Source organism: Carassius carassius, chromosome 48, assembly GCF_963082965.1.
Source record: "Carassius carassius chromosome 48, fCarCar2.1, whole genome shotgun sequence".
Lineage (NCBI taxonomy): Eukaryota > Metazoa > Chordata > Actinopteri > Cypriniformes > Cyprinidae > Carassius > Carassius carassius.
In genome coordinates, this window is record NC_081802.1 from 15,936,391 (window position 1) to 16,008,479 (window position 72,089).

The 72,089-nt window shown below is 39.3% G+C and overlaps 1 protein-coding gene and 2 long non-coding RNA genes across 6 annotated transcripts in view; all 3 read left to right on the forward strand.

Annotated features, from left to right (window-relative positions):
* LOC132131793 (hornerin-like) overlaps positions 1–5,684 on the forward strand; it is a 7,319-nt gene extending 1,635 nt beyond the window's left edge. The window contains exons 5-8 of one of the 4 annotated variants that reach the window (XM_059543913.1): positions 1,467–1,934; positions 3,639–3,809; positions 5,265–5,321; positions 5,352–5,684. In XM_059543913.1, the coding sequence (XP_059399896.1) occupies positions 1,467–1,934; positions 3,639–3,809; positions 5,265–5,321; positions 5,352–5,635 (980 nt within the window). In that variant the 3' untranslated portion in view covers positions 5,636–5,684. Of the gene's footprint in view, positions 1–1,466; positions 2,004–3,638; positions 3,810–5,264 lie in introns of all 4 variants that reach the window. The other 3 variants (XM_059543914.1, XM_059543915.1, XM_059543912.1) reach the window with 3 other exon arrangements.
* An 18,402-nt stretch (positions 5,685–24,086) lies between these two features.
* LOC132131904 (uncharacterized) lies at positions 24,087–24,872 on the forward strand. Its single transcript, XR_009428967.1, has 3 exons — positions 24,087–24,165; positions 24,208–24,258; positions 24,781–24,872. It is a non-coding gene; the product is annotated as an uncharacterized LOC132131904 (long non-coding RNA).
* A 6,920-nt stretch (positions 24,873–31,792) lies between these two features.
* Positions 31,793–50,336, forward strand: LOC132131909 (uncharacterized). The gene is made up of 4 exons (XR_009428969.1): positions 31,793–31,989; positions 49,139–49,312; positions 49,896–50,110; positions 50,286–50,336. It is a non-coding gene; the product is annotated as an uncharacterized LOC132131909 (long non-coding RNA).
* Positions 50,337–72,089: the final 21,753 nt, after the last annotated feature.

Consider the following 72,089-nt stretch of genomic DNA (forward strand, 5'->3'; position numbering starts at 1 on the left):
TGGGGCTCCTTTTGCCTGAATTACTGCAGCAATGTGGCATGGAGTTGATCAGTCTGTGGCACTGCTCGGGTGTTATGAGAGTTCAGGGTGCACTGATAGTGGCCTTCAGCTCTTCTGCATTGTTGGGTCTGGCATATCACATCTTCCTCTTTACAATACTCCATAGATTTTCTATGGGATTAGGGTCAGGTGAGTTTGCTGGCCAATTAAGAACAGGGATACCATGGTCCTTAAACCAGGTACTGGTAGCTTTGGCACTGTGTGCAGGTGTCAAGTCCTGTTGGAAAATTAAATCTGCATCTCCATAAAGTTGGTCAGCAGCAGGAAGCATAAAGTGCTCTAAAACTTCCTGGTATATAGCAGGGTTGACCTTGGACCTCAGAAAACACTGGACCAACACCAGCAGATGGCATGGCACCCCAAACCATCACTAACAGTGGAAACTTCACACTGGACCTCAAGCAACGTAGATTGCGTGCCTCTCCTCTCTTCTTCCAGACTCTTCCTTTCTTGTCTTTAGGCCATGTGAGATGCTTCTGACGCTGTTTGTTGTTCAAGAGTGGCTTGACAAGGATTGCGACTGCTGAAACCCTTGTCTTGTATACGTCTGTGCGTAGTGGTTCTTGAAGCACTGACTCCAGCTGCAGTCCACTCTTTGTGAATCTCCCCACATTTTTGAATGGGGTTTTGTTTCACAATCCTCTCCAGGTTGCGGTTATCCCTATTGCTTGTACACTTTTTCTACCACATCTTTTCTTTCTCTTCGCCTCTTTATTAATGTGCTTGGAAACAGAGCTCTGTGAACAGCCAGCCTCTTTTGCAATTAGCTTTTGTGTCTTGCCCTCCTTGTGCAAGGTGTCAATGGTCGTCTGTTGGACAACTGTCAATTCAGCAGTCTTCCCCATGATTGTGTAGCCTACAGAACTAGACTGAGAGCATTTGAAGGCCTTTGCAGGTGTTTTGAGTTAATTAGTTGATTAGAGTGTGGCACCAGGTGTATTCAATATTGAACCTTTTCACAATTTTCTTATTTTCTGAGATACTGAATTTGGAACTCTTCTTAGTTGTCAGTTATAATCAAAATTAAAAGAAATAAACAATTGAAATATATCAGTCGGTGTGTAATGAATGTTAAAGTTTCACTTTTTGAATGGAATTAGTGAAATCAACTTTTTGATGACATTCTAATTATGACCAGCACCTGTATACTGAAGTGGTGTACAGTGTATATCGGGGTAACCAACCCTGCTCCTGGTGATCGACTGTCCTGCAAAGTTTAGCTCCAATCCTAATCAAACACACCTGCCTTTAATTTAAGTGATCCTGAAGACCTTAATTAGTTGCTTCAGGTGAGTTTGATTAGGATTGGAGCTGAACTTTGCAGGACAGTCTATCGCCAGGAACAGGGTTGGTTACCCCTGGTGTGTATATGCATGGACTAAAGCTGACTATCTGTGTTCATGCAGTGAAACCAGGTCAGTGTCCCAAAACGAAGGACACTCCAGAATGTGCTGAAAGCTGTTTCCATGATGGCCAGTGTCCTGACTCGCAAAAATGTTGCCCAACCACCTGTGGCCGTGCATGTAGTGAAGCAAATGATCAAGAAAGTGGTCAGGGAAGTGTTCGTGTAAGTGTTCAGGCAGGTGGCCATGGAAGCGGTTATGTAAGTATTCAGACAAGTGATCGTGGAAGTAGTTCTGGATTTGGTTCTGGAAGTGGTTCTGGAAGTAGTTCTGGATTTGGTTCTGGAAGTAGTTCTGGAACTGGTTCTGGAGGTAGTTCGGCTCAGGGAAGTAGTTCTGGAAGTGGAAGTAGTTATGGAAGCATGAGTAGTTCTGGAAGTGGTTATGGAACTGGAAGTGCAACTAGTTCTGGAAGTGGTCAGGATCAGGGAAGTAGTTCTGGAAGTGGAAGTAGTTATGGAAGTGTGAGTGGTTCTGGAAGTGGTCAGGCTCAGGGAAGTAGTTCTGGAACTGGTTCTGGAAGTGGAAGTAGTTCTGGAAGTGGTCAGGTTCAGGGAAGTGGTTCTGGAAGTGGGAGTAGTTATGGAAGTGTGAGTAGTTCTGGAAGTGGTTATGGAACTGGAAGTGCGAGTGGTTCTGGAAGTGGTTCTGGAACTGGAAGTGCGAGTGGTTCTGGAAGTGGTTCTGGAACTGGAAGTGCGAGTGGTTCTGGAAGTGGTTCTGGAACTGGAAGTGCAAGTGGTTCTGGAAGTGGTTCTGGAACTGGAAGTGCAAGTGGTTCTGGAAGTGGTTCTGGAATTGGAAGTAGTTCTGGAAGTGGTCAGGCTCAGGGAAGTAGTTCTGGAACTGGTTCCGGAAGTGGAAGTGCAAGTGGTTCTGGAAGTGGTTCTGGAAGTGCAAGTGGTTCCGGAAGTGCAAGTAGTTCTGGAACTGGTTCCGGAATTGGAAGTGCAAGTAGCTCTGGAACTGGTTCCGGAAGTGGAAGTAGTTCTGGAAGTGGTCAGGTTCAGGGAAGTAGTTCTGGAAGTGGGAGTGGTTATGGAAGTGTGAGTAGTTCTGGAAGTGGTTATGGAACTGGAAGTGCAAGTGGTTCTGGAAGTGGTCAGGCTCAGGGAGGTAGTTCTGGAACTGGTTCCGGAAGTGGAAGTGCAAGTAGTTCTGGAAGTGGTTATGGAACTGGAAGTGCAAGTAGTTCTGGAACTGGTTCCGGAAGTGGAAGTAGTTCTGGAAGTGGTCAGGTTCAGGGAAGTAGTTCTGGAAGTGGGAGTAGTTATGGAAGTGTGAGTAGTTCTGGAAGTGGTTATGGAACTGGAAGTGCAAGTGGTTCTGGAACTGGTTCTGGAAGTGGAAGTGCAAGTGCAAGTAGTTCTGGAACTGGTTCCGGAAGTGGAAGTAGTTCTGGAAGTGGTCAGGTTCAGGAAAGTAGTTATGGAAGTGTGAGTAGTTCTGGAAGTGGTTATGGAACTGGAAGTGCAAGTGGTTCTGGAACTGGTTCCGGAAGTGGAAGTGCAAGTAGTTCTGGAACTGGTTCCGGAAGTGGAAGTAGTTCTGGAAGTGGTCAGGTTCAGGGAAGTAGTTCTGGAAGTGGGAGAAGTTATGGAAGTGTGAGTAGTTCTGGAAGTGGTTATGGAACTGGAAGTGCAAGTACTTCTGGAAATGGTTATGGAAATGGAAGTGCAAGTAGTTCTGGAAGTGGTTATGGAACTGGAAGTGCAACTAGTTCTGGAAGTGGTCAGGTTCAGGGAAGTAGTTCTGGAAGTGGGAGTAGTCATGGAAATGTGAGTGGTACTGGAAGTGGTTCTGGAACTGGAAGTGGTTCTGGTACTGGAAGTGGTTCTGGAACTGGTACTGGAAGTGGAAGTAGTTCTGGAGGTGGTCAGGTTCAGGGGAGTAATTCTGGAAGTGGGAGTAGTTCTGGAAGTGGTTATGGAACTGGAAGTGCAAGTAGTTCTGGAACTGGTTCTAGAAGTGGAAATGGTTCTGGAAGTGGTTATGGAACTGGAAGTGCAAGTAGTTCTGGAACTGGTTCTGGAAGTGGTCAGGCTCAAGGAAGTAGTTATGGAACTGGAAATGCAAGTAGTTCTGGAACTGGTTTTGGAAGTGGAACTAGTTATGGAAGTGGAAGCAGTCAGGCTCAGGGAAGTGGTTCTGGAAGTAGAAGCAATCAGGTTCAAGGCAGTAGTTCTGAAAGTGGTACTGGAAGTGGAACTAGTCATGGAAGTGGAAGCAGTCAGGCTCAGGGAAGTGGTTCTGGAAGTGGAAGCAGTCAGGCTCTGGGAAGTGGTTCTGGAGGTGGAAGCAGTCAGGCTCAGGGAAGTGGTTCTGGAATTGGAATTGGTTCTGGAAGTGGTTATGGAAGTGGAAGCAATCAGGTTCAAGGAAGTAGTTCTGAAAGTGGTTATGGAAGTGGAACTAGTCATGAAAGTGGAAGCAGTCAGGCTCAGGGAAGTGGTTCTGGAGGTGGAAGCAGTCAGGCTCAGGGAAGTGGTTCTGGAATTGGAATTGGTTCTGGAAGTGGTTCTGGAAGTGGAAGCAATCAGGTTCAAGGAAGTAGTTCTGAAAGTGGTTATGGAAGTGGAACTAGTCATGGAAGTGGAAGCAGTCAGGCTCAGAAAAGTGGTTCTGGAGGTGGAAGCAGTCAGGCTCAGGGAAGTGGTTCTGGAGGTGGAAGCAGTCAGGCTCAGGAAAGTGGTTCTGGAGGTGGAAGCAGTCAGGCTCAGGGAAGTGGTTCTGGAAGTGGAAGCAGTCAGGCTCAGGGAAGTGGTTCTGGAAGTGGAAGCAGTCAGGCTCAGGGAAGTGGTTCTGGAGGTGGAAGCAGTCAGGCTCAGGGAAGTGGTTCTGGAATTGGAATTGGTTCTGGAAGTGGAAGCAATCAGGTTCAAGGAAGTAGTTCTGAAAGTGGTTATGGAAGTGGAACTAGTCATGGAAGTGGAAGCAGTCAGGCTCAGAAAAGTGGTTCTGGAAGTGGAAGCAGTCAGGCTCATGGAAGTGGTTCTGGAAGTGGAAGCAGTCAGGCTCAGGGAAGTGGTTCTGAAACTGGTTCTGGAAGTGGAACTGATTATGAAAGTGGAAGTAATTATGGAAGTGGTCCGGCTCAAGGAAGTAGTTCTGAAAGTGGTTCTGGAAGTGGAACTGGTTCTGGAAGTGGAACGGATTATGAAAGTGGAAGTAATTATGGAAGTGGTCCGGCTCAAGGAAGTAGTTCCGAGACTGGTTCTGGAAGTGGAAGTAGTTCTGGAAGCAGTCAGGCTCAGGGAAGTGGTTCTGGAAGTGGAACGGATTATGAAAGTGGAAGTAATTATGGAAGTGGTCAGGCTCAAGGAAGTAGTTCTGAAAGTGGTTCTGGAAGTGGAACGGATTATGAAAGTGGAAGTAATTATGGAAGTGGTCCGGCTCAAGGAAGTAGTTCCGAGACTGGTTCTGGAAGTGGAAGTAGTTCTGGAAGCAGTCAGGCTCAGGGAAGTGGTTCTGGAAGTGGAACTGATTATGAAAGTGGAAGTAATTATGAAAGTGGTCAGGCTCAAGGAAGTAGTTCCGAGACTGGTTCTGGAAGTGGAACTGATTCTGGAAGTGAAACAGATTATGAAAGTGGAAGTTATGTAAGTGGTCAGGCTCACGGTAGTGGTTCTGAAAGTGATTCTGGAAGTGGAAGTAATTATGGAAGTGGAGGGGGTCGGTCTCAGGGAAGTGGTTATGGAAGTGGTCAGGCTCAGGGAAGTCGTTATGGAAGTGGAAGTAATTATGGAAGTAGAAGCGGTCTTGTGCAGGGAAGTAGTTCTGGAAGTGGTTCTGGAAGTGGAGGTAGTTATAGACATAGTTCTGGAAGTGATCAGGGAAGTGGTCAAGCTCAGGGAAGTAGTTATGGAAGTGGAAGCGATCAGGGAAGTGGTTATGGAAGTGGAAGTGATCAGGGAAGTGGTCATGGAAGCGGTCAACATCAGGGAAGTAGTGATGAAAGTGGAAGACGTTATGGAAGTGATCAGGGAAGTAGATACAGAAGTGGAAATGGTTATGAAAGTAAAAGTTATGGAAATCGACATGATCAGGGAAGGGGTCATGGAAGCAGTCATCATCGGGGAAGTAGTTATGGAAGTGGTCATGGAAGCGGTCAACGTCAGGGAAGCAATCAGGGAAGTGGTTATGGAAGCAGACAAGCTCAAGGAAGTGATTAGGGAAATTGGCAGGGATGTGGTCATTGAAATGCATAACCCTTACTGGATATTGTTTGTTTTCCGGTTTGATTAGTTGCCCCATCAAATAAAAATATTTAAAGAGTTTGTTTTTTGTTATCATTTGGTGTGTTTTTTCACAACTGCTTTTTGGCATCAGGGCTTTGTGTATGTTTCTCTCTCTGAGACCCAGACACCCCTGACTTTAAGTATTAACTATATTCTTTTTCATTTAAACAAAGTATTGTATATGTCTTGGACTCCTTGTTAGGAATGATTTTTATTTTATTTTTTCCCTCTGCAGTGGTCACCTTCTGCAAACTCTTTGCATTTTTCTGTCTTCTCATTGAGGTTCTTCGACTGGTCAGGAGTGACAGATGCATATGCCTTATGCGCTGCACTCAGTTATTCCTCTGCAGTAACATGTAATCCATTTTTCATAAGTACAATTTAAGGTTTTATATATAACTTTTAAATACTATATTTTTGGTAAAAAATAAAATTCTGAACTTTGTGTATCTGTACTTTAAAGTGTAATTTGAGTACTTTTTACACTCCTGTAATGAGGTAATGCCTGCCTTCATAGATTTAATAGGCCAACACTGTCATTTTGACATTGACGAGCCCTGTTATACTGCTGACCAGCTTGGATGAGAAAGTCCACTTAACACCAACTGAACACTGGTGCTGCAGAGATAAGCAGTCATTTTATAAGCCTATAAATGCAGAGGTCCAGATCTCGTGCTGGGAACTGCAGTGTGTATGACTTCATACGGAGCTGCGCAGACCAATTAAAAGAACCATAGACTTAAACTACTTCAGTCTGTGTGCACAGAATTTAATACTCGTTTGACAATTTGAGTCGAACACTTGAATATATTTTATCTTTACTCCATTGTCTAGGTTTTAAGTTGAAGCTACTTTCAAGGCAAAAAAAACGATTTACTTTTTTCTTTTTCTTTTTTGAGTCACTTAGAATATTTAAGTAGCCACAAAGGAACCATTGACATTAATAAACAAGTGAGGCAGCAGTGCACTAATATGTTGCTAATGTGCAACTTCACATAAGAAAAAAAAGAATTTTCACTAATTTCTTTCATGTCTGCAGTTATCTTTCACTTTGCGTTCACTCATCTCCCAAAGTCATGTTGAATGTTCAATACAACTGAAATATGCGACAACATCACATAAGATGTTTTTTTTTTAACACCATTACAGTGATTAGCATTCTCTTTGGTTGGGAACACTGATTGAATCCTTAAATTTTCTTTCTATTAATGCTGCAATGCAAAATGAAAATGAAGTTATTTGACTTCTAGGGATGAAATGTTATAGTTTACTTTTAGAATGTGATCTCTTTTCAAATTAAATTAAGTGTATCGTTTTGTGATCGTTATGGATCTTTTAAAACCACATGTCTTTTTCATGTCTTCAGAAGCTTTTTATTAGATCAACATAGCCCTTTCAAATCTGTGGTAATATGCTGAAGTCATACACGGACAAAGCAATGGTAACAATTCAATTTCCATTTACTTTTATTAATTGTAAAGTTAACTAATTTCAGAAAAATAAAAACAACTGTAAAACAAAGCAATTTCATAATTGTAGTAAAGTAGTAATGTTTCTCACATCACAGATTCAATTAAGTTAAGAAAACTTAAATGGCTTAAGTAAACTGAACTCGAAATACGTAAGGGATACTTTAAACATATTAGCAGATATTTAAATGAAATTTAAAAAAATAAAATTAAGAATTTTGACCTGAATTAAGGCAATGGGTTTGCACAATTGAATTAAGTAAACCTAAATTACTTTTTACAGTGTGCTTGAGGTATGTGATTCCAAAAACATGTCTGGGAGTAAGTTTATTCAAAATATTTACATTTAGAATTTACACATTATAGAAAATGCTGATCCATGTGAAAAATGATAATATAAAATGTAATGAATATATAAAATATAAATTAAGCATTACCTTGTCATAGTCTTTTATAATTTATACAGATAACTTGCATGCCAATAAAATAAATATTATAACCATATTAGAATAATATATTTCCTTATTACTTATATTAGCACTTCATCATTAACATATACAAATGTATGTATATAGAAATCAGGCTTTATTATATATTTTAATATTATATAATGTTGTGCACTAACGGTAACGCCTACTGAAGGCTTGTCAGTAGATCACACATGCGCTGAAGTGAACTAACCCTGGAACATAACTTACTCCGAAGCAGGTTATCTTCAGAGAGCAAGTTACTATGGTTACTTACCCTGAAAGTAACATCTGATTTTGGAACTGAAAGCTGAGGTTATAGACTCGCTTATCCTCAAATATACCCGAGTATGTCACATAACATGCTTTTTGGTTGCATCTCTGGATTTGAGTAAGCCAATGAAGAATGGTACCTTTGGAGGGAAATTTTTATGAATCTTTGTCTCTACCATGGTGTTTTGCATAAAATGCAAAACAATTGAAGATTCTTAGAACACTAATATGTTGCATAGGTATCAACATATAAAATACACTCTCATTAAGATAATGAAAATAAAAATTTGTAGATACCAAGCATGCTATAGGTGAGGTCATATTAACTAAGAAATCTATCACAAGCATGCCTTAAACAGTAAACAATACAAAAAAGATAATACACAAGAACAGTAATAATACACACGATGACCTGAGGATGTGTGTTCATTCAAAGACAAATGACTTAAAGAAGAGTCCATTTCTATGGCATTATGTACTTTTCCTATGAGTATATTATTGAAAGTTGCTTTGCCCGCATCCCTTTCTTAGCAATAAAACCAGTGTTATCAGATGATTTGTCTTTGGTTGCCATGGTAACCTGGGGCCTGGGGGGTTGTCCACAGACATCCTGGCACCCAGTATTGGTGTTGGGTGAGGGGTCTGTGATCATTTATTAATCTAATGAATAATTTATTTGTTAAATCTAATGAACAATTGTGTCTGATTGGTCCAAATGCTACAAGAAAGTAAATAAATTATGAATAACAGTGGGCCCAAAACAGAACCCTGAGGTACACTAATGGTAACTGTAGATGGTTTTGATCGAAAATGTGAACAAACTGAGTGTGACTGGTGAGATATGACCTAAACCAAGACAGAGGGGTGCCAGTGATTCCCTATAGAAACTAACTTATCCAGGAGTGTCTTATAAAAGTCAAAGTGGCGTAACATACAGCCAAGTATGGTGACCCATACTCAGAATTAATGCTCTGCATTTATCCAATCCAAAGTGCACACACAGCAGTGAACACACACACATCATGAACACACTCCCGGAGGAGTGGGCAGCCATTTATGCTGCAGATCCCGGGGAGCAGTTGGGGGTTCGTTGCCTTGCTCTAGGGTTTCTCAGTCGTAGTATGGAGGGTGGAGAGAGCACTGTACATTTACTGCCCCCACCTACAATTCCTGCCGGCCCAAGACTCAAACTCGCAACCTTTGGATTATGAGTCCAAATCTCTAACCATTAGGCCACGACTTCGAGATGGTGTCAAAGGCTACACTCAGCTTGAGAAGGACAAGTGCTGTTAGTAAACCAGAATCAGGGAGTGGGCTTTTTACTAGTACTGATGTGTCGTTCTTGAACGATTTGTTCATTTTGAACGAATCTTTAATGTGACTCGGGAAGAACGAGTCGTCTCGGGGAGTGATTCGTTCAGTCGCGCATGCGCATTATTCTATAGGTTCTGTTCTAGTAGTAGTGATTCACCTGTCAGTCAATGCAGTCTTGAGCCGGAAAGAGAATTGATTAGTTCATAGTTCGGGTCTATCGGGTTTTTGACTCGTTCCTTAATCAAGTGACAGCCCCATACGCTTACCCAATGCAGTCTGAGCCGGAAAGAGAATTGATTAGTTCATCTTTCGGTTCTTCGTGGTTGTTCGTTCTTTTGTCCCGTGATGTGACAACATTGGCTAGAGTAATTATTAAATCAGATTTTCTGTATAAACCATACTTTTGTAACATATGACACTTTATAACCATTAAAAAACACTGTGTACATACTTTTGAATTGTTGTTTGTTTATTTTTGTGCCAGAAAAGCTTTGTAACAAAGAGGACAACTATTCCAAAATAAATCAAAATAATAAAAAAGTAAATAATTAAAAATAAAATTAAAATTAAAAGATAATAAAGCCACAGGGTCTAATAACCTTAACAAATGAACTTTAAAAGTACAAAAAAAAGAAAAGAAAAACTAAATATTGCACAACAAGCTTTGCTTTTTTTATATATAATAATTTAAAATGAATATGTTTTAAAATAAATAACACTTTTGTGCCAAAATAAAAACTTTATATCAAAGAGGACAGAGATGTATAGTAACGAAGTAGAACTACTTCACTACTGTCAGGGGCGGACTGGGACCAAAAAGTGGCCCCTGACTTTCTGGCCCACAGCAGCCCACCACATCAAAACGCAAACGCCCCTGTTTTGATGTAATTTATTTATTTGATATTTAAGTATACTGTTTGGGAATTTTAACCAATAGGGCAACTGATCCTCCATTGAAAAAAAAATAAAAAATAAAAATAACCTGCGTGCTGCAGCTGTTCATTTAGCGACTCCTAGTGAGCGATACATGTTCATCACGAGACAAACATTCTCCTAGAACTCACACTTTGCATTCAGTTAACAGATGCATGAATATGCGGTAATATAAGTTCATGATCCGATTCGTGTAAAATCTTTTCTTTTTACGTTTTCTTGAGTAAATCTTTTAAAATAATCATTTATTTTGTTTAACGAAAACATTGTGGAAACCAGTGGTTCACAAACTGGATAGATCTGAGGTGCAGGGCTCGCAAAATCGCTAGCCCGACGTCCAGGGGTTATTGTGTTTTGCAGTCGGGCTCCAAAATGTATCACTGCTCTTCCCGACGGGCTATCGTGAATAGCGATTTAAAATTCGCGTTGTTCACTCGCTTGGAGGGGTGAAATGTATCGTAGTTGATCGTTTTCACTTGTTTCTAAATCTTGCTGATTCAACTTTTTTAAACAATTTGCGCGCGTTCGAAGCTTGCGCGCACTCGTTCAAAGCACGCGCTGTGAGCAGCATTTCAGACAATGCGCGTACAAAGAATTAATTCATCTTTTGGGTATCGTAACTTCTGAATGAACAAATACACACACAATTATTTCAAAATAATTGTCTCTGCAAGTATTCTCGTAAACACAGTCGGTTATGTTTTAAGTGAACGTATACAGTGGCCTGCTGCTCAGAGTAATTCGCTGTACCAGATGAATCTGTCTCTCTCTAAATTAGACGAAAACGCGCTTGTTGGCTGCGCTATCGACTCACTCATCCATTTGCGTAGAAAAGAGATGTAATATTATGATTTCCGTCAATTAAAAAAAAAATTATATATATATATATATATATATATATATATATATATATATATATATATATATATATATATATATTTGTGTACCGGGTGGGCCGGCCCACATTGGCTAGCGGCCCACCGGGAAAAGTCCCGGTGCTCCAGATGGCCAGTCCGCCCCTGATACTGTACTTAAGTACTAAAAGGCGGTATCTGTACTTTACTAGAGTATTATTTTTTTCTCCTACTTCCACTTTACTTCAGTACATATTTTCGATGAGTTTAATACTTTTACTCCGATATTTTTTTTATGTGCTGCATCGTTACTCGTTACAATTATAAAAATGTTACGAATCATTCCATTACAAACAGAACTGTAGATGGCAGGTTTGATGAAGCTGGCACATCATTGAGCGAATCAAGCGATTAAGAAGACTGCGCGTGCTGACTGAACTGCTGTGAAGAGAGAGATGAACACAGAGTCGAGCCAGATAATGACTCGTTCACGAGTCAAGAACCGGTTGCATCGGTTTTCGAATCACCAGTAGTTCTTTCTGACAGTTCGATTCAATAAACCAGTTGAAGAAAACAGTTCACCGGTTCTTTTGCGCTCGACGTAATGGCGTCATTGGCGTTGACTGCAAGCCTTCGGTTTACCAGCGCTCATAACATTAGCACAGAATCAGTTCAGAATCAATCACCAAAAGAATCAGTTCGGTTCAGAAGCTCTGTGTGTCGGTTTGCTTTCACGCTGAATCACACATGCGCAGTATCATCAGCTCCTCGGTTCTCGAATCGGACACGTCTGACAGAAACGGTTCTTGACCACTGATCTATAATATAAGTTATATAGATCCTATGGAATGATATCGCGGACTTTATTCAAAAGGAATCGCAAATTGTATTTGCAATTGCGTTTTCAATTTGTGGACGCATAAAATGTGACATAATCCAAACGCAAATGCAAATCGCGCATTACCGTTTTCATTTTCGATTAAGTGAACGCACAGTGTCTGCCAAATTTAAAATGGAAATGCAAAGTCCGTTTGCAATTGTGTTTCCCATATCTTACGAGCTATGAGCCTGTCATATTTAAATAGCAATATTAATTACCACATTTGCCTTTTCACGCTCTCTGCACTGTGCATGTAAACTGCCAAAACTCAAATGGAATCGCAATACCTTTTGCATTTGAATTTCCAACGTCTACACGGAAACCTGTCAATCAAGTGACAGGGGTGGGGCCATTTTATTGGGCGTGTTTGCATTGGGAAGTGACGATCGTACTAAAATGTACCATGTTTTTACTAGGGTAAATATGAGTTAACGATAGTGTTTATAATTAAGCCACAGTAGCCACAAATGTACAGTTGTCTGAGACGTTATGAAATGTTCTTTAACATCATGAACAATAAAATGTAGTCAGTGTTCTGCTATTGTTTATTTTCATAATAGGTAAACACAGGCCACAAGTTTACACAGTCACATTTCCTTGATTCAGCAGCTGCACGATGTAAAACCGAGAGTCCTGTCTTGAATATAGAGATCTGGTGTTGATTCAGTGTAGCTTGGTAGCTCAGTGGTTGGTGACTGATATCTCTCATGGCATACCGTCTTTTAGCGCGTGTTCGAAACCCGGGCCAACACAGACGTTCTTTATTTTTTTGTTTATCCTACTAACTTCAGCCGCCAAACGGGCGATCATACAGTGAGGAAAATTGCAGTAGTCTAGGCGAGCTGACATGTTATCAAGTACGCTGCTGTTTGCAGAATTACCTGACCTGCGTCCTCGCAGACATCACACTTCCGAGTCGAATGCACAAAGTCTGAACTACTGAGGATGCAAGTCCGAAATCAGCGGCTGAAGTTAGTAGGATAAACAAAAAAATAAAGAACGTCTGTGTTGGCCCGGGTTTCGAACACGCGCTAAAAGACAGTATGCCGTGAGAGATGACAGTCACTAACCACTGAGCTACCAAGCTACACTGAATCAACACCAGATCTCTAGATTCAAGACAGGACTCTCGGCTGTACATCGTGCAGCTGCTGAATCAAGGAAATGTGACCGTGTAAACTTGTGGCCTGTGTTTACCTATTATGAAAATAAACAATAGCAGAACACTGACTACATTTTATTGTTCATGATGTTAAAGAACATTTCATAACGTCTCAGACAACTGTACATTTGTGGCTACTGTGGCTTAATTATAAACACTATCGTTAACTCATATTTACCCTAGTAAAAACATGGTACATTTTAGTACGATCGTCACTTCCCAATGCAAACACGCCCAATAAAATGGCCCCACCCCTGTCACTTGATTGACAGGTTTCAGTGTAGACGTTGGAAATTCAAATGCAAAAGGTATTGCGATTCCATTTGAGTTTTGACAGTTTACATGCACAGTGCAGAGAGCGTGAAAAGGCAATGGTGGTAATTAATATTGCTATTTAAATATGACAGGCTCATAGCTCATAAGATATGGGAAACACAATTGCAAACAGACTTTGCATTTCCAGTTTAAATTTGGCAGACACTGTGCGTTCACTTAATCGAAAATGAAAACGGTAATGCGCGATTTGCATTTGGATTGTCACATTTTATGCGTCCACAAATTGAAAACGCAATTGCAAATACAATTTGCAATGCCTTTTGAATAATGTCCGCAATATCATTCCATACATAGATCAGTGTTCTTGACTCGTGAACGAGTCAGTCTGTTGTTCGTTATCTGGCTCGGCTCGGTGTTCATCTTCAGTTCTCTCTTCACAGCAGTTCAGTCAGTGTACTGTTTGAGTAAATGAATTACTCCGGGATATTGGTTTGTTTTAACTCAGAGGGAGTGTCAGCCACATTAAACAAGTTAACAGCTTAAGTCATTTGTGGATTAATGCGTATTGGAGACGCGAACCGTTTAAAACGATTCAGTTCGATTTGGTGAACTGTTTCAAAAAGATCCGGTTACATCGAATGATTCGTTCGTGAACCGGATATCACAAACTGCTTTGTTTTGAACTGTCTTACAACAGACACGGAAGAGAAGACAATGCTGAATAAAGTCGTAGTTTTTGCTATTTTTGGACCAAAATGTATTTTCGATGCTTCAAAAAATTCTAACTTACCCTCTGATGCCACATGGACTACTTTGATAATGTTTTTCGTACCTTTCTGGAAAATGGAGGGACTGAGAGCTCTTGGACTAAATCTAAAATATCTTAAACTGTGTTCCAAAAATAAACGGAGGTCTTACCGGTTTGAAACAACATGAGGGTAAGTTATTAATGACATAATTTAGCAAATTGGGCGAACTAACCCTTTAATCTGTTTTTTGTTTACAAAAAGTTACAGTCAAAGGAATTGTGATTGTCCTTTAGGTTAATCATTTGAAATAGTAAAAACAATATGTTCAAACTTGCTTTAAGGCATGTTTGCATTAAAAAAAAAAACAAGCTCCCGGACCTTGGATGGGCTGAGTCTGTTTCTTCTATCTGAGATAATCTGCCCAGTTTTAGAAAAAATTCTTTCAGATGGCACAGATGTGGCCACAATGCAAAGTCTTGTCTTTGTGACTTCAGAAAGGCTTTTGTATACTGGTGAACATCTCCTCCACCAGGCCAGAGGGTCTGATGTGCGGGGTAAGAGTGGCTCTGCAAGGTAGGCCTGCACCTTTATAGCATCTGAGGTCTTAGAAGAGGTAGCAGAAGGCCTCAAGCTTGCTACCCTCTCGTCAAAGTCTTCCCAAAACATGGCCCCTGCACTGGCAGTAGCACCAGGATGTGAAATATCCTCCTCACTCTTAGCTGGGTTAAAACTGTTAAAGCTGAAGTTATCATAACCTTAATGTTTTAAACTAACATTAATAATTCAAATTCAAAATTTTATTTGCTTTTAATGTATATGTCATGATGTCCTTTTTTGAGCAATCTTCTTATACATATATTACACCAATATGTCAAGTCTGCCTAGGAAAAGCAATTATTATACCAGCAAACTCAAAATTGGAGTAAAAATGAACAAACTAGTCTATAAAAACTTTTTATTGTCAGCTTGGATTATTATATTATCATATAGCCTAGTGTTTATTTACCGATAGACAGTCAAAAAGACAAATTAATCAATATTTTATTTATAACAGGGTTTTATTTATTTATAAAATAATAACTAACCACAGATCCTCAACAAATAGTAACAAAAACACAGTGACAGAAAATGTCAGAAATAGCGTATGGGTCGGTCACGTGATTAAGGAACGAGTCAAACTCAACCTGAGACCCGAAAGACTCATGAGATGAACTAATCAATTCTCTTTCCGGCTCAAGACTGCGTTAGTTTTGCGTATGGGGCTGTCACGTGATTAAGGAATGACTTAAACCCGAGGACTTCTTGTCAGATAAGAGGTGAGGTGAGGTGAGCTAATCACAGACTAAAGACCCAGGTAAAGAATGAATTTTTTTTTCTGTATCTTATAGCATTTTAGTTTTGTATTGTTTTTAGTGTGATCAACGTTTGCGTAAGTACTAGAGGTGTTGGGGAAGTAACACATAACATTTTCATTACATTTTGCTAAAATGAGCGAAATGACTCGAAAAAAGATTTTTTTCGACTCAAAAGTCCGAGTCGGTAAAATGATCCGAACTTCCCATCACTACTTTTTACACCCCAGGCTATTTGCGATAGTTTCAGTGTGATTTTTGGTGAATTTTATAAAAAAAAAAAAAAAAACCTAGGGTAGGTTGGATCCTCAAAAACCACGGTGTCGATTATGATATATATTGTATGGAACCCACAACAATAAAATAATAATAATAATAATAACAAACATTGTTCCTATGGAGTCAATTTAACACCGTATATATACGCAAAAGATTTACGTTTTGCAAAAGAAAATAAAGTTTTGAGGAAAATAAATTTGCTTTTTGCAAACAAAAATTAAGAATTGCAAAACATGAATTGGCGCGAAAGCTGGTCCTATCTATTAATTTATTTGCAACGCTGCTTTTATTTTGAGTGTCAATCTAGTTTAAGCTTGCGATACCATTTTTCCTTTATGCTTCATTTTTCCGCACGTATCTCTTTGTGGCACTGTTTTGACGTGGGGGCGGAGTCAAGGGACGGGGGCGTATACAACATGCCTCCCTGGAAGTGACGTCATCGGCCCGAGACGCAGCTCACTGATCCAGGTCCTGTCATGATGAGCAGAGACTTTGGAGTGGATCGTTTCTTTTTATTAAATAGCATTAAAACATTCATGTTTTCGTTTCATTTAATTTATAAAATGTATAAAATAAATGTGTATTAGCAGCGTTTGCTCAAGTTAAAGAAGTTGTTAACATGAACATCTGCTGTTTATTTCTCTCGATGTGCACACTTTTATAGCATTAAAATGTGTATTGTTTCATTTGGTTAACTGCAAGTGTTTGTTTAAAATCTCTTAACTTGTGGGAGGACGCCAGCGCAAAGAAGCGTTCTTTGTTTACATTAGAGTTACTGCTAGTCTTAATATAAAATAATGCAATTCATTTCGTAAACTATAACTTACATCATTAAAGAGGTCTACGACTCGTTTTTCATTTACATAACTACTGGCATAAATTAATAATAATAATAATAATTTTTTAACTCAAGTCTTTTTGGTTTAGTTTTGTCGTGGCCACGAGATATTAATTCTTGGGAACGTGATAATGTCGTGGCCACGAGTTTAATGAATAAACAAACCAGGGTGACCAGAGCAACCTGAGATTATCAGAGATTGATAAAATATTTTTGTCCATCCCACAGTCCGTTGATCGTGTTTTTTATGTAATATATGTTCATACAAGGCTATTATTATTTTTATCATTACCGTATTTTTCGGACTATAAGTCGCACCTAAGTATAAGTCGCATCAGTCCAAAAATACGTCATGACGAGGAAAAAAACATAAGTCGCACTGGACTATGAGTCACATTTATTTAGAACCAAGAACCAAGAGAAAACATTACCGTCTACAGCCGCGAGAGGGCGCTCTGTTTTCAGTGGTAGGCTACAGGAGCACTGAGCAGTATAGAGCGCCCTCTCACGGCTGTAGACGGTAATGTTTTCTCTTGGTTCATGTCAAATTAATTTTGATAAGTCGCACTTGACTATAAGTCGCAAGACCAGCCAAACTATGAAAAAAAGTGAGACCGGAAAATACGGTATATATAATATATCCAAATAGATGCTGCATACTGGTGGTGGTTAAAGAGAGACCCCCCACATGATTGTACAGCGCTTTGGGTGGACAACAATACACAATAAAGCACTATATAAATGCATCATTCATTTATTCATTAATTCATTCATATAGACTAACCGTATATAATTGATATTAAAGAATTTATTGTTATGCTTATTTCCCCCTTTCAATTCGTGTATTATAATTGACGTTAAATGAGTGTTTTCATTTACAAATGAAACTAACGAATTATTAATTTGTAATTCTACTATTTATTATTATAGGGTTAGGATATTTATATAGTTCATCCTCTAACCTCTTGAGACCCTGCGGCCTCATGTGAGGACATTATATTTTTGTGAATTTCTCTGAGACTGTTCATGCCACAGTTTTAAGTCTGGATGTCCTGTACAGAGCACATTCAGAGCTTTTCATAGATACCAAATGATTGGATGTTTCACATGACCCTTCCCTCTCCTTGGTCATCAAAATGTCTGAAATTAATTTAGTGACACTCTTATGGAAATATGATAATATTTTGTAGTTATCATTTAAATCTGTCTAATTTTTAAATTATGTGTCATTAATCAACATCTCAGGAAAATGTTATGGGGTTTCAAATCAAAATATGACTTTCTGTTACTAAACAGGACATAGATTTCATACATGTCCTCACATGAGGACACCGGGACTAAAAGCATGTTTATTACGCATTTTTGGAGACATTACAAATGAATAGAGAAATAAATTATATTTGAATATTCTATGAAATATTATATATTATTATGAAAATCTTGTCAATTATTACTCCCATTATTACACTTCTTTTTTTCATTACATGTTGCCCCAAAAACACATTAATATTCAAATTAGAGTTAGTTTATAGATACATTGTATATAATGAGAAAACCCATTAATGGTAATTTTACACACATTTTGCAGGAAGAAAAATGGTATATTGAATCATTCTGTTATAACATAGTTGAGAATCATCTTTCTACAAAGTTTGGTAAAATAAAAAAAAAATCTTGAAAACTAAAAATGTATCGGTGATTTAAAAAATCAATTGATTTTGCATGTTTGCATATGCATCTTCATTCATGTCTTTTCATTTTTTTTTTAAGAAATTGAGTCCCGATGTCCTCTACCGAGAACATAGCATAACTTATGAATGAAATGCATGAATGCAGAGCACAAGGCTGCACTGGGAAATCCCGTGTGCAATGCATGACATGCAAATGTGCATCTGTGCTTGCAAAGTGAACGAAACTGCTTTGCAGCATTTCACACCAGCCAATAAGGGGCTATTCCAGACAGGCTGGAAAGATAGAGGCAGCTAGTTAGAAAAAAAGCCACAGTTCAAAGGATGTTTACAATTTCAAATAAACTGTGAAAATGTGTCAAATTAACTTTTTGTACCAATGGAGTCTATGTGTGTCATACAGTCAGATAGACCCACTGTACTTGTATGAGGACATATTTTTCTGCAAAAACTACTTCCTGTAAAACAAATTTTAGGTATTATACTTATTAGGTCCTACATATCCCAAATAGCAAGAACAATTATAAAATGCACACCAGGCAAACTCTCGGGTCTCAGGAGGCTAAAGTAATCAAAGCTTTATTGGCATGTCGGGCTTTTATAGGCTATTATTTACAAAACTGTTCAGGGCTGCGTTTTCCTCTGAACTAATGTAAACAAAGAACGCTTCTGTGCGCTGGCGTCCTCCCACAAGTTAAGAGATTTTAAACAAACACTTGCAGTTAACCAAATGAAACAATACACATTTTAATGCTATACAAGTGTGCACATCGAGAGAAACAAACAGCAGATGTTCATGTTAACAACTTCTTTAACTTGAGCAAACGCTGCTAATACACATACATTTGTTAATAAAGTAAATAAAACGAAAACATGAATGTTTTAATTCTATTTAATAAAAAGAAACGATCCACTCCAAAGTCTCTGCTCATCATGACGTGGCCCTGTCCCAAATCGCGCACTTCATGTGGACTTTCGGTCTCGTGGACTTGAAATGCGCGTGCTCGCCGAGTCTACGAGTCCGTAGGCCGTCCCATTCAGCATTTTAACGCTCCGAAGTGTGCTCAGCAGCGCCCCCTTTGTACCCTTGAAGCGGTCTTCCGCGAAGACCGCATAGAAGCAGGCTCCACGCACTTCAACTACCCAGGAATCCTTGCGAAATACCAATCAGACAACAGATGGGAGGATATTTCGCTCACGGACTGTAAACATGGCTGAGAAGAGAATATTTAAGTGTAAAAGTATCAATGTTTTTTATGACATAGGCGTACATTTTACCAGTTGTTACTTACAGTTATACAAACATTATCGACCAGTTGATATCTCAAACATAATAATAGCGCGTTAAATAATACGATCGCATTATGATTCATTACATAAATAGAACCGAATGTCATGGCTTTATGAGTCATATAAACGTAGTATGAATATTGAAACCTATACATTTTTCTTAAACTCATTTTAATTTTGTGTTAAAATTTAACATTATGTATTATTATGTACAAATGTATTTATCATTTAAATAACCATGACATCTATTCTAATGCCCAGGTGGCATTTACAATTATAGAACTGTAAAAGCAGGCTGTGTATTTCACATGGACATATTATTTGGGAAATTAAAATTAATCCTGTTCTCTATGCTAAAGACTGTAATTTGTTTAATGATATTTGTGATATTTTTCTAATAAAGGGACTGATGAGATGACCTTTAAGTTTATTCAGCTCCGTATGGAGAGGGATAAGTCAACCAGACCTTCTTCCTGTTTCCGGCGTGACGATCGAGTCTGTCCCAAAATACCTCTCAATGCACCCTCGCGGACTCGCGCTAAGGGCCCTATAGGTCTGCACTACATGACGTCACCGAAGTGTGGACTCTGAGGAAGTCCACAAGGCCGGAGTGTGCCATTTGGGACAGTGGTCACCTGGACCAGTGAGCTGCGTCTCGGGCCGATGACGTCACATCCAGGGAGGCATGCCCCGTCTTGACTCCGCCCCCACGTCAAAACAGTGCCACAAAAAGAGACGTGCGGAAAAGTGAAGCGCAAAGGAATGGCATCGCAAGCTTAAACTAGACTGACACGCAAAATAAAAGCAGATTTGCAAATAAATTAATAGATATGACCATGGAAAATATGTATTGCAAAATCATTGCTTTCGCACTGTTTCATTTATGTTTTGCAATTCTTAATTTTTGTTTGCAAGATAATGACAAGTGTGATTTCAGTGATATTTTGACCACGGAACTAGAAAATGTCCCCGGTTTTCATTTCAGAAATCTGGTCATCTTAGTTTACAGTGAGCGCTCCGTTAAAGACGTATATTGTTATGTCTTCTAGTACTCAAAGGGCGTAGTATAAGTAGGCACATTGGGACGCACGTCCCTGCTTTCAGATTACTAGAAAGCTACAGGCAGGTGAATTTGATAAGGGTTGGAGTTGACCTGATCTCCTTGGCTCTATAAAATTCCATACATTGGTTTATGTTAGAGAGACACGGTTATTCGTGTTAGTTTTGTGCGCGTCGCTGTCCGCGTCTCCTGACGCACCAATTCAGCGCATTTCCCAGCAGAGATCACTGCGAGAGTCGGGTGGATGACCGCTCGAGAGTAATGCTCGTTGATAGCGGTGTTATCGTGTCTGTCCGGATACTGGAGCATAACAGACTCTACTCAAGGACGAAACACAGGTGAGAAGATCTGTCATGTTTTTTACACATCTTGGTAAATGACGTAAAATACTATTAAATAAGCTATACGTGAAATCAAATTATACTTTTTTTTATAAGTTACTCTGAAAGGTGTGTGTGGGGTGTTGTTTTTTTTATTATTTATTATTATTTTTTTAAATACTCTTCACTTTACTTAAACCATTCATTTTGATTTAGTACAATGTATCAGGTTTGTAATTCATTTTAAAATGCTTTCTATTGGTGTGTTTTGTGCGAGTTACTATTGTGGTTAAGTGTGGTGCATGTGGCTGGGTCGAGGACCTCTAAAATACTTTCACAAAAAAAACAAAGCAACTCCTGTGGGAGTGCTAGTGATGTGCACACAGACATGAAAGCAGGCTTGAGCACCTGCCCTTTTTCTGGGGAGATTCTTATTATTATGGATGTTTCTTTTAGCAAGATTGTGTGTGTGTGAGATATATATCCCTTAAATTCACAGTAAATTACTGGCTACTAGTTGCATTACTTTCATAGTAAATTACTGCATCACTTTCACACTAAATAATTGTGAATTGACAGCTGTATACTGTGACCTAGAATATTTATTCTATACTGTGACTTGGCAGTATGCTCCTGTAGAATTACTGATTTAGCTGCTTTTCTGACAGTGGCCTGCTGACGAGCCGCTGTTTTATAATTACGATTTGCTGGCGGTCCATAATCCGTTCGGTTACGCAAACCAAAGTGTCCTCGCACGCAATAATGGATCCAAAACAATGTACAATCACAATTGTACATTTATTTTCAGTGACCAGATTAAATCTACAAACTTATTTGCATTATCAGATGGTTTTATCCAATGTGATTTTCAAATAGCAGAATTCAGATCACATTGGTAGAGGTTACCAATTACTCTAACTGGTTAATACTTTTAAATTACATGCACTATTACAGTGATATAAAAAAAGACGTTTCAGCACTTAGCGCTGAATCCTCTGGACTCTGATGAGAACCTTGAGGAGATGAGAGCGCTCAGTCAGAGATGTGGCATGCAAATGTGGGACTGAATTTACAGTATTGTCCTGTAACTGCTCCGCCTACATTATTTTCACAGTAAAATTCCTGAATACTGTATAATACTGTGAAATTGGTTGCATGCTGTGAAATATTGTAAAATTTCATATATATTAATCCATTTTGAATAAGCATATAATCCCTTCATCTGTAATTGTCTTTTCATGCCAACATAAGAGAACATTTCTGGAATCTGAAAAAGCATTTGCGTATTTACAGTTCATGTATCTCAAAGGGGACATGGATGCATTTAATCTGCAATTACAGATGGATAAGTGTTTTGTTTTTAACCCAAAACATTGAATCCTGATATCTGAAATAATTTAAAACCTAAACCAAATTGTCAATGTGAAATTAAAACTGCCAGCAAATGGCAACAAGTGTTAATGAGTCATTGTGATTCAACGGATTCGTTCAAAAAGCTGATTCATTCAAGTAAACACCATCCATTGCGTAGAGACCCAACACTTTCTTTGTTTGGAACTCTTTTTGTTGACAAAATTGAGCCAAAAGTAGCTACGTCTAAAACGCAAGTAACTTATTCCTCTAATGAACTTGAATAAAAAGATTATTTAATGTTTGTGCTGATCTGCATAAACTGCTGTTATCTGTGTGATTAACTATAAACCTAAAAAAACCCTACAGAAGCTTTTTTGCCTTCTACAATTTAGAATGCCTGGAATTTTAGTTTTAATAGATAAATCATGTGTGTGCACTCTGTGTGTGTGATATTCTTGATGTCAGATCGCACTTCATTACTACAACACTTTACATATTAAAAATGTGTCCTGTGTCCTGACGTTTTATCCTTCACGTCAAATTTTCCTACCAGGGTTTACTGTGCATGCGCACATCAATATCGTGTCCTTTTTTCTCATGCTAAACAATATTTAATGTATCTGCATTACTGTAAGGGTAGGTTTAGGGGTTGTGGTAGGTGTAGACATAGGAAAGTCTGACAAGGCAGGACAAATCGACAGAACACCGGCTTTAAAAAAAAAAAAAACCCTGACCAATGTGACATGTCACCAAGCATTGAAGCAACAATGCAAGATCCGTTTTTGTGACTAGCTGTACAAATGTCAAGATAATACAACATTATTTGGCCCATTTTCGCCAACTTCACCTTAACACATTGAATTCCATGCAAGTTAAGCAGAGACTGGAGTGTTATATAAAACTTAATTTAAGTGAATGGAAATGTTCAGCATTGAGTGATGCTTTGTCATGTGTCCGTATAACAGCAAAGCCAGGAGAGTGTCCACCCCGAATCTCTGGAAAAAGATTGTGTACCACACTCTGTATCAGTGACTCTAACTGTCCCAACAATGAGAAGTGTTGCAGCAATGGATGTGGACATTACTGTACCGCTCCATACACTGGTATTTGTTTTCATCACTTGATTATGATGATGAGAAATAATAATATAATAATTTTTATTGAGCCTTTTGTTGGTCCCGTCAAAGTAGGTTTAAATTTAATCTCTTATGACCGTTTTAAACACAGGATGGCTTTAGAAAATACAGAGGAGAATCTTTTATACTTGGAATATTAATTGCTATGGAAGTAAAACTTGCCATTTGTGCTTTTTAAGTGTTTCTTGCTGTATATTAAAGTGGCCTTCAGTCTATATGCACAGACTAAACCGTAATATGTAAAGCCGGGTCAATGTCCCAAGACAAACAAGATTCCAACATGTGCCGAAAGCTGTATCCACGATGGCCAGTGTCCTGACACACAGAAATGTTGCCCAACCCCCAGTGGCCATTCATGCAGTGAACCACTGGGTCAGGGAAGTGGTCCATGTCTGAGAGCTGGTCAGGGAAATGGTCACGGTCGGGCAAGTGGCCAAGTAAAGGGTCAGGGAAGTGGCAAAGGCCGGGGAGCTGCCCAAGGTCGGGGAAGTGGCCAGGGAGCTGCCCAAGGTCGGGGAAGTGGTCAGGGAAGTGGCCAGGGAGCTGGTCAGGGAAGTGGTCAAGGCCGGGGAACTGTTCAGGGAAGTAGCCAAGGAGCTGGTCAAGGCCAAGAAAGTGCCTAAGGACAGGGAAGTGGCCAGGGAGCTGGTCAAGCCAGAGGAAGTGGCCAGGGAAGTGGTCAAGGAGCTGGTCAAGGCCAAGGAAAAGGTCAGAGAAGTGGCCCAGGACGGGGAGCTGGTCGTGGCCCAGGAAGTGGCCCAGGACGGGGAAGTGGCCAAGGACTGGGAGCTGGATGGGGAAGTGGCCAAGGAGCTGGTCGTGGTCAGGGAAGTGCCCCAGGACAGGGAGCTGGTCAGGGAAGTGGTCAGGAAGCCGGTCAGGGATCTGGTCGTGGTCAGGGAAGTGGCACAGGAGCTGGTCAGAGAAGTGGTCAGGGAAGTGGCCCAGGAGCTGGTTGTGGTCAGGGAGGGGTCCAAGGAAGTGGTCAAGACCAGGGAAGTGGTCAGGAAAGTGGCCAAGGAGCTGGCCAGGGAAGTGGCCAAGGCCGGGGAGGTGGCCAGGGAACTGGTCAAGGACAGGAAAGTGGTTTGGGAAGTGGTCAAGGACAGGAAAGTGGTCAGGGAAGTGGCCAAGGCCAGGAAAGTGTTCAGGGAAGTGGCCAAGGCCAGGGAGGTGGTCAGGGAAGTGGCCAGGGAACTGGTCTGGGAAGTGAAACTGGTCTGGGAAGTGGTCAAGGCCAGGGAACCGGTCGGGAAACTGGTCTGGGAAGTGGCCAAGGACAGGAAAGTGGTCAAGAAACTGGTCTGGGAAGTGGCCAAGGATGTGGAAGTGACCAAGGCCAGTAAAGTAGTCAGGGAAGTGTTCAAGGCCAGGGAAGTGGCCAAGGAAGTGGTCGTGGCCAGGGAAGTGGCCCAGGACAGGGAGCTGGTCAGGGAAGGGGCCGTGGAGCTGGCCAAGGCCGGGGAAGTGGCCAAGGAGCTGGTTGGGGAAGTGCCCAAGGAAGTGGTCGTGGCCGGGGAAATGGCCCAGGACAGGGAGCTGGTCAAGGAAGTGGCCCAAGAGTTGGTCAGGGAACTGATCGGGGAAGTGGTCAAGGTCAGGGAAGTGGTCAGGGAAGTGGCCAGGGAACTGGTCAAGGTCAGGGAAGTGGTCATGGAAGTGGCCAAGGACAGGGAAGTGGTCATGGAAGTGGTCAAGGATAGGAAAGTGGTCAAGGCAGGGGAACTGATCGGGGAAGTGGTCAAGGTCAGGGAAGTGGTCAGGGAAGTGGCCAGGGAACTGGTCAAGGTCAGGGAAGTGGTCATGGAAGTGGCCAAGGACAGGGAAGTGGTCATGGAAGTGGTCAAGGACAGGAAAGTGGTCAAGGCAGGGGAGCTGGTCTGGGAAGTGGCCCAGAAGCTGGCCAAGGACAGGGAAGTAGCCGTGGAAGTGGTAAGGAAAGTGGTCAGGGAAGTGGCCAGGGAACTGGTAAAGGTCAGGGAAGTGGTCATGGAAGTGGCCAAGTACAAGAAAGTGGTCAGGGAAGTGGTCAAGGTCAGGGAAGTGGCCAAGGACAGGAAAGTAGTCAGGGAACTGGTCAGGGAAGTGGTCAAGGCAGGGGAGCTGGTCTGGGAAGTGGTCAAGGTCAGGGAAGTGGCCCAGGAGCTGGTCAGGGGAGTGGCCAAGGCCCAGGAGCTGGCCAAATACAGGGAAGTGGTCGTGAAAGGGGTCAGGAAAGTGGCCAAGGCTGGGGAGGTGGTCTGGGAAGTGGCCAAGGACAGGAAAGTGGTCAGGGAACTGGTCTGGGAAGTGGCCAAGGACAGGAAAGTGGTCAGGGAACTGGTCTGGGAAGTGGTCAAGGCCAGGAAAGTGGTCAGGGAAGTGGCCAAGGCCGGGGAGGTGGTCAAGACCAGGAAAGTGGTCAGGGAAGTGGCCAAGGCCGGGGAGGTGGTCCGGGAAGTGGCCAAGAACAGGAAAGTGGTCAGGGAACTGGTCTGGGAAGTGGTCAAGGCCAGGAAAGTGGTCAGGGAAGTGGCCAAGGCCGAGGAGGTGGTCAGGGAAGTGGCCAGAGAACTGGTCAAGGTCAGGGAAGTGGTCAGGGAAGTGGCCAAGGACAGGAAAGTGGTCAGGGAACTGGTCTGGGAAGTGGCCAGGGAAGTGGCCAAGGCCGGAGAGGTGGTCAGGGAAGTAGCCAGGGAACTGGTCTGGGAAATGGCCAGGGAAGTGGCCAAGGCCAGGGAGGTGGTCAGGGAAGTAGCCAGGGAACTGGTCTGGGAAGTGGTCAAGGCCAGGGAACTGGTCTGGGAAGTGGCCAAGGACAGGAAAGTGGTCAGGGAACTGGTCTGGGAAGTGGCCAAGGATGTGGAAATGACCAAGGTCAGGGAAGTGGCCCAGGACAGGGAGCTGGTCGGGGAAGTGGCCAAGGAAGTGGTCGTGCCCGGGGAAATGGCCCAGGACAGGGAGCTGGTCAGGGAAGTGGCCCAAGAGTTGGTCAAGGCCGGGGAAGCGGTCAAGGAATTGGCCTAGGCCGGGGAAGTGGTCAAAGCTGGGGAAGTGGTCAGGGAAGTAGCCAGGGAACTGGTCTGGGAAGTGGCCAGGGAAGTGGCCAAGGCTGGGGAGGTGGTCAGGGAAGTAGCCAGGGAACTGGTCTGGGAAGTGGTCAGGGAAGTAGCCAGGGAACTGGTCTGGGAAGTGGTCAAGGCCAGGGAACTGGTCTGGGAAGTGGTCAAGGCCAGGGAACTGGTCTGGGAAGTGGCCAAGGACAGGGAAATGGCCAAGGCCAGGGAAGTGGTCAGGGAAATAGTCTTGGAAATGGCCAAAGATGTGGAAGTGACCAAGGCCAGGGAAGTGGCCCAGGACAGGGAGCTGGTCGGGGAAGTGGCCAAGGAAGTGGTCGTGGCCGGGCAAATGGCCCAGGACAGGGAGTTCGTCAGGGAAGTGGCCCAAGAGTTGGTCAAGGCCGGGGAAGCGGTCAGGGAACTGGTTGGGGAAGTGGTCAAGGAATTGGCCTAGGCCGGGGAAGTGGTCAAGGCTGGGGAAGTGGTCAGGGAAGTGGTCAAGGCAGGGGAGCTGGCCGGGGAAGTGGCCAAGGACGCGGAAGTGACCAAGGCCAGGGAAGTGGCCAGGGAGTGGTCAAGGCCAGGGAAGTGGCCAGGGAACTGGTCATAGTCAGGGAAATGATCATTGAAATGGTCTTGGTTTTCTGCATAATAGTACCCCTCTGGAAATTAAATAAATTAAAAAGAAAAGGTAAATTGCTTGACTGAGCTTGCTTGCTTGCGTGTGTGTGGTGGTTTTTTTTTCTCTTTTTTTTTTTTTTAACGATTTATTGAAGTATTTGATATGGTTCACTTTTAGGTAAACATATCAAACATTGAAAAGAAAACCGTTTAGTCTTTTCTGAATACTGGAACATATAGGTGCATCTCAATAAATTTGAATTTATTTGATATTCAACTCCAAATTGTTAAATTTGTGTATTAAATAAATTCAATGCACAAAGGGTGAAGTAGTTTGTTAAATGTGAGCCAAGAGTCACCACAATTAAAAGAACCAAACTCACCAATTCACCATCTCAACAAATCAGAATACTTCATAAGACCAATTATTATTATTATTATTATTTTTTTTTTTTTGTTAATTAGTTGTACAGTAAATGATCATACTTTCCAGAAGGCCATGTACTCCATACTTGGTAGGGGCTCCTTTTGCTTTAATTACTACCTCAATTTGGTGTGTCATGGAGGTGATCAGTTTGTGGCACTGCTGAGGTGGTATGGAAGCACAGGCTTCTTTTGATGGTGGCCTTCAGCTCATCTGCATTTTCTGGTCTCTTGTTTCTCATTTTCCTCTTGACAATACCCATAGATTCTCTGTGGCTTTCAGATCTGGTGAGTTTGCTGGCCAGTGAAGCACACCAACACCATGGTCACCTAACAAACTTTTTGGTGTTTTTGGCCATGTGAGCAGGTGGCAAATCCAGTTGGAAAAAATTTCAAAAAGCTGATCAGCAGAAAGAAGAAGAATTAAGTGCTCCAAAATTTCTTGGTAAACCGGTGCAGTGACTTCAAAAAACACAATAGACCAACATCAGCAGATGACCTTGCACCCCAAATCATAAGCCTGGGGAAACTTAACACTGGACTTCAAACAACTTGGGCTATGAGCTTCTCCACCTTTCCTCCAGACTCTAGGACCTTGGTTTCCAAATGAAATTCAAAACTTGCTCTCATCTGAAATGCGGACTTTGGACCACTGTGCAACTGTCCAGTTCTTCTCCTTAGCCCAGGTAAGACACCTCTGACATTGTCTGTGGTTCAGGAGTGGCTAAACAAGAGAAATACGACAACTGTGGCCAAATTCCTTGAAACGTCTTTATGCACTTACCCCAGCTTCAGTCCATTCCTTGTGAAGTTCAATCAAATTCTTGAATATATTTTGCTTGGCAAACCTCATAAGGCTGCGGTTCTCGGTTGGTTGTGCATATTTTTCTTCCACACTTTTTCCTTCCACTCAACTTACTGTTAACATGCTTGGATACAGCACTCTGTGAACAGCCAGCTTCTTTGGCATTGAATGTTTGTGGCTTACCCTCCTTGTGAAGGATGTCAATGATTGTCTTCTGGACAACTGTCAGATCACCAGTCTTCAAACTGCGAGACCATTTTGAAGGTTCTGTTTTGTTGATTTAGCTGATTGGCATGTCACCATATTCTAATTTGAGTGAATTGGCAGGTTTTTGTTAAATGTAAGCCAAAATCATCACAATTAAAAGAACTTAAAACAAAGACTTAAACCACTTCAGTCTGTGTGCGTTGAATTTAATACACAAGTTTCACAATTTGAGTTGAATTATTGAAATGAACTTTTCCACTACATACTAATTTGAGATGCACCTGTACTCTCTTAGTATGGCAATGGGTATGCATGTTGCAACAAAGAACAGTCTTTTTGAATTTTGCCATCAACTGATCAGTGTTCATAATATGCTTCTAAATCGATGAACTTCACAACATGTGGCTAGGGTTGGGTATTGTTTAAATTTTATCCATTCCGAGTCTAATTCTGCTAACTGATTTCATTTCATATCAATTCCCAGTTTAAATTCTGAAGTTGTAAAAAAAAAAAAAAAACATTTTGACCTGTGTGATCATTTAACCAATTTATAAAAAAATTGTTTGCAAACAAATATATTAATGTGCAGTGTTTTGAAAATAATGTTCAGATTTTATACTTTTTTTGACCAGATTTTAGCACCAACTTACCAGTAGGTCTGAGTAGTAAAGTTTTATACAGTGTATATAGTAATGGCGGCAATTTTTGACGGATATTAGCCTTTGTATTGCCGTAGTTCAACTACAAATAGTAAACTATGGTTACTATAATGAAACTTAAATTTGTGGTTACTGTAGTTTTACTACAAATAGCATAATTAAGATTACTATAGTGAGAGAAGTAAATTTATGAAAACTGTTTTACTGCAAATACCATAGTTAAACTAATTACTATAGGAAAAGCATGGTTAATTTTCCTAAGAGCTTTAACGGGTTAACACATGCACATGTGAGTTCACAGAAAATAAAAACTAGACCTATTCTTTGTCATGTAGATCATTGTGTAGGTCATTTTTATTTACCTTACGCCGATCATTATTTTCCATAAACTTTGATTTGTAGAACTCAACCTAAGGGATCACACACGGTTAAAAATCAATGTGGTGAACTAACACACTATAAATGTGCCTTTTCCATCTTTTATTATCTTATTTGCCTTTTTATAGCACACTTGTGCAGTAGCACAGATGTTTATATTAGTTTAATGGGGAAGGTCTCAAGGTTGCCAGATTTGCATAAGAAAATATACAGACAAACATCCATTCCAAGCTACTTGGAAAACTGCAGGCTTACTCCTCCTTCACACCGCAAGCGAGAGCAGCGCGTCCGCGCAACTACATCGTCACTGCAGCAGCAGACTCTTGCGAGTATTCACACTGGCAGCGTATAAGTACAGCATCACAGCAGCGGCTGCAAAGCGTGTTCGGCAGACAGTATAACCATTTCAAACAATGGGTATAATTCTTTTTTAACATTTGTTTCTATAATAATACACCATACTTTCACCCCAAACAATTTTTTAAAAAGTTTAAATGGGTAAATACCTATTTGTTATACTTTTCTTTTCTGGCATAATTGTTAAAACACATTGTTGTTATAACTCTTGACATGCTTATTCTGTCCATTTTGAGCACGTTTTGTGTTAAATCACATTTATTTTGTCCATCAAAAGTGTGCTTTCACTTTGAGCATGAGCAGCACAGCAATAGACCGGACGCCGAAACCCCCGCTGCACTGCTGTTCACGCGACGCTCCTGCTTGACGCTCACGCTCTGCTCCTGGTCCCGGTGTGAATGCACTCATTGATTAACATGGACGCCGAAAAATATATGCGCCGCTCACGCTTGCGGTGTGAAAGAGGGGTTACTTTCTTCCGTGGAACATAAAGAAGATATTTTGCAGAATGTAGAATTAAAAAACGATGGCAGCGCTGGTTGGAACGGTGAGCCCTTTTGACGGTGAGACACAATTGTGGGAGGAATACAGTGAGATGCTGGAATTTTTCTTTCAACTAAACGAGATTACCGACGCTGACAAAAATAAAATAGTGATATTAAGTGGGGTAGGTGCAGCCACTTATAGTTTTTTGAGAAGTTTGCGATGTCCCATGACTCCTAGAGGGAAAACATATGGGGGGTTGATAAACATGCTCAAAGCCCATTACAATCCAAAGCCGAGTGAAATCGTGCAAAGATTAAAGTTTAACTCGCACACACGGAAGAATGGAGAGACTGTTGATGACTATGTGGCTGAATTGAAAAAATTGGCACAACATTGTGAGTATGGGGCCATGCTTACGCAAATATTGCGTGACAGACTTGTGTGTGGAGTGAATGATGACAGTGCAGAGAGCGTATTCGGCGGACAAGAAGGCCCGAAAAAAGACTTTGTGTGTAACAGGTGCAAAGGAAATCATGCGCCCGAGGAATGCAGGTTTGTGAATGAACTCTGTCGTAAATGTGGGAAGCGTGGACACATAAAACGAGCATGCAGATCTAAGCAAGCTGGGGCTAGTTCACAGAAAGCACCGTTCAAAGGACAAAGAGTGAAGAGAAAGGTAGGAGGTCACATTTAGTCAAAGAGGATGAAGTGAGTGATGTAGAGGATGCAAGTGACATCAATACAATTTACAGTGTATCACAAAACCTATCTAAAGTGGCTCCTATCACCCAAACGTTAAAGGCGAATGGCATGGAAGTGGAGTTTGAAGTTGACACAGGATGTTGCATGGGGTTACTTGTGTTACCATTTCTCCTGTGTTGTTCCGGGGTTAGTAGGTCATCTGCTGTGAGATGCCTTGTCCGATCTGCACCTGTTAATAAAGATTAAGTAAATTATCTCCACATTTGTGGTGCATCTAAGGATATTACAGTTAGCGAACCAAAATTCTCTTTTTAGGTTCACACTCATGAAGTAATGGCCCAAAGAGTTCACACTCACAGCATTCATTGCATGTTATAGTCAAGCACGCTATTGTGATGTAATACCATTCACGACCACTAGAGAGAAGCATCGGCTCATAATGCCTCCTCATTTCCTCTGAGGAATTAATTTGTCTCTGAATTTGTCTAATGAAAACGTTTCTGAAGTTAATGGTCAACATGAATATTAATTAAATATTATAATTGCTACATGGAGCAAAACGGACATTTAGATTATTCAATACAATGTCAATAAATACATTATTTATTATAAATAATATAGATATAAATGAAATAAAAATGTTAGAAGATTTTGTGCCGATTCCTATTGTAGTGCAGCGATGATTTCCTGCCATATCGTGCGCGTCCCCGTGCTGCCGCAGATCGGGATTACACGCGGATCAGCTGACGCCATTGAGCTTGGTGGGTGACGTCAATCACTCTTATGATGTCATCTGCGCAGCGCTGCTGGCCTCACGCGCTCTTCACCGCAACTACAGTGAACTACGGTTCAAAACGCTCGTGCTCTCCGGGCTGAACCTGCGCGTGGACTGAATGAAAGTACCAGAGTCGCCTCGCAGGTGAGCGACTTTTAATGCGCTTTGCTCGGGTGTGTTACTCAGGCCTCGGTTAGATTGCACAGGGTTGTCTGTGGCTGGTTTTAATGGAACCGCATGCCTTCAGCAGAAGCAGCACAGCGATGCGTTTATGACGCTCGTTTGAAGTGATGGAGGCGCTGCTGGTGCCTTTGAAGTTCTAGTGCGTCCCGCCCTGCGCTGCGCTCAAGCTGCTACGGTTGTTACAGAGCTACTGTCACGGTTAAGTGAATATGCATGGGATGCTAGTGTTATTCAGGTAAGACAGACACCGATGCATAAATTGTTAGTATATTGTAAATAAATGAATTTTTAAGTAAAATAAATAAATTATAATAATACAATATATAATTTAATATATTTTGAAAATAAGATGATTATACATTACATTAAAAAGTATTTGTATGTGTGTGTGTGTATATATATATATATATATATATATATATATATATATACACAGGGTGCGATTTGTGAAAAAAACAGGGGAGGGGGGGTGTTTTGAAACATTTTAATTCATAAAAATAAATCACGAGAACATGACGTATATGACGTCATGCGCGAATTAGCATATTTATGACGTAAGTGCGTCGTATTGTATTGCCTCCCTATGCTCACATACTGCGATTTAATTCAGCCATTTAATTTAATTCTCAATAAAACTGTTTTTATTACTATATTTTAATGTTTCTGTTGTCAGACAACGGAATGAATATTACAATGACTGAAACGGGTCCATTAAGACTACATAACCAGCTCTCAGACATTAATCTGCACTAATCAAATCCAATACACATACGATAAAGTCAGTGGTTGTGCTGTGACTGATGTCGGCTATACTTATTTGTAGAAAAGAGTTAGAAGCAACAGAATATATATATATTTTTTTTTTTACTGAAAGTGCTGTTCCCCTCTGCGCTCGCTGAACACAGCAGATGCAGAGAGAGAGGCTCGCGCTGGGAAAGAGAGACCTTGCGCTCGTGCGGCAGCACCAGAGAGTCTCAGAGACTAAATAATGATTGTCCAAAAAGTCGCTAGATTTGTCGCTAGTCGCTTTTTTGGAAAAAAGGCGCTAAATCTAGCAACAAAGTCACCAAGTCATCAACACTGTTGATAGGCTATTACTCGTGAGGTGTAACCAATCAGATAGCGCCGTGGGCGGGACATTGAGCAAGTCTGCAGAGTGGTGACTACAGAGAGCCAGCCAAAGTAGCGCATTTTAAAATAAAATTGACTTTAATCAAACCACGGATCCGTGATAGGTTTTGTGATCCGTCTCGCCAATAGTGTAGTAGCACCGATCACTTTGAGGGGGGGATAAATTTTTCCACACCGGGGATAAAAATAATTAAGCAGAGGCAGGGATACATTGACCAGAAAGGGGGAAATCCCACGCACAACCCCCCCCCCCCCCCCTCCCCGGCAAATCGCACCCGTACGTGTGTGTGTGTAATCGGTATTTATAAATAACTATGAATGAATTTGATAATTTTTTATTATTTTAAAAATAAATTAAATATATGATTTAATGTATTTTAATGCATGAAAGAACTATATTAAGAACCTGACATAAATTAATTACACACACACACACACATATATATATATATATATATATATATATATATATATATATATATATATATATGTATATATATATATATATATATATATATATATATATATATATATTATTTATTTTTAAGTACATTATATGATTTAATGTATTTTAAACATTATGTTTACATATTATACATTAAATATGCACATACATATATATATATATATATAAAGTATAGATAATTAAATGTTTGAAAAAAGTAAATAAAAAAACACATTATGTAAATATATATACATATAAATAAATGTAAATATATTATGTAGAGGTTAAATTACATATTAAATTTAAATTATTAAATTAAATTTAAATATTTTTTAAATATTTATTTAACTTTTTTAATGTATAAATTAATGCATTTTAAACATACCGTGTATATATAGTTTTTGTGTGTATAATTAAATGTGAAGGTTTCTTTACACGCATAAATAATTAATAACTTTAAGATAATAGTTCATAGACTGTTTTGTCAACTGGCTCAAAAGTCCCTCACATAAACTGGCCCCATTGATCCATAGTCAAAAGTCAAATATGCATGTATTGCAAGCTGTCCTTGCATTTTGATGATTCTTGCAACCTCTAATTAGAGATCCTGATTCATAAATTATCATAATTAAGTCAAGCTTGTACTTGAGATGTACAATCAAAGATTATTCTGTCTGCAGGGCAAGGCGTGTATGTGCAATAGAGCCTCTTATGAGCTTTTAATATAATTTAAGCCTGAACTTGCTCTCTGTTCATATTCAGACTACTCATGAAAATGTTCAATGTTCAAAATGTTCATTGTATTTATTTATTTTTCACTAGGTCTTTAAACCTAGTGAGCCACCTACCTACTCATCATTTTTGGCAATTATAGGCATGTTTTGGGATTATCATGCCAAGAATTATAGCATGTAGTAAGGATGTAATCAAAAAGTCTGTGCTTTATATTACATTATGAAATGATTTTATGCAACAAAACTCTGTTGAAATATGTACTCATGTGACACATGTAATGATTCCCAGATCAGTTCAATTCGAATGTAACTGAAACAGTTTAGCCAGGGAGAAATCTGTTGGGCTTTGAATGATACACTGTCTAATCGAGTCTTATTCCAACTGCTAGTCTCACCAGTGACTTAAGCCCTCTTCAGACGGTAATTGTTTTTCAGGGGGATTTTCACCATTTACAGGGGGTAGTTGGTAGTTTTAATGATGCCCAAATCCAGGATGTCTGTGTTTTTATTTTAGGGCTATATTATTTATCATTTATAGGCTGCCCACAACTAAAATGTTTTCTGGTCAGCTAGTAGTCATGTGACTGACTACGTAACACACACAGTTCTGGGTTCGAATCCAAATAGGGATTTCGATACTGTTTTGTGAACATAGTTCATGAAAGCCATGTTTACGTAAATTATACATGGATTGCGCAGTCAATGTGTTGTGTAAATACGCAGTTTTCTGCTAAAATTGACCATTTTAAATCAATGTCACATATTAGGTATGTTTTGACGCTAGGATGCTGGCTTAAGCATACACCAGTAAAAGGAACAACATAAACCAGCAAATGACCAGCATAAACCAGCAAATGACCAGCATAAACCAGCAAAAGGACAAGCATAAACCAGCAAAAGGACCAGCATAAACCAGCAAAAGGACCAGCATAAACCAGCAAAAGGACCAGCATAAACCAGCAAAAGGACCAGCATAAAACCGCAAAGGACCAGCATAAAACAGCAAAGGACCAGCATAAACCAACCAAACGATCCCAGCAAAAGGATCCCAGCATGAACCAGCAAATAGACCAGCATAAAACAGCAAAGGACCAGCATAAACCAGCAAAAAGACCAGCATAAACCAACAAAAGGATCCCAGCATAAACCAACAAAAGGATCCCAGCATAAACCAGCAAAAGGACCAGCATAAACCAACAAAAGGACCAGCATAAACCAACAAAAGGATCCCAGCATAAACCAACAAAAGGATCCCAGCATAAACCAGCAAAAGGACCAGCATAAACCACCAAAAGGACCAGCATAAACCAACAAAAGGACCAGCATAAACCAACAAAAGGATCCCAGCATAAACCAACAAAAGGATCCCAGCATAAACCAGCAAAAGGATCCCAGCATAAACCAGCAAAAGGACCAGCATAAACCAACAAAAGGACCAGCATAAACCAACAAAAGGATCCCAGCATAAACCAACAAAAGGATCCCAGCATAAACCAGCAAAAGGACCAGCATAAACCACCAAAAGACCAGCATAAACCAGAAAAAGGACCACCATAAACCAGCAAAAGGACCAGCATAAACCAGCAAAAGGACCAGCATTAACCAGCAAAAGGAACAACATAAACCAGCAAATGACCACCATAAACCAGCAAACGAACCAGCATAAACCAGCAGAAGGACCAGCATAAACCAAGAAAAAGACCCCAGCATAAACCAGCAAAAGGACCAGCATAAACCAACAAAAGGACCTGCATTAACCAGCAAAATGAACAACACAAACCAGCAAATGACCAGCATAAACCAGCAAATGACCACTATAAACCAGCAAACGAACCAGCATAAACCAGCAGAAGGACCAACATAAACCAACAAAAGGACCCCAGCAAAAACCAGCAAAGGACCAGCATAAACCAACAGAAGGACCAGCATAAACCAACAAAAGGACCAGCATAAACCATCAAAGGACCAGCATAAACCATCAAAGGACCAGCATAAACCAACAAAAGGACCAGCATAAACCAGCAAAAGAACCAACATAAACCAGCATAAGAACCTGCATAAACCAGCTAAAGGACAAGCATGAACCAGCAAAAGGAGAAGCATAAACCAGCAAAAGGAGAAGCATAAACCAGCAAAAGGACCAGCATAAACCAGCAAAAGGACCAGCATAAACCAACAAAAGGACCAGCATAAACCAACAAAAGGACCAGCATAAACCAAGAAAAGGACCAGCATAAACCAGCAAAAGGACAAACATAAAAAAAGCAAAGGACCAGCATTAACCAGCAAAAGACCAGCAAAATGACCAACACAAACCAGCAAAAGGACCAACACAAACCAGCAAAAGGACCAGCATATAAAAACCAAAGGACCAGCATTAACCAGCAAAAGGACCAGCATAAATCAACAAAAGGACCAGCATAAACCAACAAAAGGACCAGCATAAACCAACAAAAGGACCAGGATAAACCAGCAAAGGACCAGCATTAATCAGCAAAAGGACCAGCATAAACCAGCAAAAGGACCAGCATAAACCAAGAAAAGGACCAGCATAAACCAAGAAAAGGACCAGCATAAACCAGCAAAAGGACCAGCATAAACCAGCAAAAGGACCAGCATAAACCAAGAAAAGGACCAGCAAAAGGACAAGCGTAAAAAAGCAAAGGACCAGCATTATCCAGCAAAAGACCAGCATAAACCAACAAAAGGACCAGGATAAACCAGCAAAGGACCAGCATAAACCAGCAAAAGGACCAGCATAAACCAGCAAAAGGACCAGCATAAACCAGCAAAAGGACCAGCATAAACCAGCAAAAGGACCAGCATAAACCAGCAAAAGGACCAGCATAAACCAGCAAAGGACCAGCATTAACCAGCAAAGGACCAGGATAAACAGGAAAGGACCAGGATAAACCAGCAAAAGGACCAGGATAAACCAGCAAAAGGACCAGGATAAACCAGCAAAAGGACCAGCATAAACCAGCAAAAGGACCAGCATAAACCAGCAAAGGACCAGCATAAACCAGCAAAGGACCAGCATAAACCAGCAAAGGACCAGCATTAACCAGCAAAGGACCAGCATAAACAGGAAAGGACCAGGATTAACCAGCAAAGGACCAGCATAAAGCAGCAAAAGGACCAGCATAAACCATAAACCAGCAAAGGACCAGCATAAACTAGCATCCCAGCGTCAAAACATACCAAACCAGAATATGCTGTTTTGTTCCGCTTTTCTCACACATTTTTCATAGAGAGCGCATGAATATTGCGGATGATCAGGGAAGAGTGAATTTCTTTCTGTTTTTCTTGCTTTGGCGTTGCTCCATCTGGCTGAGAATGCTTTCTGAAGTGAGATATGTATTGAAATGCATTTCAGATATCTGCTATGCAGCCATGTGTAAATATAAACAAATTGAAAGTTTATCTTCTTGTCCTAGAAGCTCTGCAAACTATAGTCTATATAGTATTTCTGTGTGTGTGTGTGTGTGCTTGTCCTAACAGTGTGTGTCAGCACTCAAGTAAGTATGAAACCATTTGGAAAGCACCAGTCTTTTATTTGAACCTGTCCAGCGGACAAGCATGACTTCATCATTGCCTCACAGTTCCCCATTAACGCTTATCAGAAACATATGAGCTCCACATGCTGACTCCGTTCTGCCATGGAAACTTTTCATTTTGTTTTGAGGATGTGTGGAGCGTGTGTGAGTGCTGGTGGTGGTGTTTTTATTGTGCAACTTACTCTTGCTTTCTTTGGTCTTGCCGCTCCATATGAGTCCAATATCAGGTTTGTTTTTATCCTTTTTTCTTTTTCACTCTTTGCATGCGGCTCAGGGACTGAAAGGTTGCACACGTAGCTAAGCACTTTTGTATGTAAATGTGTTTTATGCTGCCAATAAACTGGTCTAAATTAGGGATTTTACTAACTACACATTTTTTAACTGACTAGTTGTTGTATCTCAATGATTAAGTCCATTTCCACCAAGAAAAAATAGAAAGGTAATTATGCCTTTTTATCCCTCAAGTCAGACTATTTTTCCTCACAATTCTGGGGGGGGGGGGGGGGGGGGGGGGGTCTGAATTGCGAGATTTAGCCTAAATTTAGAGTTAGGAGAAAAAAAATCAAAACTAAATATATCTATCTGAAAGTAAATTCACTTCAGCTACTCTGCTTTGAAAAAAAAAGAATTTAAAAACACAGGATTGTTTTTGTGTAAAAATGGCTAAAGCGTATCATAATTAAATTGCCACTGTAAATTGATTGTTAAAATGAAAAATGTACAATTGGTATGGCGAAAGAGTTTGCGAAAGTGGCGCCAAACTATAAGAACATTTCATTTTTATTTGTTCTTACAAAAAACAATGCCATTTTTGTGAAGTTTTTGAATGTTGTAGACTTAAAACACTACAAACGCTATTGCAAATGTCTCTTTAACTACAAACTTTTTTTTTGTCGACATATGGAACTGTCCTTAAGAAATGTCTCTTGATGTCTTCGACCCAAGAAAGGCTTTTTAAAAGATAAACTTTTCTTATTATCATTGGACGACCCCTTAAACGAGAGATTTAAAACCTGAAGTCCATTGGAAAAGAACATCTGCAATGACATACAAGATTCCTGTCGTCTACCAGTCAAACGCAAGATTTATAAATCCACAAAACAGGCGCACAGCAGCATAATGTGGTTTTAGACATATCCGCAGATTGTTCTGTGGGATTATTTGATTATAGATGAGCAAGATAAATGTGCAAGAATAAGTTGTGTAGTATAATTGGATGTGCTGGTGTGGCATGAGATAGCATCATTGTCGGGAATGCTGTGTCTGTGGGATAAGGGTCAGAATAATCTCTTTAAACATGTGTGGGTGGAAACATGCCCCATAGAGATGGTTCTCACAGCCTGTAACACAACTCTGTCCCACTGCAGGAAGTGAGAGGAGGACAGACCCCATGAGACCGCTTGGGATGTGACACTGAGGGGACCTTTCACAAACTTTGAATGGGCTTATGTCTTGCCTAATAAATCTTTTTTCCATGTCCTCTTACACAGTCAACGTGCTTTTGTTCCGAGAAATATGTTACAAGTTTCCTCAGTCAAGTTATGTTTCTGTCCTTGCTGAGGGCAAAGAGGGAAGCAACAACTCTGCAACCAATCAGAATGTATTTAATGTTTAATTTACAGCTGTGCTAAGCATGATTTTGGAGAAATTAGATTTGGCTGTAATCAAAGTCATGTGGTGCAACCAATGTGTAGAAACATGCGGAAAGAAAAAACTCCCGAAGACCTCATGACTCCATCAAGTCTCCATTTTTTGACTAGACAAGATTAGTTCAGGTTGAAAAATGTCATGTGGTCCAACCCCCCAAAATGCAATATTTATGAATGAATAATTCAAGATATTTGTAAAAAATACTTTTTAACTTGATATAAAATTAACCAAAACTAACATGGATAGAAACACAACACAGAAAAATAAAAACTCAATTATGTTTGAAAGAAATAAATTAATAATTTTATTCAGCAAAGTTTTCTTTTATCTGGTTACACCTCATGACAATTTTAGAGACGAATGTACATTTTGTTGAAAATAGTGCAAAACCAGCAAGAATACACTGTGTGATTCTATGAACTTAGCATTTCCCATTTTAGCAAGCATAAGTTAGCAAGCTAACAGCCTAGCCTACTAGTGTAGCAGTGATTAAGAAAAGCTCTTTAGATTAACAAGAAGATTGTGCTACATTTTGCCATGGTTATTCTCTGAAATTTCACCTAAATTTCAATTATAGATGTCATATAAACTGTTCTTTCTTGTCAGGTTTTAGTTTTTTTGAGGGAATGAAGATTCCTTCTCTGAAGTGTAACTCGGGGTCCCTCTGGTCCAGCTGCATTCCTGCGAGCAGAGAATCCATTTGCATTGATATTAGCAGCCCTTCACCATGGTTACGAGGTCGTACCCTGACCATGAGAGAGAGACAAAAACAGAGCGAAATGCCAAGAGCTGACTCAAATGAGTTTGAGACAAAAACGTTTGATGTCCCAGCCAGTTTTGTGCTTGGTGGGTCTGAGAGGCCAGACATCTTATGCAAGAGATTCAAATCGGACTAAATAAAATAAATGCAATGGTGATTAAAATTTAAATTGTATGCACTTCCAAACAATACTTTTTCCGTGGCCAGTTTTCAATGTTTTGTAACTGTTGGACTTTGCTGGTGGTAATAGGAGGGATGTAGCTGTGGTTTGTCAGTTGCCAGTGCAAACAGCTCAAATGTGGTTTGTGTGGGTAATAATGTTGTTCGCTGGTGTTTAGGGTGAGGCTTGACCCGTGGGGGTGTGTGTCTGTGTTGGGAACACATTAGTAAAAATGTTCCAGGTCAGGAGTTTAATGAAACCAATCACTGTCATTTCACATCTGCTGAAAGCAGCACAATCACTTCCAGATGTCACGTCTGGCTTGCTTTCTGCTTCAAAATGTGGACTAAAATATTACATCAGGACCCTGTGAACTAAAACATGATGTAATTATATTACATAGTGTTATTATATTGTAATTAATTATTGTGTGTGTATGTATATATATATATATATATATGTGTTATGTTGTGTGTGTGCGTGTGTGTGAAAATTGAAATATATATATTTTTTCATGATACGTTTTTAAAATCGTGGTGTCATTTTTACCTTGTCAAATTGATTGTTATAATATTTGTTTTATCTGCCACTGTTAAAATGCATTGGGATTAGCACTTCTAGACATTCTGAACTCTCTTGGGGTTACACAACACGTGTCAGGTCCTACTCATTGTCGAAATCATACTCTAGATTTAAAACTGTCACATGGAATTGATGTTGATTGTGTTGAAATTATGCAGCCAAGCAATAATATCACAGCTCATTATCTAGTCTTGTGTAAACTTCATATAGCTGTAAATTCTACTCTTTGTTACAAGTAAAACACTGCTTTGTAAGTAATCTTCCTGATTTATCCAAATTCCTCAGCATATCCAATGCAATGTATATGCAACTGTAACAATAAAAACTCCATAACTATGGGAAGAAGGAGGCGGGAACCGGCGGACAATCAAAATGAAACTTTAATGCTCAAAATAAACAGAAAACAGCGCGTCAGCCCCTCACGGACGACTGACGCGCACAAATAAAAACCAAACACAACTAAAATCCAGGCCTGGTCCTCTCTCGTCCTTCACTGTCGTCGCTCCAGTTTTATATCCTTCCATCTCCTCCGTGGGACTCGAGACCGGTGGGTCGAGCAGGTGTCGCTCATCTCCAATCACTCCACCGGCCTCGCTCCGTTCCCACGTCTCTCGGCCCCGCCCCACTCGTCACAGTAACAAACTTTGGACTCTCTATTTTCTAGCATTTTACATACGGTTGCTTCTTTACGCTTGTGGAAGATTATGGAAAACAGTTTGACACCACAATATAATGAGCACACTCGCACCCTAAAGAGAGCAGCCCAGAAAATGGAGTGCAACTGGAGGAAAACAAAACTAGAGGTACAGTATTTTGTGTTGCATGGTTGGAGAGTACCCTATCCTACAGAAAAGCATTGAAAACTGCTAGATCCGATTACTTTTTGTCTCTTTTAGAAGAAAACAAATATATCCCGTTATTTATTCAAAACAGTGTCTAAATTTACAAAAAATAAAGCACAAACAGCCGTTAACATTTCCCAACAGCGCAGCATTAACTTTATGAACTACTTAATTTCAAGATTGATACTATTAGAGATAAAATTGTAACCATGTAGCCGTCAGCTATAGTATCACATCAGACAGTGCACTATAGACCCCCTGAAGAACAGTTCCACTCATTCTCTACCTTAGGAGAGGAAGAATTGTATAAACTTTTTAAATAATCTAAACCAACAACATTTATGTTAGCACCCCATTCCTAAAAGAGGTGCTTCCAGAAGTCATAGATCCTCTTCTGACTATTATTGATTCTTCATTATCATTATGATACGTCCCCAAAACCTTCAAACTGAAGGTTATTAAGCCTCTCATTAAAAAAACACAACTTGACCCCAAACATCTAGTAGGCTTGCTGATGGTGAAACTGGTGTTAAGCCGCAACACAGGGCATGTTACTTGCCCATCGCGGCACCGACCCCCACTGTCATTTAGATTTTTTATAGTAATAAAAACTATTTTGTTCAATAAAAGAACAGACACTGCAATTAAAAACTGAATGCGGTTGCACAATGCAGCGTGACGAACGATAGTCGCATCACAGATCAGATTTAATTTATTCAGAGTGAGTCAAGCTGACTGACAAGAAGAGTGAGAATTTGAAAAGCCTGTGATTTTCAAAAGGTGATTTTGGAAGTTCTTATAAACATTTGTTTCTTATTTAATTGGTTCCACATTGTTTGCTGTTTTTTTACTTTATTTAAACTTTGTGTCATTTATTTATTTCATTTGACATCAGGCTGTATACCGTGCCTCCAAGCTTTCTTATGCCAGTTTCACACTGCAAGCGTGAGCGGTGCATGAGCAGGGCATGAGCGTAACTACAGCATCATTGCAGCTGCAGATGCGTGAGAGTATTCACACTGGAAGAATTTGTACAGCGTCACAGCAGCAGCTCCAAAGTTACATATTTCTTTACAAAGACAACTATAAATTGGTTTTTAGAGGTTGATCAGTTATAAACTTGAGTGTTTTGAAGTCTTAAAGTTTAAAGTTTGTTAACACGGGGATTCACGTGTAGGCTAAATGGTAAACAACAAAAACTGCTCCTATCAGTGAATGAAGAAGTATCATATTGATCACAAGTGCAGTATGGAGTACCTCAAGGCTCAGTACTAGGGTCGTTACTTATCACACTTTACATGTTACCCTTGGGAGATATCATCAGGAAACACAGTTTTAGCTGAAGACACTCAGCTCTATTTTTCTTCGCGGCCCGGCAAAACATACTAATTTGAAAAATTTACAGAATGCATAGTCGATTATAAAAAAAAACAGGACGACGAGCAATTATTACTGCTAAATTCTGGAAAAAAAACAGAGGAGTTAATTAGAGCTGAAACAACTAATCGATTTAATCGATTAAAATCGATTATTAAAATAGTTGTCAACTAATTAAGTCATCGATTAGTTGCTAAACAACTTTTATTTGACGTAAGCGGCTCATTTTGTGCATATGTTAAATCTGTGATGACCAAAGTGTGGCAGTAATGAGCCACCGCAGGTTTTATTCAGCCAGTACAGCAGGAGAAGTAGCGAATAGCCAATAGCTGGCCTCGTTTTATGTCACGTGCTTCCCGAACTGCGTCTCTGCAGCATTCAGCGTGATGGTGGAGACAGACGGCAGTGGAGTAAGCTTGAGAAAAGATAAAACTAATCGAACGAAGTCATCCAAAGTGTGGGAGAACTTTACTTTGAGCCTTCAAAAAAGAAGAGTAACCTGTAAACTCTGCACTACTGAACTGTTTAACTGTTTAAGACTTTTATTTGTGCAGATTCTCCATTACAATGTTGTTTGCAAATGTTTAGTCGTAAAAGCTAATAATAACATTGCTTTTTAACAGTTAACATTTTAAGATTTACAAACATATTCTGTGATCGGTTTGTCGTTTACCAGTTCATTATTCAGTCTTGCAGCCTAATTATGACTGAATGAGAGAGAGGTAAATGTTTAAATATATTTGAAATTCACTTTTTTTCTAAGTATTCACAGTTTATTTTCACACAGCAGGTTTTTTGTGTCTGTCAAATTTTTTTTTTTTCTGGACCACCTTCTGATGGATTTTACTTTAAAATGTGATTTCCATTCAGGTTTCATGCCACTGGCACTTTATTCGAAAGATTGTTTACAATTTCACAGCATAAGCTATAAAGCTGTTTCCCTGGTATAAGTTGTGTGTTTACAGGAAAAAAATAATAAAATGCAATGTACTGCAAATTTCTGTACTGCAAAAATTCTGTTTTATTCTTATTCTTTGTGAAAATATTTTCTGAAAGATTCCTTAATAAGCTTTGTTCGGGATGTTAAATTACTTTAGGAGCCCTAAGGACTGCCATGGTGAAAACATTATTCGAAATCTCCTTGTGAAATTTGCTAGAGTATGGGTCAGTGTTGTGATTGCAGAAGAGTTTGACAAAGGATTAATAACACAATAAAACAAAACTCCAGGTATATTTTTGATGAGGATATGACAATGCAAAATGGTTAAAATCTCTAAAAGTCTACGTTGAATGATAAAGACCCTTTGTTAATAATTTAATTGGAAAAAATGGGCAAAACTAAAATATAAGTACATAAAGATTAATCGTAAAAATAATCGACAGATTTATCGATTATCAAAATAATTGTTAGTTGCAGCCCTAGTGTTAATTATCAGACCTAAAACATCTTCATGTAGGCTATTAACCTAGAACACTGTCTAACATTTGATGGCTATGTTTTTTGTGTGTGTGTATTTTTGATCAAATAAATGCAGCCTTGGTAAGCATGAGAAACTTATTTCAAAAACTTAAAAAAACTAAATATCTTTTAAGTGTTTCATCACAAGTAGAATGTGAAGAACATTTATTTGAGCTGGTTATATTATGGTCGCCCTGACCCTGTCAAACACAGGGCCTTTTCCACATTCTGAAGTCACATTGTGATCTTTTTCTTTAATAGAGACAAACATAAACATGTCGAGACTCAATGTAGCTCCGTACAATTGTTTTACATTGCTTCCAGTGGACCACGGGCCTTAGTTGTGGTTTAAAAGCAACCCTCAGTATTCATAAAATCCCCAGGGGGTCAGTTTGACCGAGATTAAAACATTCCACTTTTGTGAATCCCACTGCCATGAAAATAAAGACATCCAACCATTCTTTTCTTCATTGATAGATTGTAAGTGTTTGTTTAATTTAACATGTCAGATTCCTAGCACTGTGCTTCTCTGTAAGGTTTAAATCACACGCTCAGCAAATCCTGAGATTTTAAATTACAGTCAGTTTAGGGGAACTGGTCTTGAACTCTCATGGGTGAGGTTGGTTTACAGCCCAGTGTGGTTTGGGGTCAGATTAATATGTACAGTGTTTATTCAAACTCTTTTCTGAAGACATCCTGCTTAAAGCCTAGCTTCTTTTTGACAACATAATTGAAGGTGTGCATCACCAAGCTAATCCAAATCTTGGCTCAATTTGTCATTGAATCATTTGGAACTCTTGCACTTAAGTTATTGTTTCAGCTTTTTTGTCTTCTCTCACGGTTGAGTACACAAACCTAAATGCATGTGTGCTAATGAAGATATATTCTTGCTGGCAGCTGTACATCCCTCCCTCCGGCCAAAACAGCTCCGCTTTCCCAAGAATGTACTAGAGAGCACATCTTCAGGTGCGGGTCTACCCTGAAGTTATACACGTGTGTATATATAGTGTGGGTTTATGGATGTCTGTGAATCAATGCAGTTGTAAGTGTGTTGTTTTTATAGCACATGCTGCAAAACAGCATTTATTGCTGTTTTTTCCATGGTGTGTATGCAAAGAAAATAGAAAATGGTCCTGTAATGAATTTTTCGTAAAAAAAAAAAAAAAAAAACATCATAAAATTTGATCAGTATGCTGTTACGGATGATTGTGTGTGTGTGACTCTCTGAACGTGACTCTGAGGGTGGTGTGGCATCCTGCCCACAAAGGAAATGTGCCCTATCACACAGATTGCGTAAAATATATATATATAATAATAATAATAATCTAAATATAACTACTCATCTGCCTGAGCTGACACACCCTACCCATAGTTCATGTTGTCAAGCGATTGAATCACGGCTCTATATTCACAAACAAGGTCCAAACTTACTTTTTGCCACGCTTGCCAATAGTGAGTGAACTGAGAAAGTATAACACAACTTTATTTTGAGCCTTTTTAAAATGGAAAATATGTTTGTTGCCATGAAATTGTAATTATATTACCATTTATTTTTTCTTATGTATTGGTGATAAAGACCTCAGTATGTCACTGGCATTATGGTGACTTTTCCATTGAGGGGAAATTGATGCCAAAATTCATTAAATAACTTTAATTCTGGAACATTGGGAGAGTCGGTTCCATAGAGTTCTGATTCAAATCCTTGGAGTTGACTCTTGATGGTCCAGATTCATTACATTAGTCACTTACTATTACAAACACCAGGGGCATTATTCACAGAGATTTTTTATCTTGCCACTAGGAGGCCTCCTTAGTTAGTTAATTAGTTAGTCCTCTTTAATTACAGTAACTAGAGCTAGTTCATAGCTAGGAGTTTAAGAGTAAGGCAGGGTTGACCTCATTGTTGTGGATGGTTTTGGTGGCAACATGGATTTCACTTTTGAGTCACTCTACTTAGGTATATCGAAGGACTTAGGAGGACAACTAAGCTGTCCTAGGTTAAAATTCCTATTGGTTGATGGGAATCTGAGCTAGGAATGGCAGTTCACAAGCTCATTTTCTTCACTCTGATGATGATTGTGCGTGTTACAGTGGGTATTTAGGTATGTGTTAATGACAGATAGGATCGAGTTTACAACTGTGGGCTGTAATAAGAGTGCTAAAGTCTTTTGAAGGTGATGGTACTGCCAAATTATGGATGGACGTCCAAGCTCATAGTTCCAAATGCATGGAATTCCCTTCTATTACTGGAGCTTCACTGTGTACATCAGGGATCACATTCCTCACAGACACAAGCTGCACTGTTCAGAATCAGATATCTGATAAACAAGCCTACATTCTGCATTCAACAAACTTAACAAACAAACACTGATATTTGACCACAGTCCTTTGGTTCCAAGCTGTGTGTCCAAGTTTTTGGATAAGAAGTGTGGCTATTTTTATCTAGCTCATTGCATCTTGTCTAATGGTTCAAATTAACAGTAGAGTAACAGCAGAATTTGGCATGTGGTCACGTGGCGATGGGTGATGCAGGTTTATGTGTCTGATCTGGTAAAATTTATGACATATTTTTGATATGTCGCTGTCTGTCAGTCTCTCACAGATATGGCAAGATCTATATATATATATACACAAATATAATGAGCCCTTAATATTGAGTTGCACCACATTTTTTCCCTTAATTATATGCATAATTTGCATAAAGTTGACAAAAAAACAAAAATGGCCATCATGTTGTTGACCCATGGAATATGGGTGAGGCTAGTGCAAGTCTAATGGGGAAGGATATTGCAGTTTGTTCTTGTAGCACTGATTACAGGGCAGGGCTGTGGTTTATCTGTGGTTAACACTTGCGTTATGTTGTCCTAATTTTGCTGGTGTTGCTAAACTGGACATAACACTGAAAGATTTAAAGAGCAAATGGAGGGCAGCATTCTTGCATAATGACTGAGGTCTAAATGTACACTCTTTTCCACCAGCTCTTTGCTACTTACAGGCCATTTCCAGGATGTAGCAATTTATTCAAGGACGAGGCAGTGGTTTACTCATAAAAAATGACCATGAAAGTACATTGCACAGCAGGTTCTGTCTGCCTGAGATTGTATTTTATTGACGTTTATAGTAGTAGATGTTCCTTGTGTTCTCCCTGCTCTTTTTTTGCAGTCATAGTCTTCTGTAAAATGCAACACCAGCGTCATGTTTATAATGTGTTATCACAGGAAAAAATAACTAGTTTCACTCTCGCTCAAGACTGTTATAGCTGGCCCAAAGGCTTTTGGTGTCGAGCCAAATTCTCTATGTGACACTCAGTTCTTGAAACCAACTGACATCTATCAAACCTTCACGGGTTGCCATGCTAGTTTAGCATTGGCATTTTGACAGCAAGCACACATTTGACCCCCTCCCTGAGTAAAGCTGATATCTTTGTGTCAGGAGTCTCCTACTGTTGTTTGCCTTAAGTGCTTAAACCTTTGTAACTCCTGTACTTAAGAACTTAAGTGAAAAATGAAGCTTTTTGGAAGCTTGGCTCAAATTCCATTGTTCAGATCAAGGCCTTGTGGTTGCCTTTAGGACAGTCCTGTTGCGTCTTTGAGTTTAAAGGCAGATTTATTTTTCTGCGTCGGACCTCCGCCGTAGCCTACACAGTAGCCTGATGTGCACCTCTCCAAAAATCTAACAGCGTATCGATTCTACACTGACGGCAAGCGCTGTGATTGGTCCGCAAGAACCCCTCCCTCCGGATGTACTTGAGTTTTGTGTGTGTTTATGTGCACTTTAATATATTTTAATGTTACACCTTCTTATATAAAATAAAATAAAGCAAATAACAAGTGTCTTATCATTTATTATAGTACATCAGTAGTTGTCTGTGACAAACAGTGATGATCTGCCGTGAGACAAGTCCTAGACTGAAAGACTGCCATCTTCTCCTGTTCCGTTATTGTCTCCTTTTGAAGTTTTAAATAATGATTTGATATTTATTTGCCACCGTCACAGCTATAATGATTCTCCGACGAGCTGCTTCTTTTTCGGCTTTTGTCGAGGTACTGCAGGTTACACCAACGATATGCCCGTGGACACTGCTGACTAGCGGTTTGCATGTGTACTGCACGTAGACGCATGTGTACTGCACGTAGACGTAGACGGATGTTAAGTAACAACCTAAACTTCAGAGTGTTCCTTACAATGGCTTCGGAAAACGTGAAATGTTATTTGGTGAACTATAGAACACAAGCCATATCGACAAATTGTATGGTGTTTGGTAAGACGCTAATTATAGTTGCTAGCTGTTACAGCTTTTACCATTAAAAAAAATGCATTGTGTGGCTAATTTATGCTGTATTGGTTGTGAAGTATTACCTCAGAAAGTATTGCAAAACAAATCCTTACATATACTCTGCTTTCATGTCACAGCATTTTCCTGATGGTTTGACGCACATGGTTCACTGTGAGATAACCAAGCCCTGCAGGTCTCAGGCTTATCAAAGCACAGCTCCAAACTCATATCAGAGTTTCCACTGAGGAAGTGTGGCCCATGAAAACAGATACCAGGGATGGGGAAAGCAACTGTGAAACTGCAGATACAAGGTAACTATTTCTAAAAGCTAACAGTTGCTCCTAATTTAGTGCAGTCAAGCTAGTTGTCAGTTAGTGACATTAAAATACTAAATAACATTAATTTAGTACTGTAATATGAATAAAATTCATCTAAATGAGCAAAAGAGGACATTTTAAATAGGCTAGCAGTTTGGCGTTTTGTTATGCTGTACCGCTACATAATGGGAAAAAGTATTAAAGCAACTATTATATAGCTACTGTTTTGTGAAAACAGCTGAACTATTGTCTCACTGTTGGGGTGTGCATATGCATAAGTTAGCAGTGGTTTGCTTTTAGCTAGGTGCTTCCTAAAAGTGCTATCAATGTATGTTTACAATATGTTTTGTGTATATGTTGTGAGTATGTGTTCAAGTGACAGAGATACAGTCCACTGCAGAGACAGGAAAGCATTCCATTTCCTCTTCCTATTCTTAAGTTGACAGGAAGTCCTATTTTTTTTTTGACAGATGGTCTTATAGGTTAAAAAGCTGACACAACAGGCTTTGAAGAAAGACAACAATGATGACGTTGCTTTCTTCTCTTGAATTTGTCTTTTGTCATTGGATGTTTGTAGGTCACCCCATATGATTATATGGAGCTGTCTTTGTGATGGCTCTTTTCATGGAGGAAGGGGAAACAAGTGACCCTGTGATGTCACAAGATGGAATTCTGTGATGATGGCAGTGGACCGGATGGATCTGGTCCATGGCCTGTGTCACACAAACCTTGCAGAATTGACGAGAACAACTTAGCTGTAAAAAAAGGACTACTGTTCTCTCTAGTGGAACAGTCCGGGATAGTTAGAGTTGTAGTATTTGGATCTGAAGTATTAATTTTCTGAAGTAGTCCTTGTGTAACATTTCAGCAAAGAGTGACATTTTAGAACAAGCTGACAAGCAAGATCACAAATTCTGAATGTGCCATTAACATTTTATGTGGACATTTTCAGGACAACTTTGACCAGTACATTGTATCTTGTTCAGTTGTTTTAAGAGTACTAAAAATGGTCAAAACACTTTGAGACCCTAACAGTTTGTTTTATTGCATTGCATTCCATCCAGTTTTTCTGAAACTTCTCTTGCACTTCAGCTAGGACTGGGTTGTCCAATCCTGGTCCTGGAGGCCAGCGTCCTGCAGAGTTCAGCTCCAGCTTGTTCCAACATTCGGGGCTGGAGGTTTGTAGTAATCCTGAATACTTGATTACCTTGGTTCAGGTGTGTTTAATCTATACTCTGCTGTACAGTTGCCCTCCATTATCAGAATTGGACACCGTGAGTTGAATTCTACCACTTCTTTTCTTCTTTTTGGGAACAGTGCTAAAAGTTGGACATTTCAATTGTAAAGCTTGGAGCAGACTGATCTGCATTGAGAAGCACCATTTGACATCATTCTCAAGACGGTGGCAACTAAGATGACATTCTATTGGTTATTTTCCTAGTTGCAGTATGGAATGTAGTACATCTAGAATGGTTTGGAATGCTTTGAGGACAGAAGTAAGCAAACTTGAGTGTTTCCATCTCAAAAATCACCTGCAAACAAGCATTTACTTAAGTGAACTTGTGTGTCTTAATGCGTTTTCACACTTGGCTCGTTTGAAATGTTCGCTTCAGAGCTTTGCTCATTTTCTCCCTTAGTTTGGTTTGTTTAGGCCAGGTGTCCTTAAATCTGGACTTTGAGATTCACTTTCCTGCTGAGTTTAGCTCCCAACCCTAATCAAACACACCTGAACAAGCTAATCAAGGTCTAAGGGTTACTAGAAAGCTACAGGCAGGTGAGTTTTTATCAAGGCTGGAGCAAAACTCTGGAGGACCGATGTTGGCCACCCCTACCCTAGGTCTTCAACCATGCTCCTTGGGACCCACTGATTCATCAGAAGTGCATTTAAGCTAGTCTTTTGAAAGTGTATGTGGACAACATCCGGATACAGGTTACATGTTAATGCTAAGTGTAAACGCAGCCAGAGGCTACTTAATGTCTTTGCTCCCATTGACATATGTCACATTGCTGGTCATTTAATTGAACTTGAACTGTTCTAAATTTTGATGCAACTGTAGTTGTTAATCACCAGCTCCAGGAAGATTGTGTGGTAAGGGGCGTTTAGGATCAACATGAGTGGTTCAACATGACATTTGGCATATTTTGACCTCATTTGCATAATTAAAACAAAAGATTTACAGTGAGGAAGAAATTAGCCTGGCAGTGCATGAAAAGGTCACAGTGGTTTCCCCCTCCTCTCCATCTGTGTGTTTGGGTGTGTGCAGGCCTCACGCCTCACAGGACATCTATGTGTATCAGATCAGTTGCACTTTCAGTGCTAGATGAACCGAAACCCTCCCAACGCCACAGTCATGTCCGTAAGATACAAATCATGTTACATGTGGGTTTGACAGCAGATCTCTGATTCATACCACCATATAAACATACATTAACTGACTATTTAAGAGATAGTTGAGCAAAAAAGCCAATTTTAAAAAAAAAATGGTCTGTATTTCATTAGAACTTAATAAATGCGTATGATAAATCAGTTACTTCGGCTGTATTAAATGCTTGGAAACACCCTTTGATGCAGTGACGGGCTGTTTTACATAAACCAAATGCTGTTTGTTTAAAAATCTCATCCTTTCATTGGTGCAAAAGGTCACCAGTCCATCTGCTCCAGCTGTGAGATTGCAATGACCTCGTATCTCCGCTGAGGGTTTGTATGCATTTCTGCTTTGGCTACGGTCACTACACACAGAGTTCCTCATCACTGTTGATCTGCTCGTACCCAGGGGATTCTGAGTCACTACATCAGATAACCGCCAGACATGTTCTCCTCGTCGGTGTACCAGCAGAGTTTCATTGTGTCAGCGATGGACCATTAAACCCTGTTTACCATGTACTGTAAGTAAACAATGCACCTTAGCTAATGTAAATCAATCAATATTTCTTTATTTTTTTATGTATAGTTTTCCTGTAAATCCTGTTCACTTTTTGGGAAAAACTGAATGTTTCAGGCATTACTGGAAGCAGTTAGGTGCTTATAGTTTTGTATTTCTGTAAGTATGAAGATCATTAACTGTTATGTTATTATACCAACATACCTGAACTACTAAAACCTGCTTTATGCCTTACATTATACTTATCAGCATAATAAAATGGGTAGTAAAAAAGAAGAACACACTGAAAAAAAAAACTATTTTGCCACTTGTGGTTGCTAGAAAATTACTGGAAAGAAAATTCCATGACAACGTTTATTGTATTACAGGAGGCTTGGATTTTTCCAAACTTTTAACCATACTGTATATTTAATTAAATAATAAAGTGTTGCTATGCCTATTTAATTGAAGTACCAAAATCTGCTTTTTACTTAAAAATGTACTGATAATTAGCATTACAAATACTGGTGATCCAATTAAAAAACCAGATGATGAAAACAACATGACGAATCTGAGTTCATCGCAAGTCTATAAAACATGGCCAATACTCATATATATAGATGTTGGCCAGGATCAAAGAACCAAACACCTTCAGGGTAACAAATGACGTAAAATGTGTTGTTGAACGCAAAAGGGTTTAAGCGGTTTGTATTAGGTTTGTATTAACTACTATGTAACAGAGAGATTCATCTTCATTCAAAAGTGCACAAATGAAATACGCTTGCAAACACAGGCATGAATGTATTCATATTCTTAAGGCTTGTCAGTCACTCCAGTGATCCTGAGGGGGTGTCATCATTTTAAAGGGATTCCTGAGCACCATCTGTTCTGGCATAGAGCGATACGTACTTACATATTGAGATGGTTTGCTGAACACTCATCTGCCCGTTGGTCTGTCAAATATACTTTGTCAGCCGCTCAAAGTGGACTTCCTCTCAGCTCTTTGATCACTCCATTGGGTTCAGACCATGTCTGACAACTGCAGACTGGCAGTATCACATGCACACCTCGTGCATTTCCCAGGCTAATATAGTAATATCGTTCAGAATTCATGATGAACCCTAATCAGCCAGTCAGATTTGAACTGGTGATTACAGCCATTTTTGTAAGCAAGCGGCCAGAGCATGGACAGTGAATGTGCCGTCTGAGGTAGAGACTACAGTAATGATGGTGTAGGCTACCCAATTAGGCACAGCACAGTTCTCAAGCCCCATAACGCTCAGAGTGATGGAAAGAGCCCAACACAGCAACGAGAGTCTGTGAATTTCAGAGCCATCTGACAGAATCACACTAACAATCTAGTGTTGCATAAGCGTCCCGTTTCCCACAAATAGCACTAATAACAGAGAGCTCGCTGCAGTAAAACCTAAAAAATAATGGGTTCCTTGGCCAAAAAAAAGGTCTAGAAGTGTGAAAACAGATGCTAATTGTTTTGGTTGCAACTGAAATGTAGCTAGCATTTTTGCATAACTGGCAGGGCAGGAATCACCTCGCCTCAGGGGCCACAAGCTGTCTGTAGGACAACACAGGCCAGACACAATTATGTAATTGCTGATGTTATCTAAGCGTCCCTGAACCCCATCAACACGGTGAGTGGAGCGTGACCAAATTATATCCATATAGCTGTAACAGGATTTTGAACATTGAATTTTAGGTTCAGTTGGTTTCTAACTGTGTAATTAAACTCTTAAATTAACATCCATTGAATCTTTCCATTGCACATAAGGATCTTTGGAGTGGAAAAATGGTTCTTTAAATTTTAAAATGGTTTGACATTAAAAAAAAGTTATTTTGGGAAGCAAAATGGTTTTTCTATGGCACTGTTGTGAAAATTCCCCTCAGGAATTTTTGTTTTCAAAAGTAAATCCATCCATTGCACACAAGGTTTTTTATATTGGAAAAAGGTTCTTCAGATTATTAAAGTGTTAGTTACTCACCCTCAAGATACCCTAGGTGTATATGACTTTCTTCTTTCAGGCGAAACCAGTCAGGGTTATATAAGAAAATATATTCGCTACAAAAGACCTTTGTTCACCCCCCGGAGCCACGTGAGACACTTTTTTTTAATGGATGTGTGCTTTTTATTTAACTGCTTTTGGACTGATACATGCAACACCCGCTCAGTCCCATGAAACAGCTGGAAAGATCAAACACAATTTTTTATTATAACTCCGACTGGATTCATCTGAAAGAAGAAAGTCATATTCACCTAAGATGACTTGAGAGTGAGTAAATTATGGGCTAATTTTCACTTTGGGTGAACTAACCCTTTAAGATGTGCTTCATAAATAGGTGGTTCTTTTGAGAACAGTTCACTGAGAAGTTCTTTGCAAACCCAAAATCTTCCATGGTTCCCATTTGGATCCTTTATCCATATGGAGTGTATCATAATCGGACATACCAAGTGAAACAGACCTGTACAGACTCGCTGCATTTACTACCCACTGTGTGGTTGACCTAACAGTGTTTAGACAGATGTGTTGGTACAGACGATAAAGATGGCTATCACATGCTGCGGAACTCCCTGAGGGCTCTAGACGGGGTCAATTTGGTGGGTTTTTCTTCTCAGCTGAGCCTTATGATGGAGCTCTGTAGAGTTTTCTACTGTCCTCACGGTATAAAAGAGGGTATATAGTTTTTTCTAAAACATTCTGATCAAATCAAAAGGAAAAACATGTCATTTATTCAATGGTGTGTTCCTGAAAGTCAGTCTTGTGTGAACAAAATAAAGTTGTCACTACTTTCTCCAACAATGATGTAACCAACATTTTGGTGTATGGACTATGCCAAAAAATGTTTGGACTAAATTTTGTGGCCAAAAAAAAAAAAAAAAAAAAGCCCATTGCCAGTACTGTAGTGATTCAGCTCACATAGAAGTTTCTTTCAAACCGAGCAGAGTTCTGGTTTTAATACAACAATTTCACTTGACCAGCTTGAAATTGTTGCAAAATCCATTCAAAAAAATGAATTAACATTTTTGAGTTTTCTAAATCTCAAAAAGCCTTGACTTTAATCATAAGCAGATTTTTAGTGACTGTAGTTTTGGTTTTAGAGATTTGTGTCCAATGGAAAGACAGACTCAAAGTTGAATAATAAAATCAAAGTTGTACTTGAGCTGTACATCTAAATGGAGATTCCTGGTTGTCTTCTGCAAACACAGTCAGAATCTGAAGGAAATCTGGGGTGTGTGACATCCACAGTCCAAAAAACAAAACGCAAGATAACAATTCATGATACATTTCAAATAATCTCACAAATGTACATGTAACTTAAAAGAATTTGGACTATTATCTTATGCTCTATGTACAACTAACAGAGACAAACAATGGTCGTTAATTATTGTGTAGAAATTAGACAAAATGAATAGTACAAATATGGAAGAACATGCATATAACAAAATGTACAAGGGCTTAAGTTAAAAAATTAAATAAATTCAGAGGTTACTAATCTGGTGCAAGATAAGAGTTGAATGAAGTTTGATTGATAGCCTATGTGTATTGTGTGTGGGATTTTTGAATAAAAAAGAAAAAAGTACTTGCCAACATTGTTTTGAAAAACGTGGGGATCAAACATTTAATCTTAAGTTATCTAAAATATATAGATTATAACAGTGCCTGGTCAACACATTCGAAATAACATTACAACATATATCAGCAAATTCTCCCTCATTCTTGAATAAAATTGGTAGGGAGCGGATGTAAAGGAAATGTTTAGAAAATATGAACACTTCCATGAATCTGAAAATGTAGCTTTACAAACGATTTAAACAAAAAATTGTTTTGCTCATATTTCATGAATGAGTCCTAATTAAAAGAAATAAAACATAAAAATGCTAATTGAATAAAAACTTGCCATCAAAGATAAGTGATGCCAGACTGTTGATCTTGATAGAACAATCCAAGGCAATCCTACAATAGGATTAAAATAACATCACATCCAATGTACTGTAGCTGCATGGCTTACATATTTAATCAAATTATTATATGATTGATTTATATATAATAATTGAGCAATTAAAAAATATGCCAAACATGAGCTGACTCACCTTTCCAATAGTCTCAGCCTCAGACGTTACGCCCACGGACCGTTGACTGAACGTCTGATGCAAATGGCACACAAAAGTGGAGATGCTTCAGGAATGTCGAAGTCCTCATCCAATTGGTTGAATTCTACAGGATTTCCATGAGATGTGTGTGTCGCATTCTTTAACGTTCTGCCTGGAAACAAAGATACTGTGGTGCCAAACCCCGTCACGAAAGAAGAAAGCCTATTGTTTACAACTGTGACAATGAGTGCTTATCAGGATCAACTAAATGCTGGATTTTTAAAAGTATGTGAAATATTTAAAGTTTGTGGAATAGAATCTTTAAAATATGTCAGAGAGTTTTACACACCGGTTTGTTATTGTGGCGACATTTCCACGCCTCGAAACGCAACATTGAAAGAAACACACTATGATTGGTTGTTTGACATGTCGGTCAAACGGCCTCATGAGTGGGCCTTGGACAATGAAAGCTACCATGAATTCCAGACCTTCAGTCTGAAGATCTGGCTTTGCGAGACTACCTTCCATGTGCTTTTCCCATCAAAATTACTTTGAGATCGACTCCACCTATTGGTGGAACTGTGCATGACCACTCAAAAAATGTTAAAAATAATCATTATTTTAAGTACAGCTTACTTTAATCTATTTAGTTTAATAACTTTCTGTGCTAAAACGTTGAGATTCAGGAGTCCACAAACTTATTCAAAACTAGTTAATGTCACTTAATTTTATTAGTAAGATCATCGGTTACATTTTACAGTGTGTATCAAAATGTAGCTACAGTACCAAAATTCAGTATTCATACAAACTTGTCAAATTTAGTTTGCTTCATTCCACTACTTATTGTTGAAGAGTAGTGCGACATTAGACGGATCGCACAATATTTGGAAATAGTTGACCGTTCGGCCAATTAAGAGTGGTCACTTTGTGTTTAATTTTAATTTTTAAAGTCTACTGTCAGCCTTGACAGTAAATACTTTTTTTTGTTGTCGACCACTAGTAACGACACTTTCAGTTTTAGGGCCCTATTTTAACGATCTAAACGCAAACTGTAAAGCACACGGCGCAGGTGCACTCAGGGCATGTCCAAATCCACTTTTGCTATTTTAATGATGGAAAAACGGTCCGTGCGCTGGAGCGCATTTTAGGAATGGGTTGGTACTATTCTAAGTAATAGGCGTAACATTCAAGAAACCAATCAGAGTGTCATCTCCAATTCCATTTAAGAGCGAGATGCTCTCGCGCCATGGCGGATTGCTATTTACACGGCGGAATTTGTTGGCGGAAAAGCTGAACGCTTCTCAAGTGAAGAAACCGATCTGCTCGTGTGCGAAGTTAAAGCCGGAATACACTGACTTATTAAACACACTGATTAAACTGAGGATTTCAAAGAGTGAAGTGGCCAGTCAATCTTTCAGTCATCTGCGTTGGATGCAGGCTTTCAAATAGTTCAAATGAGTCAGTTAATATATATATGTGTGTGTGTATTGGCACGATTGTTCAATCAATTAGCCAATTTCATTCATCATGATAAGTAGTAATAGGCTGAATTGCAAATAGGTAGCCTAATTCTAATACACGCATTGACTATCCATCATTACATTTTTATATTTATGTAGCCTACACAATAATATTCTTTACACCGTAATCTTTTTGTTTTTAATATTTGTCATGTTTGTGAGAGGCGCATTTTCTACCAACGCACTCTTTAAATAACAAAAAAATATTGCACCATTGACTTTAGACTTTAGACCAGGTTTATGTTGGTCTATGGCGCAGTCTATTTTCAGCTCCTTAAAATAGCAATGTGCCAGCAATGCGCCTGAACACACCTCTTTTTTTAGACCAGCATGCCCATGGGCACACAAATGAGTACAAATGCATTTGCTAATTAAACGACATGTTGCTGGATGGAAAAATGGGAACGGCGCCGGAATGGAACTAGCAAACACACTTGCGCTGCACCTTGCGCCGCATTGCGCCGGGTATATGATAGGGCCCTTAGTGTTTAGTCCTAAACCAAGTACTATATTTGTCTTTACAATGTCATTTCTGTGTAAAAGTGTTCTTCTGTGGATGGATGGTCAAGTGGCGTTTGGGCATTTTTCTGAGTAAAGGACATGGATGTAGTCACAACGACCTGGCGAGACGTTTTATAGTCCTGGAGTGGGAAACGCTGAGACTTGTAATGACCACAAACTCAAAACTAGCAGTTTACAGACTCCCCTCTTTGTCGCAGTTTTTCTGAGCTCTTGTGATTGATTTAACATTGCTGCAGTTCTTTCAGTTTCTTCAGCTGCTGAGAGCAAGTGATGACGGTGCATCCCTCAGCAATAGCGTGCTTTACTGGACTGTTGGGAGAGCTCTCAGAAACGACGTTTTAAATGCTTGGATTACACTTCCTGAGTGATTTCTGATGTCTGGGAAACACAACTGAAGCCCTGTAGATTTACTAGTTAGGTTTGTTGGGCTTTGGTGGCATAAAATATAAATGTAGAAAGTTGACTTGAGGTGAAGGCGAGCTGGTTTTTGTTTTTGAGTCTGTAGTTAAGAGTCAATAACTTAATTTGAAGTGCTGTTCTGGGGTTTGTTGTGGTTTGGGGAAGACAGAGGAGGTTCTACTCTGCTTGATCAGTCATTCTGATACTTGGACTCTTTTTACAATGATGTTGCAAGTCAAGAGTGCTTGAGGACACAGGCAGGGAATGCTGGGAAACAGAACAGTGTGTGTGCGAGTCGCTGTAATCAAAGTAACCCCATTCTTACAACAAAGTATGAAAAGTTTATTTGTGATGTACATGTTTAGTGCATAAATGGTGTATGGAGGAGATCATTTTTTATGGCTGTTTTATTGTCTACCAGACAAATAAGTCTGTAGGTCTGTTTATGGTTGGGAAGTCATCTGTGATCATTTCCACACTCCGCATCAGGAACGCGGTTAGATATTGGCGTAATAATGTGTCGCTGAGGGTTTTTTGTCTCGCTTTACTTGCTGTATGTGATTTTTGGCTAAACCCACTTAATGTGACAGCTCTAATCAGGGTTACTGGTAAAGTGGCTTTGGGCCGCATTGTTATCGTAATCCCATAAATCATAGTTTAGCGTGAGTGATGTGGGTTTTGATCCGAAAAAAGCATTATGGGACTCCAGTGTGCTACTTTTGGATGATTAGATCGTTGTTTTTCTCGGATTCTAAAGCAATGACGCATGTGCGCAATAGTTTGTAGAGTCCAAACCTCTTACTTTCTCTGCTCTTTATTTCTCTGTCTTAATTGCTTGTGTTTTTTTAGATGGTAATGAAAAGTGAATAATGTCTCGACGGCAGTCCAACATTTCACAGCGGGGTTTTTTTTATCGTCTTTAAATGACAAACAAACACTGATTTCTGTCTTCCAACCCCTTTAACTGAACACATCAAAAACGCAGGCCATGCCTCATTCTTTGGCAAGACTGCAAATGTCCCAAATGTCTCCTAAAGCCTACACTTTCCTCCCCAACCCCTCTCCCCTTATCTTTTCTGTCTCTTTTGCTCTTTTTCACTGCATACTCATACACAAACCCCTCAGAGCCCCTCTTTTGCTCTTTTTCACTGCATACTCATACACAAACCCCTCAGAGCCCCCAAATCACTCCCCATCTCCGTTATGATGTCATGTGTAAGAGTTTGGGAGTTTAAACAGACACAGGGTTTTAGTATTTTACCATGCTGCTAAACACAGTATCTGCCAGTTTTATTTATTTATTTTTCTCTTGTGAGTTGAGTGAACCCATTGTAGCCAGAATTTTGGATTTGGACTTGCATGAAAGATTTTTAAGGTAAAACACTCTAATAATACTTGCAGATGTAAAAGCAGACGTCTCCGTGATGTTATGTGAACTATCAGGAATTAATGCAAAAGTATGCATGTGTTGATGAAATATGCATTAAACGCACTGCACACTTACCCTAGTGTACGTGTAAAAAAAAGATGCCAATAGACTATATGTAGACCGCTATACAGTCTAGCATTTGTCTCACAGTGACTGATGAGATTGTTAAGCAGTTGATTTCCCTGCTCTGTGGTCTTGTAATGTAATAAGACCCTGGCTGCATGAAAGGACTCACTCCCACTCAGTACAGTCTGTCAAGTGACTTTACTGCTGTAGAATGCTGAAAACACAGTTAAAACACAGACACTCAGGACTGAGGGTGGGGAAATTGTGTGTGTGATTATCCAGCTGGGTGTTTTCCTCACTGGCAACAGCTGAGCTAAACGTGATGGATCATGATACTGTTGCATGTAATTGCATGAATGTTTGCGTCTGTGGCTGTGTTTACCGAAGACAACTTCAAAGGGCCCTCGTGGCAGTGAAGCAAAGGTTGTTGCGCACTTACAGGAACTGATCTGTAAGATTGTGTTTGTCCGAGTACTCTGAAATAATAGCAGTGATCATGAGAACATTAACTGCATGACATGACTTCAAACCTTGACTGACATTTTAAGATGTTTTTAAGACATTTTAAGTAATTTTGTGATCAGTTGGTGTAATTTCAGTGGTACCTTGTGGAGTGATTTGTTTTTATTTGCTCTTTCTTTAATTTGTTTGTGTGTTTTAAGAGATCAAAATTATATAGACTTTTTAAAATTAAGTTTAAATTATTTCGAATTGATTCATTTTCTAGTAATCTTAAATTATTTTAGTAAATAAGTAAAATACACAATAGGTTTTTAAAAATACATTTTATTGCAGGATTTGGGACATTTGACAGGTCCAGTTTAGCGCCATCATCTGGGCCATCCAGTCTAGCATGTTCCTAATTAATTTTTGAGATCTCCTCCAGTCCAACAGATGAACCTTTGCCTTTAGCAGTTTATATGAGCTACTGTATTATTTTCAGTTTTTCATTTCATTTGGGTCCTTCTCACGCTGTCCCCTCCCAGCCTGATCTGATACGTTGTGTGTACTCATCAACAGACACATTGTGCTGGGTTTAACTAGTGTGAAGTAATGCATTTGGCTTCCGTGGCGAAGTAGTTCACAGCATGCTCAAAGCAAAGGATGCTCAAAGGACTGTTTTATTGGTTCTTTCTCTCTCTCAGACACTTTCTTGATTGTTTGGGGTTGCCAGAGGAAGGTCAAAGCAACCTGCTCCCAACCTGCCAAGACCCCAGAAGCTCTTTGATATGAAACCGTGGTAAATTACTCTCACTGTAATAGATTCAACCTGAAGTGATGTCTCTCACCTTGTTTGACCCAGCTCAGATATGGCATGTAGATATGTAAGAGAGATTAGTTAATCAGTTTTTGAATTAAATGTTTAAGTATTTTTATGTTGTTTTATTTTATTTTATTATTTTATTTAATTGAGTTGCTGGGCTGAATAACATCACTGGAGTTTATCTCCAAAAACTGCAGGTTGATTTGTTTTTAATTACAGTTTTTCAGTTTTACATTCTGAATTCCTTTCCTCTGAGCACTAAAGATTGTGGAATAACACCGCGTTACTGGAAAAATGGCAACATCCTTCTCAAATCACAAGGAGGCACATTAATCACCACAGATGTCAAAGCGTTTTTTCTGTCATCATCCGTGTCCTGGCACAGGAAACGTAAATGACCATTTAGTGGCCCCAGCCCCTTACTGTATATCTAACGATACTGTTTATCTAACCCTAAATCTGGTACAGAAACAGGAGAAGTCTTGTAAATATGATTCTATTTCAAGAACTTTAACTTTTCTTCCCAATAATAGAGGTCTTGTAAGCATAGGGGGCATCATAATCATGCAGTTTGAAATCCCACTTGTTTAGATGCCTTTAACCATCGTTTTTAATGTGGTTTGAATCCTGAACATACTTGATATGAAGTTTGCCTGCCAATCAAACTCCAGATGAAGGGTCAGTTAAACTCTGGCTGGGTTAAATGCAACTCCCCTTGAGTTAAATTAACACTGTCTGTTCTCTATGCAATCTAGATAGGGACATAAAGTGTGCATTAGTTGGATGGCAGCCAGTCTGTGATTTCTAACTGTGAATATTGAAGTGTACAATATAGGTCATGCTTGCTTGGTGCCTGATTGCTATTCATATGACAGTCACAGCTAGGGATGGGACGGTATGAAAATTTAATATCACGATTATAGTGACTAAAATTATCACGATTATCAATATTATCACGGTTTTGTTGAAACGAGATGAAAGTGTTCAAAAATAGTTGATGCTCACACTGAAAACATTTCATCAAGTTTTATATTTAATAATCAACAAACAACTAATAAAACAAGCAACTCTATGCACTTAATTTAAAGAAAGATTAAATTCTGTGGCATTTCCTTCCTTACAATGAAAAGTGTAGAAGCATAGAAAAGCATAGAAAAGTCACTGACTTTCGCCATTCCTTCTCGAAAAAAAACAAAAAAACATTGTGCGCTGCGCTTGCGTCAGACTGTTGCTGGCTGGACATGATTTAATAGTGAGTTATTAAAACCGCGATAATCAAACACGGTTTTAATGATAATTCATTTTTAAACGATATTACAAACCTTCAGCACATTTTATCACGGTTATCAATAAAACCGGTTATCGTCCCATCCCTAGTCACAGCTAATTAACAAGCTGGCCAGTCAGAAAACACTATTTTATCATTAATAATGGCATTATGAAAGAGGGCAAGATATAGCCATAGGCCACAGATTGACTGTACATTTTGAAACAAAGTCAATAAATTAAGTGTCCACATACTGGCACTTGACTTTTAGATATTTCAATAGATATGCAACATGGTATTTGCTAAATTTGGTTGCAGCATGGCGGCAGTGTATAATGTGTAAATGTTTTTCATTTATTATTAATCCCCAAGGAGAAGATTTGAAGTCTGGCCATTACTCAAATAAACAGACTTTCCCCCATAGTGTTATTTAAATTTTGCCGAGCTGCTTATACCTGGCTATTTCTCTTTTTTCATACACTCATATACACATCTGGATGTTGACCCTTTGTGAAACCGTGCCAAACTCTTTTGAGGAAGGGAATTGTGTGGAGTTGCCACTGCACATCTGTAATGTTTTAAAGATGCATATTTTAAAGTGGGTGCATGCCTAGCGGCCAAATACCTTCAAGACAGGAGTGTCAAAGTCAGCTCCTGTAGGGCCCCAGTCCTTCAGAGTTTAGCTCCAACCTTCTTTCAAGTAATCCTGAAGACCTTGATTAGCTGATTCAGGTTTGTTTGATAAGAGTTTAAATTGGCTGTGGCCCTCTAGAAACTGAGTTTCACATCCCTGCCTACATATTTCTACAGTAGTCGGTTTTGTACATTGTGATTTCTATATAATATTCCATCTATAATATTCTGGTGCATTGCCTCTGGGGCCCCAGATTTGAATTCTGTACTCTGCCCCAAATCAAAAGAGACGACCTTAAGATGTCAGTAGTATCCTGGTGCAAAAAATGGTAGGGTCCCCCAAGGGCCTCTGAGGCTCTACTTTTAGATTCTGTACCCTGCTTTATATCAAAGGAGCCTATCGCCATATGTCTGTGGTATACTGGTGAAATGATATGGCAGGGGCCCCACATTTGGATTATGTACTCTGCCCCAAACCAAGAGTTCACAATCAAATATCTAAAAAAATTGGTTTCCAAGGACTTCTGGATGCCACATTTAGTTTTTTTCTCTGCTCACATCAAAAGAATCAACCTTCATATACATTCATATTCATTACACGTCATGGGACGTGTGCATTTCCAGGTGTAGGCAGGTGTGTGGTGTGTTTTCAGTTTTTAGTTTGTTGTGCCTGAGGGCACCTGTGCCGAACATTGCAGTTTGCTTGGTTTTTAGAATATTCTAGAACTTGTCCTTAGTGATTATTATTCAAAAGCCTTGTTTCCTCAGAAATAACAGAAAATCTGTTGCGTAACTCTCAACTATACATTAGCAGAATGTGGCTTGCAGATTCCAGCTTCTTGTCAGCTTTTAGACTGCAGGAGGCTTTGCCTCCTACATGAATAATTGGTTACATATTGATTTTTAACATCACCCGAGAGACCCACACTTGCAGAGGCCCATCTGAGGGCTTTCATTTGGTTTTTCTGTGGTAAACAGTACACAGTCATACTTTATCCTTGCATAACTGTTGTTCTTCACTGTCTCCTTTGGCAAGCACTTCCTAGAAGAGCTCAGCAGTTCACTCAGCTCTACGTGGATGCTTTGCATGTATAAGGCTGACCCATTTTTTACAATTTTGTTTACTTTTACAACACTTGCTTTGGAGACTCCAACGGGAAGCTTTGAGACAAACAAGACACACTTTTTCCGATGACTTACTCAGCAGAATAGTAAGTAAAGGCTCTGTAGGCCAAGTTATTCAGATGCTAATTCAGTGTCACTCTCACTGTTTCTTTGTGCCTCTTTAGTTAACAAATTGACCCTGGGACAATCATTTGACAATACTAAAAACACATTAAGATGATACAACCAGTTGGGAGCCCCACTTTTTGTTCTGGAAAAATTTTTAAAATTCTTTCAAAAACGTTGGAGAAACTAGCCCAGCACTAACTGTCAAGAGCTTCTTTACAAACACCACCGACACTTGAGTCATACGTTTCTGGTGCTTTTGGTATCAGCTCTCACATGTGCACCATTAACCAACTCTAGCATGTGAGCCCCATGAGAGGGACGTGCTGAGTTTGAATTTAATGGAGGTGAATTTATGGAGAATGTAAGAGTGGGTTTTTTGAACCACAGCTCTTTCTCTTTTCATCCCTTGTTCCCCCACTTTTTTTCGCCAATCACCAATCAAAATTTACAAAATATGATATTTCTGGTTATACCACAAATGAAATGTAATTAAAGCTTATTTTATACAATATTTAGTCAAAATGCATGTATGCACAAAATATCAGTGCCGTATCTGTTATCGGACAAATTTTTCTTTATTTATCGGTATCAATCTCTATTGGATTTTTCATTGTTCATGCCCATTTCAGCCACAGATACATTTAAATGACTTTTACTGTCATCTAATCTCACTTATAATAATAATAATAATAATAATAATAATAAACCTAATAATTTAATAACACTGTTAAATGTAATCTTAAACCAAATCGCAAAATTAATATCAATTTGTCATTCTGAACATTATAATTTTGGGATGACATTACAACATAATTATCACTTGGATCATTTAAAACTATTCATATTAAATCCTGGTGTTTTATACAGTATATAGTAATTTATGTGAACAAAATAGTATAGAATTTTAATATTGTCTATACAGTATATCGGTTTGCTGCCCTTAACATAATTATCGGTTTATGTGTATTGAACAGAATTGTACAATTAGTGCATCCATACTTGGTACTGATATAAGGTGAAAACTGACCAATTATGCATTCAAAATAGCCAAATATGTCAAAGCTGATAACCTCATGGGCAGCGTGGTCCTGCCTGGAGGTTAAAATAAATGCTTGAAAAATCTCCAAATATTAGATGAATTAATTGTCATGGCCAATATATCGGTCTTTCAGTATAGATACAGTAATATTAGTATGGGTGATCCACAGTTAGGAATATCATGATATTAAAAACAGACTTTAGATTTCTCACAGTTTTAGATTTGATACAGAATCAGGTTTATCTCTGTCCATGCTTGCTCTCCATTTCTGATTGTGGATCTACAAAGGCAGTCTTTTGGCTTTGAAGCCACGTTAGCTTGTAAGACCTTTTGAAAGCTGCTTCGGCTTTGTTGCGGTCTGATGCTGGGGATTGTTCGGACCGGGTAACCCTCCAGAGACCAATGAATACCACATCTGAAGAAAGTGAGAAGACAAGAGCAAAAAAGGGGGGGGGGGGGGGGTGGTGGGGGTTGTGTCGGAGTAGGGGGCTAGCTTTTTTTTCTCACCCTTATAGTTTTAAATTTAGCTTCCTTTCAGTTCCAGAAAACACTGCCAGAAGACCAAAAAGAGGCAGAATTGGAATTAAAAAAGACTTTAGTCTTAAACTTGAACAAAAGCCAGCTGGCTGGGCTTTATTGCTGCGACGGCCTTCTACAATGTGCTGGGAATTTTAATCAGAGACCCCTCTCTTATGTGTGTGTGTGTCTCTTTCTCTCTTTCTGTTTCTGTGTCTCTCTATCGGCCACTTCTAACTATGAAGATGAGTAGTGTGATAGCTTCTCCTGTGGAGACTAGAGAGCCCTTGTTGGAATGCTGGAAATTTGCACATTAAGTTGGAGAAGTGTGAGGAGAGATATAAAAGAGATTTGAGGAAAAATGTATTTCAGTGCTTTTGCATTGACTTGCAAAACTTCTGTTAATTTGTATTAGTTCGCAAATCTTTTGCATTCCCTGGAGTAATTAGCATTTGTTCGCAAAACCTTCACATTCCAGATAAATTTACATTTAGTCACAAAACGTTTGCATTCCAGAGAGAGATTTGCATCCGCTTGCAAACTTTTGCATTCTTTAAAAATATTTGTATTCCTCAATGAAATTTGTATTCACTTGCAAAACTTTTTAATTCTCTCAAAATGTTTGCGTTCCCACGAGAGAAACTTGGCATTTCCTTGCAAATATTATGCGTTTTCTTATAAGTTCCCAATTGTGTTCCACCATTCTTAAAACCATATAATAGTGTCGGGCAATTTGCTCCACCATAGTCATATATTCATTATGCCAGCCTTTGAGATCGCCAATACATGATATTATCATGCTAATTTATTTATTTATTTACTTAGTTTCATAGCAGAGAGTGAACTCACTCCAGGGTAAGGCTAAAAGTAGCCTAGTTTTAGTGTAATCTATTAAGTAAATATATAAATATTTTTAATATGACTAAATTTGTAATTAACATAACAATTTAATTAAAAATTTAAGTTACTAATTATAATGCTTACACTTCCTCAGTTATTCAAAAAGTAAAGTGCGAGTTTATGCACTTAAAAAATCACTCCCATTATAATCAGTGAAGCCGTCTATACAGTATGATGAATAAATCTCTTATAGTTCCATACATCTGCACTTTGTTGTTTATGATGAGAGAATTGGCAAGAGAGCAGAATTCACTTAGTTAGCAAGCAAAATAGATTTTTTCAGTCATGACTCATCTGATCGCTTCTGATTGGACATTGCATTCATAAACTCAACGGAATCGTATGTGATTGGTAAAACGTACTGCACAAACATAGAAAAAGAAATATGATGATACAAATAAGCCCTTATATTAATTAAATACTATTACTAGCCTGATAATAATAATAATAATAATAATAATAAATAATAATCATCTTGGTATCATCAAAGGCATCAGCCACAGTTAATATCTCCAACTAGGGATGGCGAAAACTAAAAAATTTCTTGACCGACCACCGAGCCTCATTAGCCGGTTGAAACCGGTTAACCGATTAGTTTAAAATATTGTACGGTATTTGAAATAACAGCCATTTCGAGCCGCGCCTGCAATTTTGCAACTCTGTCGCATCTCTCTGCCGCTCTGCCTCCCGCACACACACACACACTGCCACTCACGTCACTTTTTTAAAATCCCCTACAGCGCGAAACATGAGTCCCGCAAACGCGGCGCCGAAGAGCTTGTTATATGTAATCGTAGGACAAATGGCTCCTTAGTTTCAAATGGTTTGGGTACAAGGTGATCGCTTTGAAAATAAAGGCGTTTGTCTAAGCTCTAGAAAGCCCCCTTACAAAGTCAAGGGGCAGCATGTCTTTTTCAACCATTCCGCATATCTTTTGGGTAATAGTCTCTGAGCGCTGTTTGTCACATTTCCTACCTGCTAGCATAGATGACACGGTAGGTTGGCTTTGGCTAACTTTCTCACCCGAAGAGGTTTGCGGGTGTCGCGTTTTCAGGTGGTACATCATAGATGATGTGCTGCTACTATATTTAAGCACTGTATCACACAAGTTGCAACTTACATCTGTCTCATTCTTTTTGGTGAAATGGTCCCACACACTACTTTTCTTTGCACGCTTCATCCTGTCGTCTGCCCTGGCTCTAACTTCGAGTGTTTTAGCCTGTTGCCTTTACTTTTCGCAAACCTTGTGAGCGCACGAACCCAAACGCTGTGACCTCGCGCCAAATGTTTTTATTGGTTTATTAAGTACAAACAGGCGAGTTATGAAAAATTGAGTGTGAGGGATAATTTGTTCACTTAACACTAAAAGATGAGGAATGAGATGGCTAACTGTAGTAGCGTATAGTCCACTGTCTATAATAGCCTAATTTAGATATCACTTTTTTTTTTAACCGACTACCGACAACTTTGACCGGTTAACGTTGATACGGTCAACCACCGGTTAAACGGTCATCGGTTAACATCCCTATCTCCAACTATCAGCACAACCCTACCATATAAGAAATATTTTTTCTCCCACCTCATCTTATTTCCATCTCCAAAGTTTGTCAGGGTAACAAAAGTATTGTGAGAATGCAAAATAATTTTTTTCCTATCACCATGTCGCTTTAAAGAGTCAAAATTTTAATTTTTGGGCAAACACTTCAGAATGAGCATGCACGTGAGCTCCTGGACCTCGGCCTTGGAGGTGAGTTGCTCGTATATTATTGTTGAATTCAAACTAAATTCTCAGAGCTGTCATCTTGCAGTCGGGCAAATAAATAAATCATTAGCGGACAAGGCAGCAACCCTGGGCCCGAATCCAATTCTGAATCAAAGTCAGATGAACTTTCTTCAGCAAAGCAGTCTTTTCTGAAGCAGTCCGAATGGAAAAACCTTGACAGATAGATCTTTGTGCAGGTCAGAGGTCAGGGTGTCAACAATGTGCTGCAGTTTAACAGCGAAAGGAGCCATTTTGCCTAAGGGCAGAGTTTTTTGTGTGAATTGGTTAGAAAAAAGTTACAGAAGTGTGTTTGAGGTAAACTGATGCTGAAACAAGGCCCTGCCATGTCATCTTACTTCTCCAAACACTCTTTGCCTGAAGGGCAGCATGCAAGGCTTTGAGTACAGCAGTCAGCATGCAAGTTTGTCTTTCATATGTTTCCGTTTAACGATGTGATCTTAAGTGTGCATAAAAGCAGGTTGCTCGCAGGCCCTTTGGCCCATTATGCTCTGCGTTTCCAGATGAATGCTTCCCGTTCAGAGATGAAATGCTGTGAAAACCACACCAGTCCACATGATTGCTGCTGCCTTTTGTATAAACCTCATGAGGAAGAAGCAGTTTTAATCCTGAATTGTCAAGATGGGTTTTATTACAGATTTCCTGATTTAATTTTGATTCCAAATTCATTCTGATCGGATTTTGATCAATTTGGATATTTCAGTTATAATATTAATTTTACCTGCATATGAAAGAATATTTTTCTTTGCTAAAGTAAATTATACAGGACACTGTTTCAGACTGACTCAAACAAGTACTATTAATTTAAAGAACCCACTCTTCTGTAAAGAAAGAACCGGTTCATAAGAGTCATTAGTTTATAAATTATACCATGTTGGTTGGTGTTGTATGTTTGTTTTTGCAATCTGCAAGGACAACTGTATAAAGATGGTTGCATGGTCTTTTTATTGAATCAGATATGGTAAAATGGGATTTATTTAGCCATGGTTTTGCCCAAAACTATTGTCTTGTATTACAAAAATAAGTTCCTTGCAGCAGATTTAACAAATAGCATGGTAAACATTGTTAAAAATTGAACAGGACCTTTCTTTTTTCTGTTGTCATGTTACTGTTTCCAGATTCACACTGGTAGTGTCATCTTTATGTTAAGTGTTTTTAAGTTCAGTTGGTGTTAAAGTAGGAACATGTTGAGTCACCTGAGACTTGATTATTTGGAGAAAACAAAATCACAAAATTGCAGTGTTCACACATATTTGTTTGTCACAGTGAATGAAAAATTTGTGCTGTCTAAAGTTTGAGCTGAATAAATGTAAAAAACGTATGTAAGCGTGTTAAACATTGTGAGGATGTATAATCCTGAACAAGTTTTGCCCTATGTGACGATAGCCGAGTGAAGCATTGGGAAAGTGGAAGAGCCTGCTCCTGAGTCCTCGGGCTAAACGAAAATCATCTTTTATCCTGTTTACAGTGTGAAAAGATGATATCACTCAACTTCACAAGGTCTGCCCACACATCCCAGAATCCTCTGAGCTACTTAGATATGCACAGATGTCGTTAATGAATCAATAATCTGAGAGAGAAATTCCTGACGACCGTCCCAAATAGGGACGCACAGATAACATTTTTGTCAGAAATGATATGAGTCAATACAAAAAATTCTGAGTATCGGCTGATAACGATACTAGCACAGTTTTTATTTTTTAATGTAGAATTTCAATACCTTTGATTGTTGACCTGATGCTGACCAGTTTGTGTGTTAAACACAATGCTGCTAAATATAGACAACTTCATTATACAGGTAAATATCAAATACTTTATTGTTTTATTTTTGCTTCTTGATGGCCCGTAGCCCCCAGAGTGTGTAGACTAATGGTGTTTGTGAGACAGATTGAGTAATGTGGAGTCAGGCTCCATGATAAACTAAACCAAATGGATTTGGGCTTGGCCTGGGCTTACAGGCCGGGACTTACAGCATTCTTCTATAGTGATGTAGATGTGACATGCTTACAACAATCAAAGAAAAACATGATTTTTTTTAAACAGAAAGGGTTTATGAACACACTGAAGTTATTTTTATGTCATCAGGCCAAATTCTGCTTGATTTAGGGTGGCAGAGCCTGATTTGGCAGGAAGAGGGATTGACCCATGAGGATACACGTATGTGCGTCTGGTTTCACTTGGAGCTCATTTGAAGGACTGTGGTGATGCAGGAGTTAATAACTGTTTCCTTGTAGCAATATACAGTTCTCTCAGGCATGTTTAGAGGTTTACGCAATGCAACATTCCTATATTTTAGTTTTTGTTCTTAATTAAATAATTCTGGCCCATATAATTAGCCGATAATGACTGTCAGATTATGACCACTAACCGATAAATATGCAGATAAATAAATTCTATAGTCTCTTGTCTAAAGACAATAGCAATACGATTATAAAAAAAAGTTTTACATTTAAATTTAATTTTAAAAAGTTATTGAAAATGGTACCATTGATTTTAAGCATCAAAATATTCTAATGTATAGTATGAAAAAATATATTAGTTTTAAAATATGCCAATATATATCTAGCCAAAAATGGTGTTATAAGACTTTTAAAGTAAGTGTTGAATGATGGCAAAAATATGGGAAACGAGCATGAACAATAAATATCCAATAACAGCCAACATCGAAACATTTCTGATATTGGCTGATAACCAAAATATCATTAAAATATTGGTATGCATATAGATACATGTATCCTTATATCCCAGTATCCATATATTGTCCAGATTGTCCTGCATTTCCAATATTGTATTTAATCCAAAATGTCAGTAACACACCTGGAAAAAGACAGAGCGGTAGACAATTTTGGTGTGCGTGGGGATCTGATCCAACTCCCTCTCAAACCGTCCCACTATATCACGCCACTCACATTCCTTCATTCAACCCCTCAAAGTCTCATTTCCTTCCAGATTTGCTATCTGACACAGAATGCCAGGTCTGATTCGGTGCTGACAGTGATATTGTGGCAGATCCAGGGAACAGTTCTTTACAGAAACCACCACATCTGGTCAGCTTCACTGATCTTCATAGGAGATTGTGGATTTGATTCTGAGAAGAAACTCAGACTCAGTTTGTATCCACTTGAGTGTAAGTAAAAACAGAGTTCTGGCATGAAACTGATGCCGCAGTTCGATAGGTCTAACTCAATCTGACGTGATGACATCACATGGCACAGCTAATTGGTTCTCTTCTGTATT